The sequence below is a fragment of the Mirounga angustirostris genome, unplaced genomic scaffold (genome assembly GCF_029215605.1).
Source record: "Mirounga angustirostris isolate CCGP_5_RB_7025 unplaced genomic scaffold, mMirAng1.0.hap1 SCAF_1, whole genome shotgun sequence".
Classification (NCBI taxonomy): domain Eukaryota; kingdom Metazoa; phylum Chordata; class Mammalia; order Carnivora; family Phocidae; genus Mirounga; species Mirounga angustirostris.
This window is the reverse complement of record NW_026991709.1, coordinates 143,923,448-143,995,536: the sequence shown is the minus strand read 5'-3', so window position 1 is coordinate 143,995,536 and position 72,089 is coordinate 143,923,448. Positions and strand designations below refer to the sequence as shown.

General features: G+C 40.6%; 1 long non-coding RNA gene across 1 annotated transcript; it reads left to right on the top strand.

Moving 5' to 3' along the window:
* The first annotated feature begins 31,557 nt into the window (after positions 1 to 31,557).
* LOC135364158 (uncharacterized) lies at positions 31,558 to 51,535 on the top strand. Its single transcript, XR_010410891.1, has 3 exons — positions 31,558 to 31,769; positions 48,331 to 48,391; positions 50,885 to 51,535. It is a non-coding gene; the product is annotated as an uncharacterized LOC135364158 (long non-coding RNA).
* Positions 51,536 to 72,089: the final 20,554 nt, after the last annotated feature.

Genomic DNA, 72,089 nt, shown 5'->3' with positions numbered 1-72,089 from the left:
ATATGGCCCTATCCCTAAATGGAGCATTTTTGTGCAATATCCTTCTGAGTCTAACAATTGTTTTTTTTAAATAAATAGACTTTATTTTTTTAAGAACAGTTTTAAGTTCACAACAAAATTGAGTGGAAAATACAGAGCATTCCCATATATCCTCTGCCCCCACATAGGCACAACTTCCCCCACTTAACATCCTCCACCAGAGTGGTACATTTGTTGCAATTGATGAACCAACCTTGACACATCATTATCACCAAAGACCATAGTTTATATTAGGCTTCACTCTTTCTGTTGGATGTTCTATGAGTTTTGAGAAATGTATAATGGCATGTATTCACTCTGCTATCATACAGAATAATTGCACTGCCCTAAAAATCCTTTTTTTCTGCCTATTCATCCCTCCTTTTCCCCAAATCCCATGGTAACCATTGATCTTTATAATGTCTCCATAGTTTTGTCTTTTCCAGAATGTTATATACTTGGAATCATACAGTATGCAGCCTTTTCAGGTTGGCTTCTTTCACTTAGTAATATGCCTTCAAGTTCCTACCATGTCTGTATTCATAGGCAAGAACTTATTTCTTTTTAGTGCTGATTACATTGCACAGATGTACCACAGTTTATCCATTCACCTATTGAAAGACATCAACTTAAAACAATTTTTTAAAGATGATGGTGCTGGGTCCACATTTAATTTTAATAGCTGTGTATATCATGTTAAGGCTAAACAATAGTTAAAAGTAGGACAAGAGCACAAGCAAATTCATAAATTAAAACTTCTGTTGCCTTTTCTCATTTGTACTTCATGACATTTATGTCTTTGCTGCTCCCTGAGCTACGTATTTCTGACTATATTTTGCTTCAATTGTATTAATGAGAACTCTTTTTGTTGCCTATGCATGGCACTCCAGAGATCACATATGAGGATCCTACTCCATTTATTCTTTTTTTAAAAAAATATTTAGTTTATTTATTTGAGAGACAGTGAGAGAGAGAGCACAAGCAGGGGGAGCTGCAGAGGGAGAGGGAGAAGTGACTCCCTGCTGAGCAGGGAGCTTGATGCTGGACTTGATCCCAGGACCCTGAGATCATGACCTGAGCCGAAGGCAGACGCTTAACCGACTGAACCACCCAGACACCTCTCCACTTACTCTTCTAGTCAATATCTAATAGGAAAATATAAACCTTTCTACATACTCCAAACAGAGAGAGATTTAATGCAGAGAATTGGTTGTAAACAACATCTTAGAATGGCTAGAGAAGCCACAGCAGGAAGATGGTTTTGTCCAGGAGTCAGGAAGATGCTTCACCAAAACCTGCAGTCTGGAAATACAGAACAAATGCCAACACCATATTCAGAGATACCAGAAAATTTAGAATTATCATACCAGAACTTTAAAATAATTATAATAAATATGCTAAGAACACTAATGGAAAAAGCGAACAACATGCAAGAACAGAGGGATAACGTAAGCAGAGATATGAAAGTGCTAAGAAAGCATCAAAACAAAGTGTTAGAAATGAAAAACATGGTACAGAAACAAAGAATGCTTTTGAGGGCACTTGGGTGGCTCAGCCAGGTAAGCGTCAGACTCTTGATCTCAGCTCAGGGCTTGATCTCAGGGTTGTGGGTTCAAGCCCCACATTGGGCTCCACGTGGGTGTGGAACCTACTAAAAAAAACAAAAGAAAAAAAAGAATGCCTTCAGTGGGCTCATCAGTAGACTGAATGTGACTGAGGAAAATAGAAAGATCAGTGAGCTTGGAGATATGTTAATAGAAACCTCCCAAGTTGGAAGGTAAAGAGGAAAAAGAAGGAAAAAAATGGAACAGAATATCCACATACTGTGGGACAATCACAAATGGTGTAACATAACACAAAATGAGAATATTAGGAGGAAAAGAGGGAAAGGAAAGGAAGAAATATTTGAAACAACAATGACTGAGAATTTCCCCCTAATTAATGTCAGACTTCAAAACAAAGATCCAAGAAGCTTAGAGAACAACAAGCAGGATACATGCCAGAAAAACTACACCTCAGCCTATCATTGTCAAACTGCAGAAAATCAAAGACAAAGAGGAAATCTTCAAAGAAGCCAGAGGAAGAAACCCACCTTACCTATCAAGAAACAATAAGACTTCTTTTCAGAAACAATGCAAGCAAGAAGAAAGTGGAGTGAAACAGTTAAAGTATTGAAAGAAGAAAGCCACCCACCTACAATTTTGTCTCCAGTGAAATTATCCTTGAAAAGTGAATGAGAAATAAAGACTTTTAAGACAAACAAAAATTGAAGGAACTGATTGCCGTAGGTCTGCCTTATAAGAAATGTTAAAAGGAAAGATATGAAAATGGATATACATTTTCATCGGAGGATCTAAAATCACTTTGCAGAGGGTCATGGATACAGGAAAAGATGGAGAATTTGGCTCATTTTTGGCAGTCAATATACACACAGAGATACTTTTAGGTATTTTCAAGAAAAGGGAGTTTGTTATAAAATACATATTTCTAGATATTGTAGCATAGAACTAGACAGAGATACTCCATTTTTCTCTCTAAGTCCTATTATATGGTTTGTCTTTCTTTTTCTGTCACATCTATCCAGATCTCCAGTACTAATTCCTGAGTGAGAGTCTGATGGGTCAGTTCTGTCATGGACCACCCACCAAACTGTAGACTGCTACCCATATTCTCTTAGCACTCACCATTCCAGTAATTGCCAACATTATGCTACTCTAAGTATCTGCAATTCTCTGCCTGAGGGCTTTCTTTTGACCCAAACTTGTGAGGCAGTCTGGCAGTTCTGAGGAATTGTCCTAAATCAACAGCAATTGGGAATTGATAGATGTGGCAGAGTGTTTACATCGATGGCACTAATTCTTCGACCCTCTCTGAATCCATGCCCCTTACACTACGACTTTGTAGTTTGTCTCACTAAAGGGAGGGCGTCTATTTCCCCATCACTTGAAACTGGGCTTCATGTTTTATTGGTCTGTAGGATGTTAGCAGACTTGATACAGGGGCTAGAGAAAGCTTTTGGTGCATTTCTGCTTTCTCCCCTATTCCTCTGTGATGGCCATGAGAGCATGGCCAGGCTAGCCTGTCAAAGGATGAGACATATGGAGCAGCCAAGGCCTTCGTAGAACAGCTGATAGTCAGATGACCCCTGGGCATGGAAGAGAAAGGCTAGCTGAGATCAGCAGGGCCAACTAGCCAATCCACAGCTGGCCTGCAGATGCATGAATGAGCTTAACTGAGATCAGAAGAAACTGCCCAGCTGACCTGCAGATGCATGAGCAGAATAAATGGTTGTATTTTAAGCTACTATGCTCTCCTTGAACTACCAGCTTGGAGGGATAATGATTTAGGCAAGAATGATTAAGTTCTTGACTTCTTTGGCAAGAGATAGGCTTGAGCATTAGGCATAATTGAGAAGGGGGGATTTTTCTAAATTTCTTTAGTTCTTTTTGTAGACTGGATATTGTTTTTTAGAAACTTTTTATTGACATGGTATATAATCAGAAAAGTGTATATATCATAAATGTACAGCCCAACATATTTTCACAAACTTAATACACCTATGTGGCTGGCTCCAGACCCAGAAACAGAACATAACCAGCACAGCAGGAAGGGGATGATGTTATCTATGTTCTTATTACGTGCCGAATCCATCACTAGTGCAGTATGGTTGCTGAGATCTGATAGTTTAAGCAAACAGCTTCGCATGTGCCTGGCCACATGTCAGGGCACTGCTAGCTCCTGATTGGCTGAATTTCTTGTGATCTGTTGCATATTCATTAGAGTGTGGGTAATGGAAACCACCTTTGCAGAGAAACAATGTGAATATTTTCAGCTTTGCCTATTACGCGAGAGTGTTTGTCGGTTCTAAATAACTACTGGTGACATAGTTTAATGACTCCTACAAATGAAATGCCCCAAACAATACATTTCTCCTTAAAATACAGCTGAAATTGTGGGTATAGTTGCATTGTAGAGTTTATAGGGATGTGAATGAGGCAGGTAGGTATACAGGAGTTAGTCAAGTGTTTCACATGCTTGTGTTAGTCTGGTAGGGTGTTTGTTATGGTTTAGTTTTAAGGCATAGCTTTAACAAGCTCTCCCCATATGCAGTGCTGGGTGGGCACCATTTTTTGCTTTTGCGGAAAGCCTTTGAGCATGTATATGCCAGACACCATGCCAAGTGCTGTTACAGCTGCAAGAAGGAGGCAGACACAGGGTAGAGTGGTGGTTATGAGCATTGGCTTTGACATCAGAGAGGTGTAGGTTGAATAACTGGCTTTGCCACTTTTTAACTACTTTAACTTGAGCAAATGACCTAATCGCTCCTAGCTTCCTTCCTTTTCCATTCATTGCCATGTTCAGTGAAATGTTTCTGTAGCCCAGACTAGACACTGTACTTTTAATAGTTGGATGAAATTAGCCTGAATGCTATTTAATAGTTTGTGTAAGGTCCAATGTCCCATCTTATGAACTCTGGCCCTCCCATGCTTGCCATCCTGTGCATGCATGCCATCTCACACATGCCATCCCATGCATATACTCCATGTAGGCACTCCTGTGCACTTCACCCCAAAGCTTTTGTGTGGTAGACTATGCTACAGGTTTGGGAGGCAGAGACAACTTCATTTCATTCATGGAGACAATAAAAAGCATTAGATATACTTGTACTTAGAAAAACCTTTGCCCATGTCTGCACCTTAGGTTCCTTCTGCTATCAAAATTGCTTGGCAAGGCCACCTGCAAGGTTGTGTAGTTTGTGCACTGCACAAAAGAATCTGGCCAAGGGGGGTGAGTGAGGGTAAAATCCAGCCTGTGATCTGCTTGTTAAGCTGTGAGCCCTATTGAAGGGCTGTGTTTACTGGGAGGTGGTCCTTCTCTCTAATTAATCCACTCAGATGGGACACTTTATGTAAGTCACACAAAGGCCATGTTGTTTGGTCATTTTACTTTCTTCTATCCCCTTTGTTTCCTCTCTGCTCTTTATATCCAAGGAGCAATAACACAGATTCCTTCTATAAGCCCATATTCCTTTAGCCTAAACCCTTGGGGCCACACGTTTGTTTTCTGGGTTCAGAAATTTTCAGAATGTAGAAAGGTACACATACCCTGTGTTATGTAACAACTCCAGCAGGGTCTGGGAAAGCACTCTGTAATTAAACACATTAATATTTTCCTGGCAAAATGCATGAATATTCACACTAAGTAGGATGAATAAAGACTATAAATAGTCAAGTCTTGCCACCAAGTGAGTTCAAGTCAGGTCAGGTTTTGCTGCCATTGAGTTTTGAAAAAACTCTCAGTTTTCAGAGTTTTTTGGGTTTCAGAATTACGGATTATGGACCTGTGTTTTCTTATGCAGTGTCACTGGGGTCTGTCTGGTTTTTACACACCAACCCAGCTCGGGGTGATCTTCTGCTTTTGCAAAACTGTGTAGCAGATTTAAAATGAACTTTCATTATGGTCTGATTGGCTAGATTAGGTTTTCAGACCAGTGGATCCCAAACTTTGCTGCTCATTAGAATAATCTGAGGAGCTGGTTGCACCCCAGATCAATTAAATTAGAATGCCTAGGGGTGGGAGCCACTTTGTGATTCCAATGTAAAGCAAAGTCTGGGAACCTCTGGCTTTGGTGAAAAGGAGAAATCATTTGGAAGGATGCTGGGATATGTCTCCTAATCCCAGGGAGGTTAAGCTGAGGCTGGAACATGGGACTCAAACCCACCTCTTGCATCTGCCCTGCTGCCTGGAGGTGAGTGAGGAATTGAGGGGGAACACCACCAGCTTATTGCCCTCAGGGAGGGTCCCTGGGCCTTGTGTTGGGACAATAAGTCACAGTAACAAATTTGGACTACGACGGTCCAAAATAAGATCCTGATGGTCAAGTGGAAACCAGCCAGGAGAACCTGCTGAATCTCCTTGCCTCTGTGGCTTCTATCCTGTTTCAGGGTCTAACCACTGATGTTCATTTCTTATTATTTGCTAGGCCCCTCTAGGCTGAAAGAGTGAATTGGGCTTCCCCATGCTACTCTTGCTACTTTCTATGATCAGGTCTTAACCCCACTCTGGTTTCACTTTGGCCTCCTTATGCAACTCATCCCACTCGATCCTGTTTTGCCTCCTACGTCTCTCCACTCCAGCCTTCTCCATTCAGCTGACATTCTAGAAGACTCCTTGAATGTTAGAAAGCAGGCAGTGCACAGATGATCAAACTCATCCAGGTTGCTGAAAGCCAGACCAGCAGTTAGGGGTGAGGGAACCTCAAGGCAGGTAGAGCCAGGAGAAGCAAGGGAAGTGATGAGTGATATGGTTTGAACTACTGTTCAGGAAATATTCACTCCCCTCTCCTTCCCTCTCCCCCCCTGTTGATGTTGGGCTTTGCTGCATGACTTTCTTTGGCTAGTAGAATGTTAGCAGAAATGATAAGAACAGAGACTTTAAATGTGCTTGTGTTATTGGGCATACTCTCTTATGCTCTAGTGATACACTCAGAGGAAAGAATGTCTAAGCATCCACTGCCTCTTCAGCCTGGGACTTAGAATGAAGAGACCTGAGCCCAACCCACAGCTTAGAGCCAAGCCAGCAAACAAGAAGCAGAGTGAACCATCCCAGAGAACTGTGAGTGAGAAAAATAATGCGTTTATTGTTATAGCCACTGAATTTACGGGGTACTTTGTTATGTGGCATCATTGTGGCAATAGCTGATTAATACTGAAGGAAATTGAGGGCACATAAAGGTCATTCCTGCCTCAGCAAGGAAGTCTTTCTGCATTTCAGTCTGGGCATAGGGCCAGTCCTAGAGTATAACTAGCCTAGAGTGGGCAGGTACAATCAGGTGAATCACATTGGGTTGCTAATAAGTAAGTTAACCTTAGATGGGGCTGGGGGTGGGGGACATGGAGAGGAGGTCTAATTCTGATAGTTTCACATTCAGAATTTGTTGTAAGTGGAAATGAATCTGGGTGAGTAAGTAGCTCATCAGCTCCTTTATATATATATAAAGTTAAGTATCTTGTTCCAAACCACAGCAAACAGACAAGCTAGACCAGAAATTAATCAAAATCAGTCACTTCTCAGAAATATTCCCTGTCCCGCCCCCCATGAACTGTCCTCAATCCTTCTATTGTTGTTTTAGAGTGTCAGAGAATGACCTGAAGTGTGGTTGTGCCTTTTATGTTTGTCTTTATAGAAAGAAGTCTGACCTTAGCCTCTGGCACAAGAATGATAAATAAATAAAGATTTAAATCAAACAGAACCTGATAGGCACTCCAATCCAGTTCTTTTTCCCTTCTTCTCAGAAGAACTTGTCTTGTCTAGACTGTTGGAAAATAAATGCACTATTGTTTAATTCAACATTAAATACTGAATAAGCAAATGAAATTTTTCCTAATTAAATTTTACTACATTACATGGTGTGATGAAGGATAATTTGGATTGCACAAGGTGTAGGTATCAATGAATAAAAGGGTTCTTATGACCAAAGAAATTAGGGAAATGTTGGGTGAAACAACATTTTAAGCTTCCTTAATTGCAGGACTTTTCAGAGACTTTGCTAAGCCAGTGGACACTTTGAGTCTCTAAGAATAAAACATTTCTTCAGTTCAGTTGACAATGAAGCACCCCTCCCCCTCATCATCTCTTGGGAGTAGTGTGGAAAATGCTTTAGGAGATGTTGTGTTATATAAATGTCTAGGTTTGTGATCATCTCTTCTATGATTTTCAAAGTTTATCCCTGAAGCAATGACAGTGATGGGTACCCTCCTGGAATGGAGATCCTGGTTAGCTTCTGCCTGGTTTCTTAAAGCTGTGGTCATCCCTTCATCAAAGGCTGTGTCTCTCCTCTCTCTTTCCTGGGATTACTCCTTTGAATGCATGGAATGAATCTGGCAGGCTTGTTAATGTCTAGATATTTATAAATATGTAAATATTTCATCACTGCTGCCTTCCTCTGTACAATGCAAGCTCTCTTGTGAAGGTATTTGTACTGACAGAGCTCAAATCTGCTGGCACCCCACATCTGTCACTGTCTTTCTCCTGCAATTTAATTGGCAAGAGTGACTCATGGGACTTTATTTGTTAGCATTCTAGAAGGGACTCTTTCTCCAAAGGGTCCTGTTCCCAGTGTCTGATTTTCCCCTGTGGTTGACAAGAGGGGCTTCTAGGCTGAAGCCTCTCACACCAGACCTGCCACGTCCCCACATCTCACCCTATCGGTATATCACCAATCTGGATGGTTCTAGGTCCCCCAAGCCAATGTTTCTCTCATCACTGGGACAGTGATCCTTCTTCTATCTAGATAGGAAGGCACACTGGGGCTGGGGCAAAGGGCATACTGGTAGGGGAAGATAAAGAGAAAAATTGTAGAAAAAGAATTTTCCCCAACATAAATTGGATTCTTTCCAAGGTAAAAGAAGCAGCATTTTTTTTGGTGGGGTTGGGTATCCACATCTTTCATTCATAGTCCTGTGGAGTCAGGCTTGATAATTCTAGTTACTTAGCAGTTTTGGTGCATATCAGGACCAAGGAGCTTAGAAACAAGAATTTAAAATAGTTTTATGAGAAAGTAATGAAGAAAAAAGATCACTTGCCTAAAAAAGAGAGAGCTGAAGAGTATGCCAATGTCAGATGGTGATCTTTGACTGTAGGCTAGAGCCCTCCTTGATTTGGGGCCATAACATCAGAAGTAGATTTGTGTCGATGCAAATCCAACTTCCAGACCACATTTTACATTTAGTTTTCTTTGCTTTAAAGCTGCAGGTAATTGTGTGGAATTCAGTATTTTGAGCTTTGGTTTTTTAAGAACTATTGAATCCCTTAAGAGCAGATTATTAGAAGAGGAGTTTCTTTACGGCTTGGAGTCGTATGAGGCTACCTCCCATGCCCACAAACAACTCCATGTCCTCTGTTAGTATTCCTTGATATAAATGGGTCTCTCACAGAAGCTTTGGGTCTTTTAATGTATGCAAGAGACCCATTTTCTTCTTGTCATAATGTTTAATTGTAGCAGGTAGCTTCCCTACCACAATTCTGAATAACCATTGAACTTAACTTTGATTTGCATTGTCCTCATTTTCCCATTTATTACCAAGCATATTGGCTCTGCCAGAGTCATGTAATTATCTTTGTGTCTGCCAGATTAGGGCATATGGTGTATTATTTTGGGAAGGCAGATAATGCTCCCATTTGGAGCAGTATCCGGGCAGTCTGAACATGCCTTAGAAAAGGTTTCTGTATAAATTAATTTCCCCTCTCAACTGTGTAATGACAGTATATTAATTTTTTTGCTCTTTGAGGCATGCAGACTTAACTCGGAGAGGATTTTATAATGGTCTCCCATGATACCATTGGTTCAGCAATTTGAATATCTCAGCCTGGAGATTTTTTTTTTTTTAAAGCAAGCTGATAATCTGCTTTATTACAAAATGCCTCTTAGAAAAAAGCCACTGAATCAACAGCATTGGGCCCAAAGAGCAAGAAGAGAATTGCAAGATGCTTTCCACCACTTTCAGAGCATCAGATGTTGTGTCTGAGAAGGGGAGACTGTCAGCTGGAGGTAAAGACATCAAAGCATCCATTGATGGCTCCAGCTGGATCTCTCCTGTAGAGTCAAATCACAGTCCATGGCTGGCATTTTGGAAACTCAGAGAAATGCCCTGGAGATACCTCAACCTGCAAAAAATTGGTAATGGATAATATTTTTAGGAAAAAAAAAAAGGATTTTCTTCTTATTTCTTTGTTCACCGAAATGCTATGTTAAAGGAAGACGATGTCTTCTAGAGGTAACCAGCCTGCAAAGGTGACCTGCTTTTGCAAGTTTTCTTACGGTGCTTGTTTCTCAGCTTAAGGGACTCTTAGTTCACCTGGCGTAGCTGACCTTTGAGAATGCCTCAGCCATAGCTTTCTACACTTCTTGATTTCCAACATCACATCTGCTAAGAATCAAGCGGTGGTTATCAAACTCTGTATCATATCAGAATCACCCAGAAGGCTTGTTCAGAGAGATTGTTTGGTCCTAGTCCCAGAGCTTCTGATTCTGTGGTCTGGACTGGGGTCAAGAATTTGCATGTCTGCCAAGTTCCCAGGTGAAGCTGACATTTCTGGTCTGGTGACCACCCTTAGAAAGCCACTGGTGTAGGTAGAAGCTAAGCATACTTATTTGTTAGCATTCTAGAAGGCTAGATTGCCAGAGTTCATTGGATTGCCAGAGTTGGATTGCCAGAGTTCAGGTATAGGCAGTTGGATTGCCAGAGTTCAGGTATAGGCAGTCATTGACTTTTAAGACACTCCGTTAACAGAAATGCACACATAACAGAACTGTGCCCTTGGGGTCATGTACAGTGAGGACAGCCTGGGACGTTTAACCTCTCTGTGCTTCAGTTCCTCAGCAGAGAATGGGAATAATAATACCTAGTTTATACTGTTGTTGTGAGGATTAAATGAGATAATACTCAAAATGTATATAGAGCATGTCTGCCACATAGTAAATGTAACATATGAGTAGCTATTATAATATTATTATGATTAGAGTAATATACTTAGAATGATATGATTTAGACCCTGAAGGGAACTTAGAGATCATGTGGCCTAACTCTTCACTCTGCCCTCTTCATTTTAGGGAAGAAAAGGGAATCACAAGGATGAAATAACCCACCGAATGTTCTATGAAGAGCTAAAAGCCATGACTGGTGCCAGAATACTCCTCTCTTAATTCTTATTTCAGTACTTTTTCCCAAACATCATGCCGATTACTCTGCTTTTAGAGATTTGTTCACAAATGATCATTCAGTTTATATTAAGGATGTTTTGATCTTGTTCAGCTAATTTAAGAGCAGAGAGACCTGGGAAAGTACCAGAACAATGTCATAATAAGCACTTAATTTGGTGTCTGGCTTGAGAACAAGTTCTTTGCACTTAATCCATCACCTTGTTCCGCAGGGGCCCCAGGATAACAGGGTTTGGTAGAAAGGCTCTGTTTTTCACCCTGGATGTTATCATTCCAAAGGCTGTTCCCTCAGTACCCTTAGAAATAGTAATTTTATTTTTGTTTCACTGGTGGTTGGGCTTGTGTGGGGCAAAGTCACCAGTCACAAAAAAAAAAAAAAAAAAAGAAGAGAAAAGAATAACTATTTCCTTCTACACATAGGAAGTAGATTCTTCAGAACAGTGTCTTTAGTTTGCCTTTGGTAACCTCGTCCTCCAGGTACTGGTATCTGGGAAAGCCTTGATGTGTCCACTAATTCATTTGACAAATAGTTATTAAGCATCTACTATATGCCGGGTACTGTTGGATAATGGAAAAAACTTTGAACTTTTGTGTGTAGGTAGTTCTGGACTTGATTTATTTCATTCTTGGTTCTGCTTGCTTTCCTTCTTTTCTGGTTGTCTAGGGACCACCTGGCATGAGGCACTAGGCCGGGGGTTACCAGGTTCATGGTAAGCACTGAAAGAATGAATGAAACATGGACAATAACTCTAAGGTTATACTGTTGTTGTGAGGATTAAATGAGATAATACTCATACTTGGACCAGCCTAAGTCCCAGAGCCTTAGGGAGGGATTTCGCATTATTGATAATCTCCACTTCCACCTCATCACTAACACACACACACACACATACAACGGCTTCAGTTTATTTTGAATGATTGCTCCCGAGGACTGCCCTGACCATTTAGGAGTGACTGGGTTGTTTGCCAGTGAACCTTTTCCACATATGGTTTATAACATGTATTCATCCATTTTAGAGGCTGAGAAAATCACTGGGGCCAGCCAAAAGGTTGAACTCACAAATGCCAGTCTTCCTGAACACGAGTCTGTGTTGGTTATTTGAACCATTGTAATAATAGCCAACAACTATACACAGTTTTACTGTCCATTGCTTATTGTCACATATGTTTGAGGAACCTGGGAGACAGCTACCAGGCTTTGGGTATGTGAATAGGGGCTGGGGTTAGGTAACTGTGTAGATTCGCCAGTCATCATTATATAGCTCAAGAGCCTTTGGCTATGGATGACATCAACCTGGGCAGTGCGTGCCTCCTTAAAAAGAATGAAGGAGATCCTATCCAGATAATCATCAACTGCCTGTAGTTAGGCTAATTTATTACATGTTTCTCTGTAGGGAGATTTCTGAAATAACTCCGGCTGTAACTTATGCTTGTTTTTTTAAAAATTAAATGTTTTGTTTTAGAATAGCACAGATTTATAGTGAAGTTAAGAAGATAGTAGAGAAAATTCCCATATGCCCCATAACCAGTTTCTCCTAATGTTAGCATCTTGCATTACTATGGTGCATTTGTCAAAACTAAGGAATTGACATCAGTGCAAGACTATTAGCAAAACTCTATACTTTATTCAGATTTCATTAGTTTTTTTCTAATGTCCTTTTTCTGTCCCAGGATCCCATTGAGGATACCATATTACATTCAGTTGCCATGTCTCCTTAGGTTCCTCTTGGCTGTGACAGTTCTCAGACATTCAGACATTCCTTGTTTTCAGGAGTACTGGTCAGGTATTTTATTGAATGTTCCTCAGATTGGGTTTGTCTGATGTTTTTTCTCATGGTTAGATTGGAGTTATGGATTTTTTGGGGGGTGAGGAGGAAGACCACAGAAGTAAACTTGCTTTCTTATCACATTATTTAGGATGCCTTATCACTGATGATATTAACCTTGATCACCTGGCCAAAGTGGTGCTTTGTGAAGTAACTTTTTTCTCTTTTCACATATTCTACTTGTTGGCAGCAAGCCTTTAAATGCAGCGCATGTTTGATGGATGGGAGTTAAGTTCTACTCCCTTTTTTTTTTTTTTAAGATTTTATTTATTTATGAGAGAGAGAGAGAGAGAAAGCACAGAGGGAGAAGCAGACTCCCTGCTGAGCGTACACACAACATTTGGAGTGTCTGTACAGGAAATTGCTTTTTCTCCCCCATTTGTTTATTCATTCAATAATTACACCAGCATGGTCTCATGGATATTTATTTTACATTTTGGATTTTAATTCAATTCTACCTTATTTATTTTGTTTCTGAAATCGTTCTAGCTTTGGCCAACTCTTTCAGGTTGACTCATATCCCTTTGACATATCCTCATTATTATTATTTTTTGAGCACTTTCTTACTTTCTGGGACTATAAGATGCTCCTGGATCATCTTGTGTATTTCCTGCCCCAGTCCTAGAATCAGCTGTATCTCCAAGGAGCTCTGGGTTCTTTTGTTGGAAAATGGTGTTAGAAACCAAGATCTTTGTGCTGGGTGAGTTGATGGTGCTTTCATAGAATCTCAACTAAGAATGACGAGTTGATTATCCTTGGAATTGATTAACAGTCCTAGGGGGCTATTCCAAGATTTGACAGAGTCAACAAGGAGAACTTTAGAACACACAGGAAGAACTTCCCTTTAAGAATAAGCTTTTGAGTATTAGGGCGTAGGGTAGCTACTTGTTCTGTATAGCAGGAAAAGTCCTTTATTAAAGCAATATTTTTTTTTTTTTTAAGATTTTATTTATTTATTTGACAGAGAGAGACACAGTGAGAGAGGGAACACAAGCAGGGGGAGTGGGAGAGGGAAAAGCAGGCCTCCTGCGGAGCAGGGAGCCCGATGCGGGGCTCGATCCCAGGACCCTGTGATCATGACCTGAGCCGAAGGCAGACGCTTAACGACTGAGCCACCCAGGCGCCCCTTAAAGCAATATTTTTTAAGGAGGGATGTTATTTTTTTTTTTTTTCAGTGTTCTAGTCTTCAAAATCTTGGCTACAATTGTCATGTCAGTCCATCTCATTCTGCTGTCTCTTTATACCAGTACCTGCTGGGTATCTTTATTTTGGAACTTGAAGCAAATTACAGGAGAATTAGTTTGGGAATGACTAAAGACTTATATGACAATACCTTTCTTTCTACCCTATAATTAATGACCATCACCCAAGGTTATGGGTCTCAACCGATGGGGGTCTAAAGTGAGCTGGGGCAACAATTTAATTTTAAAAAATTTTGAGGAAATTAACATGCTATTTAAGACATTTCTCTATTAAGGCCAACACAGACATGTACAACACTTGAATGAATTTTAAAGATAAATATTGAGGCTGCACATTTTTTTTTAAACTTGCTGAACAGTAGAAGGGCTTTGGCTCCATACAATGGACAATTCAGGGGTAAAAAGAATTAAGTACTACTATATGCTATAGTATGGATAAATCTCAAAAAGACTGCACTCAGTGAAAAAAGCCAGATGAAAATTCATATATTGTATGATTCCAATTACATAAAATGTTGAGTAGGCAATTCTACAGAGACAGGGGCTGGTGGTGAGAAAGGGCATTAACTGTAAATAGGTATGAGGGATCTGCCTGGGGTGATGAAAATGTTCTAAAACTGGATCCTGGTGATGGTGGTAGAACTCAATAAATTTAGAGAATTTATTAAAAATCATTGAATTGTAAATTTAACAGGGTGAATCTAATAGTATGAAATTACACCTCAGTGAAATTGTTTACCAAAAAAAAAAGAAGAAGGTAAGGAAAAGAGATAGAAAAAAAAGGATATGGCCCCCAGAACCTCTTGGGATATGGGCTCAGCTGTTAGGGGTGCTTGGTGGAAAAGTTTTAAAAGCACATCTAGTCCCTGCAATCTGCAAGACCCTAACTAAGCAATATGTGTTTTGCATACTGCAAAAAAAGACCATGGTTTATTTAAAACAATTATGAATTCTATACAGTAGATTCTGATATTCATTTCTTGCACATTCCCATGAAGGAACTGGTGATAAATCTGAATCAGATAAGACTAAGAATCATCTGTCTTCAGAAAGGGACTAGAGCCCTGCTTTGCAGACTTTTGTATGCATAGAATCACCTGGTGGTCTTGTTGAAATCAGATTTGATTAAGTAGGTCTGGGTGTGCCACCTGAAATTCTGCATTTTCACAAGCTCCAGAGTGACATTCATGCTGCTCTGGGTCCCTGGAACATACTTTCAGGAGCAATGAGTGGGCTAGAGCCTCGTTGTCAAGAGTTAAGGATTTTCTTTTTTTTTTTTTTTTAATATTTTATTTGTTTATTTGACAGAGACACAGCGAGAGAGGGAACATAAGCAGGAGGAGTGGGAGAGGGAGAAGCAGGCCTCCCGCTGAGCAGGGAGCCCGATGCGGGGCTGGATCCCAGACCCTGGGATCATGACCTGAGCCGAAGGCAGTCGCTTAACCGACTGAGCCACCCAGGGGCCCAAGTTAAGGATTTTCAAACAGAGGGAGATGGCTTCACCTCTGGACTCTGCTACTCACCTGTAGTGTGGTTTTGTCTCAATAGCTCCGTTTCCAGCTCATAGAAAGTAGGGCTAATAATGTGTTAGCTCATAGGCTGTTGTGAGGATTAAATGCATATAAAACACTTAGGAATGGTCCTGGGCACACAGTGACTGTTCAAGACCATTGTCAATATTACTCTTACTATTCCGGTGGTGATTATAATCCACTTTGTTTCTGTTGGTATTCTGCTTGCTGTGGACCCTTTGCTCTGTTTTGGTTTCCTATTAATTTTCTTCTTTCTTTCTTCGCTCTCTCTTTAGTATCAAAGCATTTATTTATTAAAGTTTACAGAAAGTTGTTAGTTTGTTTACATGCTTTCAAAAGGGTCACTCTAAGTACCCACTTTTTGCTTAAGAGGTTTGCTTTCCTCCTACATTATCTGCAAAACGCCTGGCCCTAAATTATTCCCTCTCCAGAAATGGCTTTTCTCTGGGTGGAGCTCAGGCTCTTCCGGCCTCTCTGTCCTGTTTGTGTTTTCTGGGCTGTGGAGTAGTGAGGAGTTTTTCAGCTGCTTCCCCCCCTTTTGGGAAGAATAATTTCCTGACCAGGGTTTGAGCTGAAAATGGAATTTTCTCTTTGTTGAGTAGAAAGGTCCTGGAAGCCAAGACAATTCCTGTAAAACAACATTAAACATCTCCACCCTCCACCCCCATCCCTCCTGTTTAACAATTTTTAATATTGCCTCACATGTGAGAGCATTTGCATAGAGAGGCCAATGGTTTTCTCGATTAAACTGTTCTACCAAGTGGTATCTTGTACATGTCTCTAGGTCACACAGACAGTTAATTATTAAATAATTTTGCTTTTCATAAGATATTTAGGTCGACTATATTATACCATCTCTAAGATGGCACGCGTGTGTGTGCATTTTATTTAAAAGTATCCATAAGAGGCTAGACCGTCACAAGAAACAAAAGGAGGCATATCTCTACTTCACACCGGTGACCAGAACTTGAGCTAAACCAAACTTGGAATGCAAAATCCAGGACTGTGCTGCTGAAATCCCTGTAGTATTATTTTAGATTCCAGAACTCACTCTTTAGTAAAAATACTGCTAGGAGATATTTGTCGAAAATCCATTTCATGGAGGTATCATTAATATATCATTAAATGCATGCATTCTATGTGTACAATTCATGAATCTTGACAAATGTGTGCACCCGTGTAATTGATGTGGGAAACAAAGGCAGAAGAAAAATTACTAAATTTCCTTACTACCTACAGCCCATTGACAAGTCCTTGAAACAGGCAGAGTGACATTCCTCTAGGGACTCAACTGCCTCAATGTTAATTACTTTGCTAAAGGCAAAAGGCAATCCTAGCCTGACCGACCCCCACCACCCACCCACCCCCACCCTCGCCTGCCCCCAGGATCCTGTAAGTCTACTTTAAGGTGTAAGAATTCCTTTGGAAACTTCCTTTATCTCTAAACCCTCCAAGATATGTGTTGGCAATCATTCCCTAAGCATATGGCCTACCAATATACATCCGAAGGGTCTCATGACTAAGGTTTTATTAGATGGAATGACCTTTTCCCAACAATAGCTAGCCCCTTCAAGGTCCCGGAAACCTTGCTTCCAAAATTCCTTAGAGACTTACGCTATCCCTGACCCTCTCCCAACTTGAAAGTATATCATGGGCCACTCCTCATGACCCCATTGCTGCTCTTTCTGCCCATGGGTCCTGTCCCTGTGCTTTAATAAAATCACCTTTTTGCACCAAAGACGTCTCAAGAATTCTTTCTTGGTTGTCAGCTTCGAAACCTAATCTCTTTCCTACATCATAATCACCACCATTGTCAAGATATAACACATTTCTATCACTGCTGGGGGATTCTTAATCCTGATAAATTCCACTGGTAGGCGAAAGGTGAGGCCTACCCCTGTGGGTAGGAACTGGGCTCTCCTAAAAGGGGAGAGGGGAGTCATATTCTGGAGAACAAATGGATATGGTTTCAGCAACCAGAAGATGTGATGGTGATGCACCACAGAAGAAGGAAATGAGCTAGGAACTAGAGTTTTCCATGAGAAGGTCCCAAGCAAAGGCTTTCCTTTTTTCCTATATTATTCTAAATCATATTTAGTATTCTGTGTCAAGTGTTACCAAATCTTCTACAAAGGTACAGAATCTGTTAGAGTTGGCAAGTGTCAAGGGGCAGAGAGCAAAGGGAAACACCACCAGCTCTGCATCACCCTTTGGTGGAAGGCAACATGGCAGAGGCTGTACTTGATGCAGGATGAAAAGAGCCTTGGAAGTGCCCGGGTGATTAAGCACAAAGAAATCATGGCCCAAGATGGAACTGAGAATGGTGGAGAGGGAGCATGTGATGAAAAACAGCAGCTGTGATTTAGCCTGACTCAGAGGCAGATGTGAGATGAGTTTAACCCTTAAAATAGGGTTGTCAGACTTAGCAAATAAAAATACAGAATGCCCACTTAGGTTTGAATTTCAGATAATTTTTAGTGTAGTTATGTCCCATGGAATATTTGGGATATCCTTGTTCTTAAAAAGTCTGTTTATCTGAAACTCAAATTTAACTGAGCATCCTCTATTTTATCTGACAACCTACCTTAAAAGACCAACAACTGGTTTGCAATGTTCATCATTTAATCAAAATAATTAAAAGTTTATATACACATAAGTGATCAAAGAGGATTAAAACTGAAAGACTGCTATATATTTTTTGACCTGACCATGAAATGAACTTAATATATTTATTTGATTGAATCTGAATCTGTTTTCTAGGGAACTAAATCTGTTTTTAATTCTCAGTTCCAAACTGGTTTAGTCTTTAAACATCTATTTAAGTGGGACATGGTTTCCTTAGAGACTCTCTTGAACTGGGCACCATCTGAGCAAGAACAGTTTTGCAGCTGTGAGTATTTGTTAATAGTGGGTCATATAAGCCAATGACCTTTCTTATTCCCTCCTCACAGTTAAAATTTCTATGAAAGTTTTGTATGTATATACTAAAAAAGTTCTAGTGCTAAAACAATTTAAAATTGACCCCCTGTTCAACACTTTTCATTATCTACCTTCAATCCCCAGAAATAATCACTTTCAATTTTTAGAAATGATTTCAGATATATACTTCCACATCTCAAATATTATGTTATCTCTTAACATTATTTTTGATTTCCTGCTAGGCAGTTAAGAATTTCCCTGTCTTATACTTCTCCTTAGTTTTCTTCCACTTCTCCTCTCTGCAGTTTACCCAATCTATCACAATTTTTGGTTCAGTCAAGAGTTGGTCTTTAGGGCGCCTGGCTCAGTTGGTTAAGGGACTGCCTTTGGCTCAGGTCATGATCCCAGGGTCCTGGGATCGAGTCCCACATCGGGCTCCCGGCTCAGTGGGGAGCCTGCTTCTCCCTCTGACCCTCTCCTCTCTCATGCTGTTTCTCTCTCGCTCGCTCTCCAATAAATAAATAAATAAAATCTTAAAAAAAAAAAAGAGTTGGTCTTTATACCATTTCAACTTATAAATGTCATTTGTTGCTGAGAAATGTAGTATATTATGGTTGCATTTTTAAGTTAATAGTTGCCTCTGTTTTTTATTTTTCATTTTTTTATTGAGATATAATTGACATATACTAGTTTCAGGTATTCAACAATATAATTATTCAACATTTGTATATATTGCAAAATGATCACAGTAAGTCTAGTTAACATCCATCACCATATCTGGATTACATCTTCTTTTTCTCATGATGAGAACTTTTAACGTTTACTCTCTTAGCAACTTTCAAATATACAACACAGTATTGTCAGCTATAATCACCATGATGGAAGTTTGTTCCTTTTGACTCCCTTTACCCATTTTAACCCCCTCTCCCCCACCTCTGGCAACCACAGCTGCCTCTGTTTTTACTTTTGATTAGCTTTCGATAGGCTTCTCTTTTTACCCAAATGCTCTCACTGATCTATTTAAAATAGCAATATTTTGTTTCCAAATGATTAAACATATCAATCTATCTGTTCCATTTTTTTTTTTCTCATTCTGGAAACCTCCCTACAACCTTCTATCTTCCTATTCCATCTGAAATGCTTGAACTTTGGCTTCCAAACTGCTATCATAAGTCTTCCCTTCAGCATCTGTTTGGGAATTCTCTTTTTTTATTAAATTTTTCTGGAGCTCACATCTTCCCCTTTCTTTTATTGAAACATTGAGTAGCTTCTCATCAAAAGTGTGCATGGAGGTTTGTTTGAACATTTCCATGTTAGCAAATGTCTTTATTTTCTTCTTGTACTTGATTGATGGTTAGAGTTAGTACAGAATTTTAGATTACAAATAATGACCCTCAGAAATTCTGAGGCATCCAGTGTTGCCATTCTTATTTCCAATATTTGTATATGACATATTTTCTCTTTCTGCAAGTGTTGAGTCTTCATTTATCCCAGATGTTCAGATTTTTCCTGATGATATGACTTCAGGAGTCTCTTATTGTTCACTGCATTTGTCACTTAGAAAACTAGAGACACATGTCTTCAGTTATGGGCTATCTTCTTGTACTATGACCTTGATAATCCTACTGATTTTTTTGTCTCTTTTGTTTAATTCTGGAATTCATATTAATATGATAATGGGCTCCCTGGATTACCTAATTTTGTTTTATTTTTCTTCCCATTTACCATGTCTGGAAAATTGTTCTACTTCCTTTCTTAGAGAGGGGGAGGGGCAGAGGGAGAGGGAGAGAGAGAGAATCTTAAGCAGGCCAAGCATGAGCCTGACACGGGGCTTGATCTCATAACCCTGAGATCATGACCTGAGCCAAAATAAAGAGTCAGTCGCTGAACTGATTCAGCCACCCAGGCTCCCCAGTTGTTCCTTCTGTGTAAATTCTATTATTCTACCTGCCAGGTAAGTTCATCAAATTTATCATCTAGCCTTTCAAATAAAATTTTAATTTCAGTTAAATGTTAAATTTTATGTGTTAAATTTGTGTGTTGACTGATACTTTTTTACTAACATCTTATTCTTGTTTCACGAATGGAAATATCTTCACTTGGCTATCTAAAGATATATATTATAGATTTTTTAAAATTTTCTTTTTCATTTGTTTTCTCTGTTTCCTTTAGATCCTCCTTTTCTGTTTTTTGTTTTTGTTTTTTTTTTTTTTTGGTATCTTTCATGCCAGAAATCTGCTGTAATAACTGAGGAATTTGACTTTCCAGATACAAATGAGAGTAAGGTACTCGAAAGCAGGCTGGAAACTACATGTTGTGAGGAGGGGGCCTTTTCACTGATGGGCTTCATTCGAGGATAATGAGGGGGCAGTTTTGTTGGGGCTCCTCACATGTCTCAAAAGGTCTTAATTATCTGTGTTGTTCAGCTTTCCTAGGGAAGAATCTCCAGGTTTCAGGCTGGGGTGAGATGAAGGGAGAGTAAGTTGCCCTGGCTACTATTATAGTTCAGTATGTGGGTTTTCATTGCTCTGTTTTCGGTCCCCCCCTCTAACTCCAACCCTTTGTTCTCTCTTCTTCCATTCTATTTGTCCTTTTGGGTTAATACAATTTTTTTATTTCTTTACTGGAATTTCAGTGGGGTGGCAAGGAAAGGGAGAAAACCATGAAGGGGAATCCACCTTTATTTAGAAGTCTAAGACAACTAATTTTCACAAATTTTTTAAGATTTATTTTAGAGAGCGGGGAGGGGCAGAGGGAGAGGGAAAGGGAGAGAATCTCAAGCAGACTCCCCACTGAGCACCAAGCCAGATGTGGGGCTCAATCTCACCACCCTGAGATCATGAACTGAGCTGAAATCAAGAGTCGGATGCTTAACCTATTAAGCCACCCAGGGGCTCCTCAATCTGTATCAGTAAAAGTCCCTCCCTTAATTTCTATCTAAATAGATTGTGTTGACTTTAAGGAGTGGAATGTATTTTCTTTTCTAACCAGAACCCGAGCTGAGTGGTATCTGGTTCTATATAGGACCCTGAGTTTGGTTTCTAAGTCCCATACTTTAAGATCATCCTTTGCTTGTTGTTGGGCTTATTTTATTTTATCACTTTTTAATTTAATTTTTAAGAAGATTTATTTATTGGAGAAAGAGAGAGAGGGGGAGAGATAATCTCAAGCAGACCCCATTCTGAGTGTAGAGCCCAACGTGCCGCTGGATCTCAGGACCCTGAGATCACTACCCTGAGATCATGACCTGAGCTGAAACCAAGAGTCAGTTAGTCAAACAACTGTACCACTCAGTTGCCCAAATTGTTGGCTCATTTTAATGGATAAAAAGAAAGAGGCTAGCCTGGAAACCACTCAAAATGTTGGTGCTGGGAAGTAGGATGATAAAAGACATGTGAACACGATTGGATGTTCAAAGTCCCACTGAATGCTAAATAGAGATGCTTTGACATTGGGTTCTTTAATCAAGTTTTAAAAATTTGGGCTGAAGTGAACCTGTACCTTCATTATTAGGAAGTAAGACAGCATTTGAAGTACAATTGTGGAAGCAGTGAAATATATCCAAGAATCCATAAAGCAGCTGCAAGTCTATTATCACCATTAATGGACTCAAATATAAAGAATTTGATTGAAGTCTTTGGGCATCTGTGATTTCTAAATGTATTTGTGATAGCTAATGACATTCCTTGGTTATTATTAAGAATATTCCTAGTCCTCCCCAGCAGGAAGAGATTCTTAAGGATGCCTTGATACATAATTAGGTGGGAATGCAGTTATATTTCTCTTGAAGATTCTGAGGATAATGCTCTAGCTTGCCAACTGACCTTATTATAAAGCTATTATATTTATGGAAATAGGTGGAGCTTTTATGATCTCTTATGAGTATGGAGAAAGCAATAAATGGGAACATATTCCATTAGAGTGATGCAGCAACTTTGGAATGCCTGATTGGGTGAAAAAAATAATACCATTTATTGAGTGCCTATTATATGCTAGGCATTGTGTTAGAATAAATATTATACATTATCATAATTTAAATTTTAGAATAACCCTGTAAGATAGGAATTATGATTATATACATTCTATAGATGAGAACACTGAGATCACATAGGGAGTAAATGGTGGAAACTTGATTTTGAAAAGTTAGGCTGTGTAGTGTGTCCAGTCCTGTAGGATGTGATTTTACTCATGTGTGTGTGTGTGTGTGTGTGTGTGTATGCTTCAGTGTACTTTTGCTTTCAACAGTTACCGCCACAGCTCTTTTCAGAGGACCGCACGCAGGATACGGGAACCCACTTTTTCTAGGGTGGCCTTTGACCAAAAACTGTCAGACCTGAGACTGAAAGCTCAGCCTCCTTAACTCAAATTGGGATGACTGTGAGGTGTTTTTACACACTCTGCACTCAACAGTTGCCTCCAGGGATTAGGCTACAGCTTCTACCTGGCAAGTCCACCTGAGGATGATCCCTTCCTTAGTTTTTGCCCCTCTCTCTTGCTTTCCCGCCTTCCCTTACTGGGTTCTTCCTGCCGTACTTCCTTAGTAAATCACTAGTAGTGAGTCCTTGTCTCAGGGACTACTTCTAGAAAACTTGGCCTAGGACAGGATAATTTTTTACACTAACTAGTTGTGAGAACGTGCTTATTGGACCAGGGTAGACATAGGGGAGACAACTCCATGCCTGCTGTCCTCACTCTAACAGACACACTATACATATTTGTAGAAATTCAAACTCTACCCTGGTCTTTAAGACCCACCTGATTTAGATTCAACTTAAGACTCCAGCTTCCTCTCCTGTCGCAGCCAACCATGCTTTTCCAAGCACATGGCCTTCTCTCTGTTCCTTGAATGCACCGAACTCATTACTGCCCCAAGGGCTTTGTACTTACCATTCCCTTCTCATCATTTATGTCTCAGTTTGAATGACGCTACCTTAGAAGGATCTCACCCGGCCACTATGTAAAGTCACAGCTTACTCTGGCGTCGTTAAAAAGAAAATCAGCGCATTCTGTTTTCTTTCTAGCATTTATCATCACATGGAATTGTCTCCTTGATTTGTTTGCTTATTTCCTCATTGTCTCTTCCTCTCCATTACCATGTTACCTCCATGAGATCAGAGACTGTGTCTGGGTTTTGTGTTCTGTGTTCTGTGCTGTTACATCCCTACTGCCCAGGGCAGTGCCTGTCTCCTATCACACTCAATAAACATGTACAGTGTGGTGAATATGCAGCCTGCATTGAAAGAGCAAAGTGAGATCCTTTCCTTTCTTTGCCATTTGCACTCTCTCCTCCCCATTACGTTGTTTGTCAAGAATATCAGATTCATAGAGGTAGACCTAGAAATCTGTGATCTCTGTATCTGAAGCACACAGCAAGGAGTTACATGTTACAGGACACAGACAACCCAGATGGCCACCTGGCGTGTGAATGATAATTGATCTGTGTTCAAGGCAAGTCTGTGTTGCCCTTTCTGAGGCTTGGTTCTAGAATTTCCAACTCAAAACTTTTCTGCCGGCCTGGGGACATCTTCCTTCTCTCCCTTCCCCCAATGGTATTTTTGATTCACTCTATCCCTGGGTAGAACAGAAAGACCAGCTCCTATTCCCACGTCCTCACTCTAGCCCCTGACTCTGTCCCAAGAAGGGCGTCAATAGCATTTTCATATTTTTAAGTAGGTATTTTGGTTCAAAAGTGACAAGCCTTCCCCTGGACACTTGAACTGTCTAAATATGGACGAGCTGGCTGATTTGTTTTTGTTCATGGTTCATGGTTTTTGAGAGCAGTAAGACCCTTGCGTCAGGAGTGCCTCTGCACATAACTATATGTGGCAAGAAGAATAATAATAGCACTAAATACCTGTTCCATTAGTGTATTTTCAAATGAAGAACAGCAAACCCCTAACAAATCTTGGCTGCACCTGCACAGCTCTACGTGCGCGTGTTTCAGGCATTTGCATCAATATCCTATGACTTCCTTTCTGTTTATCAATACTGTTTCACTGCCTGTGTGTTTATGTCATCAGGTCCTTTCTTCTGGAGAATCTGGGGAGGGTTAATGTGAGACATGGAAAGTCACAGGTCAAACAGAGTATGGGGCAGCGGAGAGAAGGGGCCAGTTACAAGGCCTTGCCTGCAAAGGCCGAGGAAGCAAAGAGGAAATAGAGCAATAAACACAGGTACTCCAAATCCAGTTGTCAAGCCAATGATAGGACCACATGGAGACAGAGCTTGTTGTTAAGCTAAGCCTGGAACATAGCCTGAGAGGAAGGAGAGCACCCCTGGGCCTCGTCATGATAAGGAAGACAATAATAGAAGGGAAAATGTATTATTGAGGACTTTGGAAAATGGGCTGCATGTAGTGCATTAATTCATTGATTTATCAGATACTGATTGAGCACTTACCTTGTTTCCTCTTGATGACCTTTGCTTATGTGTTGAACTATTTGTATCTAGTTCACCGGCTTCCCCCGAAGGTACTGGCAGTTGAACCATTTTGCAGTGTAAAGGTTTTCCCTGATAGATAGCCTTCTTAGCCTTCTAATTTCCTTTTGCTGGTTTTTGATCTCTAGTTGGGGAATTGAATTGGAAGTGATAGTGAGAGAAGAGGGGGACGAAGCGTTCGTGTCTACAGTGCGCTTGGGATATGAATGGATTGGACACTGGACAAGGTAGGGGAGAAGAGGAAGTGTCTATGTTGGTTAATTCTGGCAAGAACTCAGGTGAGCATTGGACATGGAAAGTTTACATCCTATGGTCCCAAGAGCCTTTCTGTATATAATTAGCAATGTGCACTCTTTGATATTAGGGCTGTCCAAATGGAAAACTGTTTTGAGAGCTTTTGATGTCTTTTGCCTACTATTTCCTCTTGCTCTCCATCTTCTAGCATATGGTGGAATCAAACTTCCTGATCTCCTTGTGGTTGTGGGGGCCATATGGCTTATTTCCAGCCAATGACCTGAGATGAGAAATGACATGTGTCTTCTGAGTTGCAGCACTTAATTACAAGTGTGAGACCCTCCTGAATGCTCTGCCATTGGCATCTGCCAACACTGAAATTGGTAGTTGCTTTGTCAGCTTGGATCCTGAGGAGAAGATATTTGGAGAGCAATACCTCCCTGTCATCTGACATGTGACATACAGGGAATGTGAGTGAGAAACAGCTCTATTGTAACTAGCTACTAAGATTTTGGATGGTTACCAAGCAGCATCTGACCCATCCATTCTTAAGAGGGGGGATATCACTTACAAGGGGATGCAAATTGGTTCTTGGGATGGATGAATATTTATAGTGTATATATATATAGTGCATATATATATAGTTCATATATATATATATATACACACACTATAAATAAACAGATACAGAGCATATCTGTGGTATAGAAATTTCATGGAGAGATTAAGAAAAAAGAAGTCTAAAAAGAAAGACTCCTTGGGAAGGTGATAAGGAAAAATAGGTTTAGAAAACTGATCTAGCTTCTCTAGAATGATATAGTTATGAAACGTACCATCACTGTCTTTCTTCTGTATCCCTTCCTGCATACCCTTTTCCCCCTTCTATGTCCTTTCTAGAACACCTTCAGTTACAAGTTGCAAGATGAATATATATTTGAAACTTTTTAGGAGAAGTCTATTCCTAAATTTTCTCTTCCTTTTGCCCCCTAAGTATTTTTGCATTTTCCAGGCAGATTCTTGATTTTTGACTTGGAAACTACGTTCAATTTACCCAGGGCTCTGATAGTCTCTTGATTTCTCTTGAGTAGAAGGGTTCTTAAAGTTTTCTTAATGTTCTTTTGTGGGAGATGAGGAAAGGAGAGCCAGGGTCAGCTTGTGTATGGAGAATTTCCAGAAGTTCATCTTGCTTTAAGGAATAGTAAAGAAGAAGCACACTTAATCTCTTGCTTAAGACACTGAGGGCCGTCATTAAGATCTGGCTAAAAGAATGGTTTTCAGTTGAAGGAGGAAATGCTGAACCTTAGCTCTGTAAGTAAGTAGAGGAGGCAGATGTCCATGGGGGCACCCCTGGACAAAATACCTCCCCAACTGGAGAACATTTTCTCCTGCGGTATAAAGTTAAGTGAGCCAAATATAAATGAGCCCCTGTAACGTGAAGCTACTGAACAGCCAAATGAGAAACAAGATCCTTCTTCTAGGGTAACATTCTAGGTAATGTTCTGGAGATGAGCCGGTAGTCTGATGGAAGAAGTGGTGGAGAGCATTCTAAGAAGCTAAAGCCTAACCAGAGTGCAGGACTATAGTGGTGCCCTTCTGCTTATTCAGGTGATGCTCTGAGGCTGGAGTTGACCCCCATGGCATATAGTCATTGTTCAGTAAATATTTATTAAACAAATGCACACATAAGGGAATACCTGTCATCAACTATAATGATTCCCAGGGAAAACAACACTGAGGACTGTGAGGATGTCCTGCCCCGGAAGCAAGGGTGGAGCAATAATTGGGGGAACGGGCATCCTGTGTCCCCTTCTTTTTTCCTCTCTTTGTCCACTGCTCCCAGTAAATAGGCATCTTTCCTTTTTTTCCTAAAGAATACCAGAGATGAAGGGAACTTTTATTTTTACATTTTTTGAAGATTTATTTATTTATTTATAATTAATAAGAGAGAGCGAGAGAGCACACTCCCACGAGCGAGTCAGGGGAAGGGCAGAGGGAGAGAATCTTCAAGCACACTCCCCACTGAATTTGGAGTTTGACATGGGGCTCGATCCTGCAACCCATGAGATCATCACCTGAGCCAAAACCAAGAGTCAGATGCTTAACTGACTGAGCCACCCACGTGCCCCATCTTTTCTTTTTTCAATCTACCAGGTGTTGAAGATTTAATTTGAATAGTTCCTATGTATGCTGACATTAGCTACAGTTGGGAGGCTTTCTGAAACAGCTCCTCTATCCTTTATCCTGTTACTCTATGAATCCTTGCTACTCAAGTGCAGTGTGTGGACCAGCAGAATGAGCCTCACCCAAGCTTATTAGAAATGCAAAATTGCAGGCTTGGTCCCAGGCCTACCAAGTTAGAATCTGCATGTTATCAAGATCCCCAGATGATTCATCCACAAATGTTTGAGTGGCACTGCTGTAAATGACTATAAAGACAATATTTTACATCTTATAAGCAATAAAACCATAAGAGAAAGGAAAGACGTGTATATAAGTAATTGTTCACACCTAGGAGCTAGATAAGAAAAGCACTGTCTGGAGGGATGCCCCAGAAACTCCTACCTCCTCCACCCAGTGAACCCCTTGGCACCACTTCCTTTGGGCTGAGATGCCCCCGTTGGATGTCCTTTTCATGATGCTGACTGCATCAGAAAGGGAGCTGATCCATGTCTTTATGATGATGATATAGTAAGAGGAAGATTTGCCCTTTTCTTGATTTTAAATTCACTGCTGCACAACTGTTGTTTTTGAAAAGGTTACATACATATCTAATAGAATATTTCTTAAGAGGAATTAAAGACTCCTTAATATAGAGATATGTATTTTATTTGGAATCCATTTTATGATCAGGACTTCTCCTTAACTGAATAGTTCATTACTTACCTGAGCACAAGAAGTATTCAGGTACTGGGTGCCTTATTGTAGGAATTTAGAGATGCTTGTTAGAAATACATGAAGTGCGATACTTTATAGCATGGTGGTTCTCAAACTTGAACATGCATCAGAATCTTTTGCAGAGCCCATGGAGAACAGGTTATTGAGCTCTATCTCCAGAGTTCCTGATCCAGTCAGTCAGGTGGGCCCCAAGAGTTTGCATTTCTAACAATTCCCAGGTGATACTTCTGTGGCTGGTCCCAGCCATACACTTTGAGAACAACTATGATAGAAAAACTTCCTAGAAAATATTGGGCCTCTCTGATTAAAGTGGGTGATTTCTGTCTAGCCCAAGAGCCAGCTTCAGCCTTTGGCTTGATTTCATTTTGATGATTACATTATTGTTTGTTACTGCAACTTTAGCCCAGGAAATCAGATTTCTCTTGGGGGGATGTCTGATAGAGACTGTAAATTATCCGTCACAATCTCTCCTCCCTTTGTCTACGGTGGTAGAAGCCCTGATATATGGCAGGGCACATGGCTTCCCAGAATAGCAACTTCATTTCCTAGACTTCTTGCTTCCAAGTGTGGCCATGTGCCTAAGTTGTAGTCAGATGTGAGTGTAAGTGATGTGTGTTAGTTTCTGGGTCATGCCCTTTCAGGGAAAGGACATCCACCATTTTCCTTTCTCCATCCTGCTCCCCTGAATGGGGATGTGGTGGGTACCATCTTGGACCAAGAGAAAAAGCCAAGCAGATATGCTAGAGAAAGAAGACAGAAGGCGACTGGGTGGCTGACATTCTGGAACTCCCATGCCAGGCCAGCCTGCTAGTGGCTGGACTGTTAGGCTAGAAGAAATCACCATTCTTACTGAGGCCACTATTATTTTGAGTCCATGATACAGAAGCCCAACTGATATTCTAACTTATGCCAGAGGATATTTTGACTCTTCTATTTACTGGAAAGAGACTCTGAAGATGTTTCCGGATATAAAACCATACAAGAGTTTGGAAGAGCAGTAGGGAGAACTTATTCTTTGTTTTGTTGGATTTTTCATTTTTATGTGTTCAAAATGAAAGGGTACCTAGCCACTTCAAAAAATAATTATGAAAAAGGGTAGGATGAAGCTGACAGAGAACAAGATCTAAAGAGGCTTAATGTTAATCCAGATGAAATCTCACAGAAACTGGATCTGAGCACAATGTGTCTATTATCTATATTGTTTTCAGGTCAAGAGCAATGCTTATGGGGTAAATTTATAACACTATCAAAGGGGGGAAATATCACAGTCTCAGGCACCTGGACTTGAGGAAGGAATTTGAAATAAAGTCTTTCATGATAGCTTTGTGGATAAAACAGAAAAATGTGGGTTGGAGTTCACTATGGGTAGACAGAATTATGTCTGGTTGATCTACTCTACATTGAATGTTGCTCAATAGTCCCATTCTAACTAAATGTATCATCCAAGTTACTTTTTTTTTTTTTTGAAGATTTTATTTATTTATTTGAGAGGGAGAGAGAGAGAGCATAAGCGGGGGTGAGGAGCAGAGGGAGAGGGAGAAGCAGACTCCCTGCTGAGCAGGGAGTCTAATGAGGGACTTGATCCCAAGACTCTGGGATCATGACCTGAGCTGAAGGCAGATGCTAAACCGAGACTGAGCCACCCAGGCACCCCTCAAGTTACTTTTGACAGTAAATCACAGAAAACCCAGCTCATAGTGGCTAAAGTAGTAAGGACACAGTTATTTCTCCTAACAAGAACTCTGAAGGGGAGCATAACAGGTATAAGGGAACATGGTAAAAAAGATGTGACCACTGATTGACCTGTGAGCTGGACCTGGGCACTTGGAAGCTCCTCACTCCCTCCCCTGTGCTTAGAATGTGGGTTTCACTTGCCTTTTCTGCTCATAGAGTTTGCTCCAAAGACACAGTCTTGAGATGGTGATGTGGTGTTGAGAACACCTGCATGATATATGTGACTGAGCCCAGTTAGGACCTCTTTATAAACTTTTAGCATGGGGATCTATTCATCTTACTGCTGCCCTAGACAGGCCTTTCATGTAAGTTCCCTTTGCTATTATTAAAATTGCCACCTACCAACACGGAGTGGCCGGTCTCTTTCTTTGGTCTCTCCCCTCCCTCTGCACACAGGGTTTCAGATTGTACCAGATTATACCAGAAAGCTCCCCAGAAGGTCGTGAACCTACAATAGGCTAGTTCAAAAGTTCCTCCATCTTCATCAGATTAACTCTATTTTCATGCTTGTGACTTCATAAGTCACAAGATGGCTGCTAAAGCTCCAGGCATCAAATCACCTTCAAAGGTAGAAGTAATAGAGTGATCAATGTTAAGGGAACACAACTTAGGTTGACCTTGCTTTTTTGTTTGTTTTAATGGGAGCAAAATATTTCCCTATATTCCTTCCTCTCGAAGATGTCCCCTTATGTCTCACTAGCCACCACTAGCTACAAGGAAAGCTGGCAAATCGGGTTTCTGGCTTTTCTTAGCCTCTATAATTGAAAGAGAGTGAAGAATAGAAAGTTGGGAGAAATGGCTATTGGATGAGTTGACGAATTATGCTTGCCACACTGGGAAAGAGACCTTTTGCATTATTTGTAGGGTCTTGCAGTGCTAATATGAGGAGACCATTGATTAACAACTTGAAAAAAAAAGGCATGAAAATCATGACTATAGTATTTCCAAATGATAGCCGGTGAGGACAGTTAATATCTTGGATGACAGAATTTGTTTTCAGAAATTGTATTTGTTCCCAAAGATAAAAACTTTACATATAGATGATATACAAATTATCTAAGCACAGAGGCCTACCTGGCAGGGCATGAGTTAATATGAAAAAGCCATTGGGGTTTGAACTGGTCACTAATTCCAATATGAGTAACTGAGAGAGGGAGGAAATCTGACAGAATTCACACAAATAAAAATACACAAATTGTGAGTAGCTCAGCTACAGGTAGTCTTTCTCCTTTTATTTTTTGATGATTTTATCTCTATGTCTCTTTCTTTCTTTCTTTCTTTTCTTTCTTTCTTTCTTTCTTTCTGTCTTTCTGTCTTTCTGTCTTTCTGTCTTTCTGTCTTTCTTTCTTTCTCTTTCTTCCCTCCCTCTCTTCCTCTCTTTCTTCTTTCTTTCTTTCTTTCTTTCTTTCTTTCTTTCTTTCTTTCTTTCTTTCTTTCTTTCTTTCTTTCTTTCTTTCTTTCTTTCTTTCTTTCTTTCTTTCTTTCTTTTCTTCCCCCTCTCTCTCTTCCTCTCTTTCTCTTTCTTTCTTTTCTTTCTTCTTTCTCTTTCTTGTAGGCTCCATCCCCAGGGTGAGCCCAGGGTGGGACCCAACTCATGACCCTGAAATCAAGACCTGAGCTGAGATCAAGAGTCCAATGTTCAACCGACTGAGCCACCCAGATACCCCTTTATCTCTATTTCTAGGACTCATTTATTCATTCATTCAGGATAGCTTCATTGACCATATCCTGTGTGCAGGACATAGTGCCCTGAACTGGAGAAACAGCAATGCCAAGATAGCAAGCCACTAAATACGTACAATAGTCATTTAATTAGAAAGTGAGATCCTACAAAAATGAAAAGTCAAGGAGACAAGGAAGCTGGACAAATGGAGGTTTCGATTTGGCCTTGGGGATGCGGGAAGATTTCTCTGAGGAAGTAGTAATCCTGCTGAGGCTGCCTGGGCACGGGAGGAAGCAGATAAAAGCAGAGAAAACCCGCATTTCCGGAGAGGCTGACGTGGGGCGGAGCGGCCGAGTCCTGCGTGGTTCCCAGAGTGAATCCGAAGGGCGTGGGAGGGCTGCGGGAGGCAGGAAGGTATCTGGAGAGAAGGCTGCGAAATGGTGCCAAGGCGGGTCCTTCGCTGCTTTATGGGCCGTGATAAGGACGGTGATCTTTACTTGAAAGGCATTGGAATGCCCTGCTTCGGCCTGAGAAGGGTCGGCGTGGACAGAATGAGCTGGAGGAGGCAACATGGATGCAAAGAAACTGGTTAGTAACCTTGCGCTGGGACAGCTGAGACTTTGGGAGGAGAGAGGAGAGAGATTTAGGGTCTGAAGATGGATTGGATGTGGGGTGAGGGGGAGGGAGCTTTCAAGACTGACTCCTAGGGTCTGGATTTGGGGCACTGAGCAGATGGCTCTGCACTCCCTGAGAACACGCTGAGTGGAAGGTGTGTGGGAGACGACGAGGGGCTCTGTGTGCACAGAGGGATTTACAGGCCTGGAGCTTGGCAGGAAGGTCTGGGTGGCGATGTGTGCTCAGGTGCTTACAGTCGCAGAGGCGCGAGGGCGTGGGAGAGGTGTTCAGGCAGAGAGCACAGCGAGGGAATGAAAGCAGGTCTAGCCCGTGCCTGGAGGAACCGACAGCCAAGTGTGAGATGAGGAGGAAGACCTGGCAAATGACCCCGCCGAGTGGGATGTCGGGAGGTGGGAGGAAAACCAGGAGGGCCTGGCACCGCAAAGCCAGAGAGTGTTGCGAGGAGGAACACATGCACGCATGCTCAATGCATGCTTTACCTGCAAAAGGTTTGGTGGCCTGGAAGGAGCCAGGGCCCTGCTTCCCTCCTCCTCATCTGAAATTAAAATACATTCCCCCAACTTGGGTATACTTAATGAATAATGTTTAAAATTCCCTATGCTGGGGGCGCCTGGGTGGCTCAGTTAGTGAAACGTCTGCCTTTGGCTCAGGTCATGATCCTAGGGTCCTGGGATCCCCACTGAGCGGGGAGCCTACTTCTCCCTCTCCCTCTGCCCCCCTACTCGTGCTTGCTCTCTCCCTCTCTAGTACGCTCTCTCAAATAAATAAATAAATCTTTTAAAAAATAGAAATCCCTATTCTCAGTATTTAAATTGTGTGAGTTTAACCTTTGATCCATCTCACTTTGTAAACTACTCAACCTAAATTACTTTTTGGTGATTATTTTTTTCCCCCCTCTGTGAGCCAGTGGCCCTGAATAGAAAAGAAGTTTCCAACCCCTCAGCTCTAGAGGTTTGCATTTCAAAAGACCGTACAGCTGCCGGCTGGGCGCTGCCCATGGGTTTGCAGTCAGACCCGCCTTTTCACTTCCTCTGCCCGGGGAACAGCCGGGGCGCACCAAACAAGGATGGGGTGTTGACCTCGAGTTGGCCCCAATCCACTGTGCATTTCAAAGCAGATTAGGAGACACTTTGAACAAGCCCTCGCCTGCACATCAGGTGTCCTTCCCTGCGCCTTAGGTGGAACTAGAGATGAGCTCCATGAATTGTTAATGCGGATCTGAAACTGGGCTTTCAATAATTCCTGCCCTGGTCCCTTCTCTGGGTGCAAAATCACATTCCAAAGGAGGGCAAAAGGCGGTCCTCAAAAGAGAACCCCTGGATGTGATCACTGACAAATAAGAGATGAGAAATTTGGGGGCAAAATACAAGCTTATTTGGTTATTTTTTGCAGGTCACTAATTTTTCATTCCAAATGGGTTCGTACAAGTCTTGCCTGATAGTGTCCCCCGTTTCGGGCTGCTGGGGATGATGTCTCGTGAAGCATTTGGTCTGGCATCTTTCATATTTTTAGTGACCGTGGTCAAATAATAGCTTTTGTTCAGTGGTGTACAATTTTGTGTCCTAAGGCACTTTAAACACACACACACACACACACACAACTTCGGCTTAGTAGACTTTTTATTTTTAATCTCAAACACTTGCTTCATGTCGCTGACTTTCCATGCATTCCCCTCCCCGCCCCCCACCTCCCCCTTCCTGCCAGGTCCACTCACCCAGTTTCTCAGGCTACCCTTTCTTCCCTCTGCAACACCCTCCCTTCGCTCTTCCTTGCTATGTTACTCTCCAGGCATAGTGACACCTGGCAGTGAGAGAAGAAATGACCTACTGCAGCTGGGGAATATTTCCCAGCGATATTTGCAGTACTAACATTTCCACCTCATGTCAGGGAGAGAATGGAGCCTACTCCTTGCAGGAAGGAGTTTCTCTTTCCAGTCTGAAAAACACATCAGCAGAGAGCACACCGAAAGGTTGAGGAAAACATTGGATAATCAGGCTTTCCTAATATAATATTGTTAGCATGGGAATCCCAAAGTCATAGGGTTTAAAAGGGCCTTCAGGGGTCATTTAATTGAATCCCCTGCCTCCAGGCATGATGGGCTCTGAAGTCTTTTAGACACGTGGTTGTCTATATCTGATTTTAAATGGCCTTCAGGGGAAAAATTCCACAGCTTCTCTTGGTAACCAGTTCTAGTCCATACTAACAGCGATGAAAATGAAGATGGTTTACTCAGAGATGTCAGTCTGACGGCATCACTGTCAATTAATGAAGAACCTATGGGCAGCACTGGACTTTTGCACATCTGGTTTTTCCAAGTCGATTCCTCTTTTCCAACTCTCTCATTTTAGCCTTCATATCACAGCCTCAGCAGGCCAAAGGCCCTTTCTTTCCTGCTCCTAACACAGTTCTCTTGCTGTATTTTAAAGTAGTTTCTTTTTGTTTGGGCCTTAGGGGAGAAGAGGCCAGCTGGCTCCTTTCTGCTCTGGGTTATCTTTTGTAGACGAAGAAATTGTTCTTGTTATTTCTATGTGTCTAAAGTTTGTACTTTATTACATACTCCATAGGATCGGCATTATTAATGGAAGTCACAACAAAAAATTAAGACAGAGCTGCTTATGATCTTGCCACATCAGTGGCTCAAATATTTCGTTTGTAGGAGGTTCCTTCTAGTATTTGTCCATATGTATATAAAGCTTTCTACATCATTTTTATTAGATAAAACTTAATGTTCTGTTTTTCAAAATTGAACAATTATAGGTTAAGCATGTGCCTTCTCCTCAGAACTATCTTATAAATCAGTGCATACAAGTCCTGTATTGGTTTTCCCATAACTCTCATGACCATTCTCTTCTTATTTGGGCGTTTAAATAATTTCCGATTTTTAAAAACAAAATAAGGAACATGATGTAAGGGCAAATAGAACTCCCCAGCAAGCCCAAAAGAGGTTGGAATGAGCAGACACAGACTTTTAAATAGCTATTACAAATATGTTCAAGAATCTAGTGGAAAAGATAGGTAGCATGTGTAAACAAGGAAAGTTTCAGCAAATACAAAAAACAAACAACAACAGCAAGACACCAAGGAAAATGTTAAAAGGAACCAAATGGAAATACTAGAACTGAAAAATATCCTATCAGAATCTCTTTTAATAACTGGAAAGGATCAGCGAACATGGAGGCAGGTTAACCGAGATTATACAAGCTGGAAACAAAGAGGAAATAAGGATGAAAAACCAAAAAGTACATCTGGGACCTTAGGGATTGCTATCAAATCATCTAGTAAGTACAGAAGGAGTCCTAGAAAGAGAGGAGACAAAGAGCAGCCAGAAGAAATATTTAAAGAGGAGATGGCCATGAGTTTCGCCAAACTGATGAAATGGAACAACCCACAGGTCCAAGAATCTCAGTGAACCCCAAGCAGGATAAATTCAAAAGAAACCATAGGCAAACCCGTCAACTTCCGAAAAACAGGAAGAGAAAACTGTAAAATTAGCCTGGAGAAAAAGATACAGTACTTATAGAATAATGGCAGATTTTTCGCTAGGAAAATGTACATAATGTACATATATCTATACACACATATATATTCTGTAAAAGATTATTGACCATTTAAAACATAGTAATAAAAATGTATTGTGGAACTATGATATATATAGAAGATATAGAAGTAACTTATGTGCCAAGTTCACAAAAGCCAGGAAAGGTGCTAAATAAAACTAGATGGTTATAAGTTTCCTGGATTATTCCTAGGGTAGTTTGACATTATTTTACTGTGATAACCAAAGATTCGCATTTAAATTTCTAGATCAATTGCTAAAAAGTAACACAAAGTATATATTTTTTAAAATAGAAGGGATAACATGGAATACTAGAAAAAACAACAACAGAACAAAACTTGATTAACCCAAAATGGAGGAAATTAGGAAGAAGAAAAAAGAGATAAAAGACATAAGAAAAAATATGAAGATGCTACCTTAAATTCTACCCATAGCAATGACATTGAATGTAAATGAACTAAATGTTCTACCTAAAAGGCAAAGAATCTCAGATTATATAAGGAAGCAAGATCCAATTATATGCTGTTTAAATGAGGCCAACTTTATTAAAAAAAATAGGTTGATAGTGGGTGGGCACAGATATACTATGTAAACAGCATAAGAAAGCTGGTCTGGTTTTATTACTATCAGAAAAATAGATCATATTACCAGAATACTACCAGAAATTCATCAGTAAGACAAAACAATCCTAAAAGTGTATACATCTAATGATAGAGCACCAAAATACTCAAAGCAAAATTGATAGCACTATAGAGAGAAACAGACAAATCTGCTGTCATGACGGTTATTGAAAAGTCCTGTAAGGCCCTTTGTATTCCTAACTCATACATGCGCATATGCACACTCCCAGACTGATCAAAATCTCTGGAGGACTTTTGCAGGTAGCTCGTGCTTCTAGAGCAACAAGAGAAGAGGAGGTTTGGCCCATGACATGACCAGATGAGTCCTTTACTGCAGAGCAATCTTGGAAGGGGTCTCACTTCTGGAAAGATATGAACACTCAGACCTCCCAGTTGCCAGGTGGAACCTTTACCCTCAGCCATGAAGAACTTCCCATTTCCGCCAGTGATGATTTATTGGTTCACTATGATGTAGAAAATGTGGGAAAACTCTGTTTTGTCATTTTGTTCTTCCCGCCCCTCCCTGATTCCCTCCCACTGACTTATGTTCCAAGTGGAGCATTCTGTAGTGTCCCTGGGAGTCTGAGCCACTAGGGCCCTGACCATTTGGGGCTATTCTGTGGCAGCCACTGGTGCCATATTGGACCTACTGCTGGCTACCTTTTCTCCAGGTCATTCTGGAAATGTTATGCGGGTCTGAGGGCCCTGCTTGGAAGTGTGAGTTTGGTTCAGCCTTTGGTGGTGCTACCCATTATGCAGGAGGTGGTGGTATGGGCTTTCTTGTAGGCAAAAGACAACTTGTAGGGAGAAAGAACCTGGTATAACTTTTATGAAAAATTGAAATTTCTGATTTCAGGAATATTAAGAGAGATTATGAAGCACTAGAGAGTCCATTTTGAAGGAGGCCAGCCTTGAGACCAAGTTATCAGAAATGCTGAGCCTGGAGGCAAATAATAAAAAATGGAAATTGTTCCTTCTTGAGGTAAAAATAGACTTATCAGTAAAAGAGTAAAGGCAAGAGAAATCGAAATGTCCAGAATGAGAGGTGATGCTCAGTCACTAACAGACGAATCAAAAGCCGTTCAATACCAAGTGGCTGAGGCCAAGACAGTTATAAAGTTCTGTTAGAAGAGCAAAGAACAATTAAATGACAGCATTAAAGAAAAGTGTGGACGAACATGCCCATCTTCAGGAAAGCATAAAACTACTTTCAGAAGGATCAAAAGGATAAAGAGTAAAAAACTCAACTCAATGGGGCGCCTGGGTGGCTCAGTCGGTTAAGCGTCTGCCTTTAGCTTGGGTCATGATCCCAGGGTCCTGGGATCCAGTCCCGAATCGGGCTCCCTGCTTAGTGGGGAGTCTGCTTCTCCCTCTCCCTCTGCCTGCCACTCCCCCATCCTTGTGCACTCTCTCTCTCGCTCAAATAAATAAAATCTTTAAAAAAAAAAACCTCAACTCAATGAACAGAAACAAAGTTGAAGGCTCTAAAGCAGAAGTTCTCAAATTTTTTAGTATCAGGACTCTTTCCATTCTTAAAAATTATTGAGGACCCCAAAGGGCTTTTGCTTACATGGGCTGTATATCTATTGATATTTACTGTATCAGAAATTATAATGGAGACAATTTAAGGATAGCATTTATATGTTACTGTGTTTTTCGTAACAATTAGCTATACAATTATTTGTGATTTATGTATTGATTATCACAAACCTCTTACATTTTAAAAATAAATCACACCTTTGGAAAAATGACAAATTTTTCCAAAAAACAATGAGAGGATTGATGTTATCCTACATATTTACAAATTTTTTTTACAAGTCTGGGTTAATGGAAGATTGCTGGATTATATCTGTTTCTGCATTCAATATGTTGCAGTATGTTGCCATAACTCAAATATATGAAGAAAATCCTGTCTTAGATGGAAAAGGGAAGAGTATGTTAATGACCTTTTTAGATAATTGTGGATATTTTTCTTTGTTATTATACTAAAACTTGACAATTGTTTATGAAAAGGTAGTTGCCATGTGGAATGTAAAATTTTCATGCTCTGTTACATTCAAATTAATTGGTCTACCTTGCACTTTGAATAGATTTTTTTTAACCTGTGCATGACATTGTGACATTGTGTATCAGCCAGTTAAAATATATTGGTTTACTGACTTATTTGAATTTTCTAAATGTTGACACACTTCATTATAAAATATTAAAATATTATACTTGTTAATAACACCACTGATTTAATCAGAAAAGTCTTTTTAAGTATTGGGAAGCTGTCAAGCTCATATAACAGATACAATTTTTTTCCAAAATTATAATATTCATTTGAAAGCTTGAATTTTATCATTGACAAAGAATACTGTCAGTTGTTTTCTTGGAAGTGACAGGCTTACTTTATTTATTTTCAAGAAAATGTCTGCCACGTACCTAAATCTGTATAGTTGGTCTGCTTTTCTTTCAAGTAAAAGTAGTGTTCTATGAAAAAAAAAGTGGCTAGTTCAGCTTGCAACTCAATCGGTTGCACACATGCTCTCCCTCCAGATAATCATCCTACTTTAGCATGAAGTTGAAGTGTTTTATGCTTTGTTCCCATTTTGTTCAAGATATTAGAACAACATGTATCAAAGGGTCACATTTTAGTAAAATTTGTAGGTTTTGTTTCTGTTTCATTAAGTCCATTCTTAAGTGGAGCTGGCTTTAAAAAAATTTTTTTTTAAGCAGAAATTGCAAGGTGATAAAGAATACAATGACTACTATTACAGTTTGGTGCCTCTATCTTGATCCATGTTAGAGTGTTGCCACTTTTACCCATCATTCTTTCTGCATCATCAGTGCAAATGTCACATGCAAAAAAGGAAGTAATGTTTTAGTATTAGTATAAATAGCCCCTCTACAAGAGTCTTGGGGCACTCCAGGGGTCTACAGATCACGCTTTCAGAACCCCTGCTCTAAGGCATGGGTGGAAAAAATTCTACATGAGAAGGAATGTCAAATCAAGACTCTGGCTATATGACTGCTGAAGATGGTAGTTTGGGCTGCTGTCCTTGGAAAAGAGCACAGATGATCCATGACCAGTCAATGTGAACTTTGAGGAAACTGATTAATGCTGCCAAGCTAAATGTTTCCTTATAAACCCTTGAAGTAGAAAATAGCCAAATGTGTGTGTGTGTGTGTGTATACTTATATATACATTTTTTAAAAGATTTTATTTATTTTATTTATTTATTTGAGAGAGAGAGAGAGAGTAGGGTGAGGAGCAGAGGGAGAGGGACAGGCCGACTCCGCCCCGGGCCCAAGTCCAACACGGGGCTCGATCCCATGACCCCAGCCTAAATCAAGAGTCGGATGCTCAACCGGCTGAGCCACCCAGGTACCCCACCAAATACATATTTTTAAGCACTTGGAGACAAGGAAACAATCACTAACAGATTATATTGCAACTCTACAAACAAACAAACAAACATCAAACAAAAATGTATTGTTGGAATCAGAAACTGCAGAGATTTAGTGAGGTTCCAAAGCTTCAGCATGATCTTAAAGACCAAGCTATGTCAAGTGATGATAAGAAATCTCCCAGGAAATTATCCTGTAGAGGGAGAAGAATGATTTAAAGACTGAAGAGAAAAGTTACAAAGCGGAGAGAGGCGTGAGCCATGCCACCAAGAGCTGGGTGCCAAAGTGAAACAAAGAACAAAACAGGGCAAAACCAAAAACAATCCAAAGCTCTAGGAGACGAAACAGAAGGACTTATTTGTCCTTTGAAAAGCTAGCTCATTTCTCTTGATAACAGCACTTAAATGACAGGTACAGTTTAGTCTGGTCAAATAAACCTCTATGACTCAGGGAAGAAAATGCATGTGAAAGACCAAAATCAGCCAAAGAAGATGTTAAATTTGAGATTTTAGAAACAGACCCTCAAGGCCTTAATGATCCAAGTGCAGCATTTGGTAGAGGCTCCAGAGAACCAGGGAATCCTCTGGGTCATTATGTTATCAAGACAGGAGGTCTCGATAATATAAGGATGAGTTTAGGGATTCAAAGTTCACTGTTGCCCTGCATCACCAGATGTTACCGGATGTCATTTCCATGGGATCTTGAGCCCAGGATGATATAGTGTCCATCAGGCCATCCATATGCTGGTCCAGACTTTCCTCCCCATGTGCAAGAAAGAGTTTACCCTTTTGCTTCAGACACTGGTCATGTTTCTGCACCAGTAAGACTCATAAGTTTTAATGGGTCTTTTTATGAGGGAGCAGTTGGTCCACATCTTTAAAATAGGGCCTGACGGGACCCATCCTGAAGATGCTTTTGGTAATTTAGGTCATCCTGATATTTACCACCTGCAGGTGAAGTAGGTGCAGGCTTTTTCCCTCAACCACATCATCCATTTGAAGGTCCCGTGCTGGGAATGGACCTATGGGGGTATATTATGAGAAAAGGACCTCTTTTATCTTCCTCTCCTCCAAGAAACATGTATGAAGTCCCCAAAACTACTTCCCAAAGGGGATTTTCCTGGCCCTTCATCGTCTACTAGTGCTGAGGAACATCTACCCACCAAGAAGTTTCCTTGCGACTCCTGCCAGCAGCTGGATTTTACACCTCCCGCCAAGGGGTGAGTTCTCTAGGGCTGAGTCAACCTGCCAAAGAGCCTCTTTCTGTCTAAACCAGGACAATCATGTTAATAATGTTTCTGTCATTTTCTTAAAGACATTTTGAATTCTTATTTAGTTTAACAGCTGTTGTTTAAGTGATTGTACATTTCTTCAAATTGAAGCTTGATAGAATTCTTAGGATAGTATTTTATAAGTAGTGGAGTTGTTTTATAAATTAGAATCTTATGAATGAATTATTTCCATTTTATTGTACTCTCTAGGTAGTAGAAGATTTGGATTTTGACTTGATTAACCAGTCCAGCATAACACCAGCTATAATAAGCATTTTGCATGAATGATGATACACATTTAAAACCGGGAAGGCCATTTTTCTTTGCTAAGAATTATTTTTCTCTTACAGTATTGAGAACATTGTGAAAGTTGTTTGAAGTTTCCTGAATAAATTTTCATTAGTTTTAAAAAGGAGTAAATAAACAAATAAGTGGTGTCAAAGAATGCTTTTTTGTTTCAGAGTTGTTGCTGGGGTGAAAGTGTTAAGTGCCTAGGCATCTAAAGAAGGTGCCACATCACCCATGTGATCCTTCCTAAAGGGAGATCCAAAGAACTAACTCTGCCCTGCATAGCTCATCACTCACCTCTATTCTATATGTATGGGAAAGCAGAGGAATTGGTGATGTTACTAGTGGGACTCTGTGGAGAGTTTCTTCTGTGGACTCTGTTTCTTCCCATTCCTCTCCCCCCACACCTTAAGCCAAGTGAGCGGGGGCCTCAACAGAACTGGAGGCATGTCCTGCTTTGGGGAACACAGCCTGGTGTCTGGTCCATGCCTAAAAATATCTAAAGGTGAGAGGCTAGTTACAGCTTCACTTGAGGTCAGAGCATTGAGAGGGTGGTCTCAGAAGCAAGGGGCACTTTCAGGGGTGGTTGGAGCAAGGGTGGCTCTTGGAAGGTCACTGAGCTTGTTTTGAAGCATCCTGCCCAAGATGTCTGCCTGTGCCAAAGTGCTAACCAACAATGAGAGTTTGTGCTCGACTGGTACAATATAGTGGGAGACCACTGAGTGGGGAGTTCTCCTCCAAAAGGGACTAAAGAGAAAGGGTGGCTAGTATTGTGGTATCTCCCCCCCACAGCTCTGATCCCAGATTTACATTAGTCAAGTAAGACTTTTCACCCTCTTTACTGCACTTCCTTAGCCTCCACCTTAAACAGGGAACTGATGAGGGAAATAAAACAAAAAATAGAAAAAAGCTGTCTCCCTTCCTCCCTGCCCACCACTGCCTCTCAATCTTCATTGAAGGTTTCTAAGCTCAGATCAGAGCAAAAGTTTTAAATTAAATGAGATTAAAGTTTTGATTCAGATTTTATTAAATATTTTAATACCCCCAAATAAGACAGTTTTCTATTTTTAATACTTTAAAGTGACTGAAAAGTCTATAGGATCTGTTTCAAATATCATCTAACTTAGAAACAAATGTTTAAAAAAGGAAGATATTTCAATATTTTGCTCCCACTAGGCTTGGACTGTTAAATATGTTCACTACAATAATGATGAACATCCTTGGGCATGGACTTTTATTCTTCATTGGAGCAATTTCCTTAAGTTGAATGTTCAGGTGTGGAGTAATGGGTCAAAGTTTATGAACATCATTATGGTTTCAGATAACCATGTGTTTACCAATATAAACTGCCACTAGCAACATAGGAAAAATCAATTTCTTGCCAAATTTCATTGAACCATAACCACCCTTGTGAGATGTCTCAAGTCAAGGTCATTATAATATAATGTAGAAAGTAGAATAGTGTTCAGAGCTTCCAGTTTTCACTTTGCACCTATGACTATTATCTTTGGGGGAAAATATACATATATTCATGCAGTTTTTGTTTTGCAAAAACAAAAATATGTTTATATAGTACATATTTGTAGTCACTTTGTTGTATCTTCCCACATCGATACACAAGTTCTGCCTTAATGGATGTTCCAATTTCTTTTAATAAAAACAATAATATACATTAAAAATTCAATGCTGGGGAAAAATCACATTAAATTTCTCATAATTAATTAATTAATTAATTGATTTTACAAACATTGAGGTTTTTTTGTTTTTTCTTCCACTCTCTTTCTTTATTATTGCATTCTGTATTGTCCATTCTTTTCAGGGTACTATGTTGTGCCATGTAGCATTCATTTATTTAATATATAGCTACTGCATATACAAGCTTGAATTAACAAACAAACAAATATAGCATCTGCCCTCTGGAGTTTCTATCCTAGTGGAGTTCTCTTTCACTTTGTACTTTGCCTTTTAAAGATAAGTTTAATGCTTAAACCCAAAAGTTTGGCCCTTAATTAATAGTGATCTTCCTAGTAGCAACACAACATGGGACAATTAATCAGATACATAAGTTACAGTTGCTGAGGAAATGCAGTTATTCACAGTTCTGGGAATGGAGAGAATTTTTCCTGTGGGTCTTCATTAAAGAGATACCTTATGATGCAGAGAACAGTGTTCTCAACATTATCTCATTAGCACAAACTAAATTTCATAGCACTGTTTTCTATTATGTTTTTCAAAACAGATCAATAACCTAATGCCAAACACAATTCAGAAAAATAAGTTCTCTAAGGAGTACAAAGCTTGTGGACCAGGCATACAGCTTTCTGACTTAACCCAATGACATAGAGAGTCTAGAGTCTAGATTTCAGATAATAGAAGAATATATGGTCCACATAGGTTTCCTGGAATCCTCCATTAATAATATCTTGTACAAAAGAACTCTCTATGAGAATTGGGTAGCAGGGTGGTTTGAGAGTATACTTCTTGATGAGTGTAGATATTCTATGTCACTAATTTAGAATGCCTAAGGATATTTTAATAAGCTCTGCAATATGTTAAACACTGTACTAGGAACTTCGTGTAGAAAGGTGGATCAGATACAGCCCTACCCCCACAATGCTCATAGTCTGAAAGGGAACCAAGATTTATATACAAACAACTGTAAGATACTAAATTTCAAGGGCTTTAAGAAGAGTCCAGATAAAGGCAATTCATTCATTCATTCAATTAACAAATACTTATTGAGTGCCTCGTATTGCCAGGTAGTGTGCTAAGTGTTGGTGATACAAAATGCTTAACAATAAGATGCCTACCAACAAAATTTTAGAAAATGAAAAAAAAAAGTGTCATTTATAAAAGCACCCAAATACCTGTTAGTAAACCTAACAAAAGACATGAAATATCTTTACAAACATTGCAGAGAGAAATGAAAAAAAAAAAAAAATGACCTAAATAAGTAGAAAGATATACTATGTTCATAGATTGGAAGACTCAGTATTGTTAAGATGTCAATATTCACCAAACTGATCTAAGTTTTATGCAATCTCAGTCACCATTATATTGGTTGCAAATTTATCAAGTTGTATACATTAAAGTATCTACAGCTTTTTGTATATAAACAACAACTGCATTAGGAACTTTTTGGTAAACACTGATAAGCTGATTCTAAAATTTGTATGGAAATACAAAACACTTAGAAGAGCTGCAGTAAGCACATTGAGCCCCAAAGATGCCTGCACCTTAATCTCTGGAATCTGTGAATGTTATGTTACATAGCAAAAGGATTTTGTAGGCATATTTAGGCTATGGACTTTAAGACAGGGAGGTTATCGGGGCGCCTGGGTGGCTCAGTTGGTTAAGCGACTGCCTTCGGCTCAGGTCATGATCCTGGAGTCCCGGGATCGAGTCCCGCATCGGGCTCCCTGCTCGGCAGGGAGTCTGCTTCTCCCTCTGACTCTCCTCCCTCTCATGCTCTCTGTCTCTCATTCTCTCTCTCTCAAATAAATAAATAAAATCTTTAAAAAAAAAAAAAAAAAGACAGGGAGGTTATCCTGGATTATCTGGATGGGCTCAGTTGAGTCATATGAACCCTTGAAAGCAAAGAACTTTCTTTGGCTGGAGGCAGAAGAGAGGCAACAAGAAAATTAGAGAATTTGAAATATGAGAAGGAGTCAATGTGCCATTGCTGGTTTAAATATGGAGGAGGCTACCTGATAAGGAATGCAGGGGGCTTAAAGAGCTAACAGAGGCTCCCCACTGACTATAAGCAAGGAAACCGAGACCTCAGCCTTACAGCCATAAAGAACTGATTTAAGCCAACAACGTGAATGAATTTGAAAGAAGTTTGTCACCGAGAACGTGCAAATACAAGCCCAGGATGGCTGATGTCTTGGTTTTGGCCTCCAGAGTAGAGGAACCAACTAAGCCAATTCAGACCTCTGCTCTACAGAACTGTGAGACAATGAATTTGTATTGTTTTTTTTTTTTTTTTTTTTTTTTTTTTTTTTTAAAGATTTTATTTATTTATTTGACAGAGACACAGCGAGAGAGGGAACACAAGCAGGGGCAGTGGGAGAGGGAGAAGCAGGCTCCCCGCAGAGCAGGGAGCCCGACGTGGGACTCGATCCCAGGACCCTGGGATCATGACCTGAGCTGAAGGCAGTCGCTTAACCAACTGAGCCACCCAGGCGCCCGAATTTGTATTGTTTTAAGCTGCTAAATTTGTGATAAATTGTTACGGCAGCAATAGAAAACTGGTACAATACCAAAGGCAATCTCAAGAACAAAAGTGGAGGACTTATGCTCCAGAAATCAAAATTCCTACCTTCTTGGAAACTACACTTTAATATAATGAGAACTTAAGGAGGAGAGGGTACAGCATTTATCAAAAATTGTCATGAATTATGTTAGGTATTTGCTCAGTAGGGCACTTCCCAATTTGGTTTCTTACTATGCCGTTAACGGGCACTGCTTATTTCTACTTTGCCAATATCATTGTTCCACATTGAGTGTGGAACACTTTCTCCCCTTGTCCTACCTAAATTCCACTAATGATTCCAGGTTATAGGCTCTATAAAAAACAATAACAAGAAGAACAACAAAATGAAATTTCTTTGAGTATTTTGGACCATGTTAATTGCATTCTTTTTTGGACTCTTATTATATTTAGAAAATCATAGAGTTAAGCATTTATTCTCTCATGGGTGTTATTGTAATCAATCTATTTTGTGGTACCCTCATGCCTAAGAACTGTCCCTCTCTCTACCACATAGTTCCAGGTGAAAGAATGGCTTCGGAGGCCACGTTTGTATCTTATGACCCTTTCCCTCTCTTGCCACAGATTGGATTGGGATGGACCCCAGGCCCAGGATCTGGGCTGATTGGATTCTCTGGAGAAATTGAACCAAGTACTCCAGAGACAGGGTGTGGTAGTGTGTCACTTAGTGGCCTCCAGTGTACCTTATCTCCTAAATAGGTGGGATAAGTATCCACACCCTTGTGCAGTCCCCTCCCTGTGAGTCTTGGCTTTAACCAAAAGAATGCCACAGAAGCTGTGCTGTGTCAGTTTTACTACAATGACCATGTATTCATGCTTATAATTGGAAAAGACATCAAAGTGTAAAATGGAGCTAATGGCACCATAGAGTTGATCTGAGAGTTAAATGAACTTATGTTCATGGAGTGTCTTGCCTGGTGCTTGCTACATGCCTGATAGTTAATTGGGGGCATAAAAATGTGAGTTGCATTTCCCAAGTTAATACTTGGAGACTGATGGTTTTCTGAATTATTCTTCAAGTAGTGTAGTTATTGAATGCCCAATTCCCTTAGACTAAATATGGTTATGTGTGCCATAAATGCTAAGAAATTGGATGGCGTCTGTGGCCCCAGAGAAATGCCAGAAAACCTGCAAAAAACACATAAGATCAGATCAGAGGCTGTGCTATATGAGCATGGTGAACCAACTGAGCTAACGAGTTTATAGCTCATGGGTCAACCCATAAAACAAACTCAAGGCTGCTCACAGAAGGCTCTTTACCTTCCCTGCTACCATGTGAAGAGACAAAGTCTTGCCCTCCCTTGAGTGCCAAGCTTGGAGCTGAAGTTCAGCTCTTTAATCCTCTGCTGTCTTGTGGAGTTGTGTGTCAAGGGATAATAAACTGAGAACTCACCATGAGCCAGATGTTGGTCTAATGACTTGATGTATGTTCACTTATTTCATTTTCCCAATATCCCTCATGAGATGGCTACTTCAAATAGCCTCATTAAGAGATGAAGAAACTGAGTTAGGAGAGGTTAAACCGCTTTACTTCAAACAACTAATTAGTAGCAGAGCTTGGATTTGACTTGGGCAGTCTACCACATTTGTGTTTTTATCACAACATTTACATGATCAGCTATGGAATGAGAAATCTCAGCACGAGAATTCCCTGGTGTCACAAATTGTAGGTACCCTGAGAACAATCACAGAACCCTGCTTGGTCAAACTCAAAGATCAAGTTTGTTTCTCTACTTACTTTTAGACTGCTCTTTTCCAGCCACTGAAAAGAACTGTATCTATGACCTTCTCCTTGTCTTACTTTGTGGCATTTCTCTTCCTTCTAGCACACAAAGGTCAAGGATGTGGTGGGCCATTTTCTGGGCATATCTTTGGGCCAAAAGTAGCTCTTTTAGGAAGCTTCCTGGGCCCTGTGATGGTGCTCTATCCTTTTAGGTTCCTGCACTTGAATATCTCCTTCTTCTAATTTCTCTCCCTGGTGTCCAGCCATGGTAATCTCCACAAATTATTTCTCTAGTTACTAGTCTGATTAGCTAAAATATAGGCATGGTTTTATATCTTGTTTAGTTTCTTTTGTTCATATTCTTTCCTCTACTGCCTGACTTCCCATTTTTCTGTTTCTTCTCAGTCAGTTTCTGACATTTGAACATTAATATCTAAACTACCTCCATCTATGTTAAATTTATATAAAATGACTCTTGCATGTACATCTGAAGAAATGGACTATTTGTCACATACCATTCACCAAGGTTTTGCTTTTCCTACAGTAACTTACTCATGATGGGACATTCATTTATAACGGAAAGTGGCCTTCTTTTTACAAGATTAAGATCTGAAAACTCGCACTGACTTTCTCCAAATTCCCACCTCTTGGTGTAATCTGGAGTTTTTCATATCTTTCAGTAGTTTAGTTCTATACAGGAAAAATTTGGGGACCAAAAGAGATGCCTTCTCTTATATACCAGGCAGATCATTATTTTCCTACCATGTTTGCTCACAGAATGGAACCTAATCTCAAAATCCCTTAGCTATGTTCTGAGATCCCTGATGAGTTAAACTTTGATGGAGTGAGAAATTAATCAGTTTCTGCTTCCAAGGTTTCTGTGAGTGCTACCAGACTATGCAAACTCACAGAAGCTTCTAACTGATATACAGTAATAATATGCAGGAAGACAGTGGCATCTCCAGTGGGACTGTGAGTGATCTTAGAGCATGAATGGCTTAAGATTCCAGATAATGGTGCTGGTATTGGCATGTCTGCTCATCTGTTCAGGAAAGCATGCTCTTAAAATAGGTAATTTGAAGGGAGGTGTCTTAGCTTGGGGTCCCTAGAAGTGAACACAAGACAGAGATTTGGGGGCATGAGACTTCAGGAATAGCCTGTCAGGGAGTGGAGGATGCAGGGTTGGGAAGGGGAAGGATTCAAACAAGGCAATAATTTCAGGAAAAAGTCTAGCTTGACCTTGATCCATGGGAGCTCTGAGTCATAAACAGTGCCACAAAATTGTCTTACCTTGAGGCAAGGGGTTTCATGATTATTATTGTTATTATTTACCCCCTTATTAGTCAGTTACCTGCCATTGTTTCCCTCCTCCTTTGGTTGTATCAACTTCTAGGCAGTTCCTGGCCAGGTGGCTCTCTTCAGCGAAGTACAATTCTCTGGCTAAAGTTTCTCAGGTAAGCCATTAATAGCAACAATGCTGCAGCTGGGCAATGGGCACGCCAGCTGGAAAAGGGTTTGGGCTGATTCGGTTCCTAGTGATGGCTCACTTCCAGGCTGGTGATGACATCTTCTTGCTCTAAGGTCAGATAGTAAAATGGCAGAACTGAATAAAAACTTAGGTGTTTTCTTTCTACATAATTCCAGCATGTAGTTAAAGACAGGGAGGGTCTGAATCAGACTAAAATCTTCCACCTCTGTTTTCCTTTTAACTCCATGGTCATGGTCAGCGATAGGAATTTATATGTGAGGCTCTGTTGTTAAATACATGTGTTGGATCTCATTTTAGATTTTAGAGAGCCAAGCTGTGGAATCACATCATAAACTTGAATGGGGGTCTTTATTGAATGGGGATGGGAAATCTTTTGGATGAAGAAAAGAATAACTAACTTATTGTATATCCAAAGAAAAGACAATTACAATGGTATGTGTCCATAGCACTTTGGTTTTAGACATTAGATTTGTTCAGGAAATGAAGGAAATTATTTAAATAATGCATTGATCATACTCTCAAAATAAGAGCAAGTAGAAGAATAAAAGGGAAAAAAGAGAAGATAGTTGATTAAGGTGGAAAGTGGAAAAATTTCTTGAGTGGAATGACAGAGATTTTAGCACATAGTGTACGCAGATAAGAATTGGAACATGAGATCTTGGAGGCCAGATTAAATGTATCTAAGAATGGATGGGAGAAGCACATCCATCTAACTATCCCTTCTTAATGAAGGGATTGCTATATAACTGCTCTAAGACCAGAAAAGGTAAGTGATCTTAGGGAGGCGATGGGTATAATTCCCCCAGGGTTTCCTGAGTTTAGGAAGCCATTGGGGGATATCTCTATGCAACTGCAGATAGAACAATTGGGTATGCACCCCTTGAGGTGCATACCTGAGACAGCCATGCAATATTTGAACAGGTTTGAATGAGAAGACCCTAGAAGCCAGGATGAAACACTCACAGCACTGAGTCATGAATTGGAAGGTGGTACAGTTATCGTAGATGGGGAAGCAGGAATTGCCTGTGCCCCAGGGAACCTGCCAGCGAGATTTATGGAATTAGGATCCTCTCAAGGGAAGGCACAGGACAAATGAGAGCTACTACAGAGGCAAGATAAAAATAAACGAGGTCAGTCCTGAGTTGGCTATTGATCTGATGAGGTCATGCCTCCTGAGTGGGATTGAACGATTTAGGAAAGTGAAGATAGATAAGATTTGTTTCAAAACTGTATGCTTTGGAAAACTGCTCATTCCTTGACTTGGTATCAGATACTCTGGGGGACCCCAAAAGACGAACTCTAGAGGAGTAAGTTAGAAAGACAAATGTCTGGGCCAGAAAAGCAATATGAAAGCAAACAGAATGAAAGCACTAGTCAGCAAGCAGTTTTTGAGCTCTCAATAGGGAAGGCTAGAGGTCCCTTTAAGAGGCAAGGTAAACTGCTGACTTCTGAGCTGAGGCTTCTGATGGGAACAGAGGGACACAGAACACCAGTGGCCCATCTCACTCATGCAGAAAACAAATGGAATGGAAGGAAATGTTAAAGGCCAGAATTTTCAAAAGCAGAAAAAAGATAGGCTCTCCAGGAGCATAAAATAGAGGTATGGTCTTAGTGGGTCCCTGGACATAGGCCTCAGAGCCATCCCTGGCAGCATCCTGAAGATGCTGAAAATGAAACTGGCAGAATCCATGTGGGGTGGAGGTTGTAGAAATAAACACAGGCCATCCAAATGAGAACAGAGATTCTTTCCAGAGTTTGTTGTAGCAAGGGAGTCAGCCACCATCACTTTGTTTGGTAGAAAGTCAAAGGCAAGCACAGAATGGGAGAGCCTTATAGGGAAGCCTTCAAATGACCTTTGATTGGAGGTTATTGGCGTGGGGAGGTTATTGGCATGGCATGGCATGACTGGAAGTCAGACATCTTAAGCACCCGATTTGGCTTTTTCTGATTGGTGCTGAGCTGGAGCTGAGAGCAAATACTTGGGAAGCTGGCATGACTCTGACTGATTGCTTCAGAAGTTGTGGGTCTTATTTTCATTTATTCTCTCGCTATTGGCTATTTGTATATTTGGTCTTTCAAGAGTGAAACTGCCCCAGAGAGCAGGTTTCATAGGCCGAACATTTTCATAGTGGGACGACTGTGGCTTGGATTGGAAATGGGTATTCACATACAGAAGTGTAGAAGTGAGGTCCTTATTAGGAACCCATTCTCAATGCATCACTGGGGTGTCAGGGACCAGGGGTTCAGAGGGGAATGGAAAAGATGAGGTTTTGAATATGCAAGAGGAGAAAGTAAGTTACCTCCCTTAAGACCTGGTTATTGGGACTGTCGCCATGGCAAATTTCTAGCTTGCCACTCTCCAAGAAGAGAGCAAACATGGCTGGGTTCCTCTCCCCTCAGAAAAATATTGTGTCATAATTTAATCTCTTGATGTGTGATATTTCCCATTTAATTCTAGGGTCACAGGTCATGGATTCTGGACAACTCATATGGTATGACTGGCATTCAAGCAAGGCTCAGACCAAGAGGACTTTTTTCAGGCTACCTTATCTTCAGATGACACAGGGGCTGTGCTATGTATTTTTATTGAAATAATAAAGATTAGATTAAATACTGGTTTCTGGGTATGCCATTGTGAATACGACAGGTAGAGAGTTTGTATTTTTAAAATTTGGGGATGTATGGCTGATGCTGAGATACTCTTATGCCCAATTAACACTTGAGACTCTTTAGAGTTGCATGAGGGATTTGGGTTCCATTAATGCAACTTTGGAGTCTGGAAGGAACTATTTTCATTGCAGTGGACAACAACCCAGTCAAAGCACTGATGGAACTCTGTCTTGAGCTGAGCAAGGCCCTTTGAGATGAAGCAGAAAAATAACCTCGGGGAAATTGATTTGGGAATTTTAATCCCTTGGAACTCTTACTAAAGGTCTTTGTATTTAAGTTCTTTGGGATTCAATTTTATTCTGAGACTTTAATAATGGGAGGATGGTTGTATTTAAATTTGGAACATTACTATATTGTCGAGTGATCTTATAACTTCTGCTGCTCTATATTGGATAATATTGCTGTGTGTGAAACAGGAAAGTAAATCTAACAGGGAGGGAACTTTCAGTCTAGAACAGCAGGGATTTGGAGTAGTTATTTAATTTACTGTTCTTATCTTTTTCCAAAGCTTTTTTTGGGTAAAGACTAAACTGTCCTCCAGTGGTCCTAGGAGATTATACAAAAAAAGCACTGTCTGATGTTCAGGTGTTTCATGCAGGTGAGAGCAGAATCTCAGGTCTCTTTAAACATTATTGTGAGAGATTGGGAGAAGGGGTTTAACAGTACTTGGTCTGGAAATATTTATCTTGGAATTAACAAGAAGTGAGTGAGTAGGCTTTCATAATGGTGTTATTTTGGAAATATCATAAAGGATGTGGTCTTCCCCCTTTCAATCAGTGAATGGCCTCAGGTTGGACCCTCCAAAAGCAAGCGTTGGGACAAGGATTTGGGTGCAAGTGGTTATTTGGGAAATCAGGTGTAGGAACGGGGAAGACAGGAAAAGTAAAGAAACTAATTAAGAGATCATTCAGAAGAAGGGCTGCTGTGGGCAACTAGGGGTCGGTTCTGCTAACAAACCTTTGAAATGAATGCAGAACACACCTTGAACTCTCCCCCTTGGAGGTGAGGATGCCGGGGAGCCACCCACCAACTTCTACTACTCAGTTGTTGGGAGCTGTGCCTGGCTTGTTAACTTCTCAGTGTACTGGCTAATTATGCTTCTGTGGCCAGAGAAATGTAGGGGTTAGAGATGGGAAACCATCACTGTATATGGGAGCTCTCTTCCTCCTTTCTTTTTTAAATTTTTTTGTGCAAGTATAGTTAACATACAGTGTTATATTAGTTTCATGTGTATAATAAAGCGATTCAATAATTCTATACATTATTCAGTGCTCATCACCATAAGTGTACTCTTAATCTACTTCACCTATTCACCCATCTCCCCCCCCCCCCCCCCCGCCAATCTCTCCTCTGGCAACCACCAGTTTTTTCTCTATATTTAAGAGTCTTTGGGTTTTTTTTTTTTTTTTTTTGGTCTCTTTTTATCTTTGTTTGTTTTGTTTCTAAAATTCCACATATAAATGAAATCATATAGTATGTGTCTTTCTCTGACTTATTTCACTCAGCATTATAATCTCTAGGTCCAACTGTGTTATTACATATATATACATGCATGTGTGTCTGTGTGTATATACACACACACCACATCTTCTTTATCCATTCTTCTGTGGATGGACACTTGGGCTGCTTCCATATCTTGGCTCTGGAAAATAATGCTGCAATAAACATAGGGGTGCATATATCTTTTCTTCTTAAGTTGGTGGTGGCTTCTAAGGTGGGCCAAAGGAAAATGGGTAGATGCTGATGGAATCTACATAAGTCCACCTTCCACCCAAAATCTAATAGGGTCTTTTCTGTAATTTAACAAGCTGATACAAACATTCATTTGGAAGACAAAATGCAGTATAAAATCCAGGAAACTTTTGAAACACAAAATAATGTAGGGGACCTGTCTGCCGATTATAAAAACATATTATAAAGCTATACTAGGTCAAGCATTGGGGTATTGGTGTAGAAAGAAAAAACATTTGATGGAACATAATAAAAAACCCCAGAAACTGACTAATATATGTAATAAAATTTAGTATATGATAAAAAAATATTTTAAATATACAGGGAAAACGGTCTATTTAATAAATAGTATTGGCACGACTTGCTATCCATTTGGGGAAAAAGTAAGCTATGCTCCTAGCTCACACCATAACCAAAATACTTTCAGATGAGTTAGAAAACCAAATATATGCAAACAAACAAAAACTCATAGATTCCTCTCCGCTCAGAAAAATATTTTGGGTTCCTCTCCCCTAATGCTTGTCTGTTGTAAGTGTATAAGAAATGACAACAAAAATGTGTGTTGTTAAATTGTTTTTTTCTGGCCATGGAATGTAGTCTTCATACATTGTACACACAAAGTTCTGTCACAGTAGCAAACCTCAGGGTGCTATCTCCCACTTGATGCCATAATTGCATCTTCATTGGGCTATTTCAGTATTCAACTCCGCTAGCTGCTTCCAGGTCATGGGGACATGTGAAGACCAGTAAACCCTGTGAGTGAGTGAACCTATTACTGTGGTATTTTTTCAATAAGATGAATTCCTGGGTCAGAAATAATGTTGTGTGTGGATACTATGATGATGAATAAGGTATTCGGTAAGCACATGGATGGTGTTACTGCTACAAGCATTGAGAGCAATGAGGGCAAATGCAATTTTTTAAAAAAGATTTATTTATTTATTTTAGAGAGAGAGAGAGAGAACATGTGCACAGGGCTGGGGGAGGGGCAGAGGGAGAGGGAGAGGGCAGAGAATCTGAAGCAGACTCTCCACTGAGTGCGGAGTCTGATGCGGGGCTCAATCTCACTACCCTGAGATCATGACCTGAGCTGAAATCAAGAGTCGGACGTTTAACTGACTGAGCCACCCAGGTGCCCCAAAGGCAAATTCATTTTGACAATAAATGTCTGTTACCATGAACACATAATGCCACCTTTATGATGGAAATAGTCCAAAGAAACCAGCCTGCGCACCAGTGACTGACTGGTCCCTGTAGGGACTGGTGCCACGGGATGTAAGGTTATGTTTTCTCTCCTGCTGCTTTGTTTTTGGACAGTTGGAGTGTGACGTGTCTAGGTGTGCATCTCTTTGAATGTATCCCACTCGTACTTCATTGGTCTTCTTGAATGTGTCAATGAATGTTTTACGTCAAATTTGGGAAGTTTTGGGCTATTATTTCTTCAAACTCTTTTTGCTCCTTGTCTCTCTCTTCTTCTGGGATGGACTCTCCATCATGCACCTGTTGGTATGTTTGATGGTGTCTCACAGGTTTCTGAGGCTCTGTTCATTTATTTTTTATCTTTTGTCTTTCTCAAACTGGATCGTCTCAATTGACTTATTTTCACATTCACCAATTATTTTTTTCTTAGGTCAAATCTGCCTTTGAGACATTCTAGTGAACTGTTTACTTCAGGTACTGAATTTTTTAACTCCAGACTTCTAATCTAGTTATTTTTTTGAAAATAATTTTAAATCTCTTTATTAATATTATCTGTTTGGTGAGATGTCACTCTCATTCTTTTCTCCGGTTCCTTACACAAGATTTCTTTTTATTCTCTGAATATATTTTTATTTTATTTTATTTTATTTTTTTATTTTAATATTCTTTTTTTTTTTTTTTGCAAATTTAAATTCGTTAGCCAACATATAGTACATCATTAGTTTTTGATGTAGTTCTGAACACATTTTTAAAACCTGATCTAAAGTCTTTATCTAGTAAAGCCCAATGTCAGCTTTCCTTGGGGACAGTTTTTTTTTTTTTTAACCAAAACCACTTTTATTTTAGTCTTCAAAGAACAAACTGTTCTTCTTTTTCCAAGATAATGATGATTAACTTACAAAAATCGGCATTTACTATGCATCTTCAAAACATTTCCCTTTAAAGGGAAACAGCTTTACAGAATCCAAACATTAAAAGGTTAAAAAAAAAATTTCTATCTTGTCATTATAAGACAAAACAGAGTAAGTCAAGGAAATCCATTCATACTTCAGGACCTTCTCCTCCAGGAACCAGCATTGTTATATTATTTCCATTTAGCAAAATTTGATCTAATTTAGTGATCCTTCTTCCTTCTGGTGTGATTTCACTAGAGGTAGCAACTGCGATGGGTTAGTGGTAGTGTTAGTCGCCATGGCTATGCCGGAAGTGACCTCATCCTCGGGGACAGTTTTTATTGGCCGTTTCTCCCCCCCACTCCCTTTGTAGGGCTACACTTTCTTGTCTCTCCGCACGTCTTACAATTTTTATCTGTTGTTGAAAACGGAACATTTAAAATCTGCTGTGGCAACTCTGGAAATTGGATTCTCCTCTTCCCCAGGATTTGTAATCGTTGCTGTTTGTTGTTCCTGTTGCTATTTTGCAGATGCTATTCGTTTGTTTGGTGACTTTCCTGAACCGATTTGGTAAAGGCTGTATTCTTTGTCATGTGTGGCCTCTGAAGCCTCTGCTCAGTTAGCTTCGAGGTCAGCTAATGATTGCACAGATGTCCTGCAATGCTTTGAATCCACAAGTCTCCCAGCCCTTGGAGAGGGACTTTGTGTACTTTTCTGGGTCTTCAGTGCTCAGGCAGACATTGTTTGTCTTTTCTCTCTCTCTCTTTCTCTCTTTTTTTTTTTTTTTTTTTGCTTTAACCTTTACTTTCTGCTTAAACAGAGCCTCAAGATAAGCCAGAGGTGAAAGCTTAGGGTTTGCTCCATGTTTTTCTGGCCTTGTGCTCAGCCCTGGGCACATGCAGAGTCCTATGCATATATGCATAGCCTTCTAGATTCCCAGGAATGTGTCAGAGCTCTTCAAAGATCTTTATGAGCGTTGTTTACCTTTTACATTTCTTGGTCAACTTGTTGTTTTTCCCAGCTGTCACTGCCGCCCCAGGCAAGTGCAATATTAAATTGCTGCTGATTCTGTCTGATAAATGCCCCGAGGAAAAGGTTGTTCACACTGAGTGAACTCTGAGTCAAGTCACAGGAAGACCTGCTAGCGAGAGTGTCCACGGAACTGCCAGAGGGGTCAAATAATGATGATTCTCTGGAGTGGTGATTTGGGGAGCTCTGAGCCTATCTGTTTTCTCCAGTGGCTGCTAAGCTGCTAGTTTTCACTATGATTGTGGAACTATGGTTTTCAAGGCAACTTTGGAGCTAGGGGTGGGGGATGGGAATAGGGCAAGTTAAAATGCCACAAAGCTGGCTCTTCTTCCCAAGATTCAGTTCCTTTTCTTGAATAAACACTCCTTGGATTGTTGTCAGCCTTTGGTTAATTTCCAGTGTTGGAAAAGTTTGCTGACGTTCTCATTGCTTTTATGGAGAAGTAGGTTTTCAGGGCTCCTTACTCCACCATTCCTGCTGCATCCCTCTTTGCATATGGTATTTTTGATTCTGATTATGTAATATTTGCTGGAGTGTATATGCTAGGACCTCTTCCTCAAACCTTTTCTTACCCGTTTTCCAGGTTGTTTTTGTCCAATTCCCTGACCATGTGGCTAAACCATTAGCCACCACCTAAGAATTGGGATAGATCTGTTCCTTTCACCATCTCTGTCCAGTCAAAGTGGGTAATCAGATGTGTTACTTAAAGTTTTGCCCAGGGAAGGATTTCTCATTATTTTTCAGACACTTCAGTATGAATCAGTAATATTTCCTTCTGGCTTATGTCTCAGTATTTTCTAGACTATTTGTAAACCAGACCTGAGTTTTCTTTTCTTCAGTCAAATGGTCACAAGAAACTTCCATGAGGCTGTATGTATGGATTGGGGGATTAATGGCAATGCAGCAAGAGGGATTGCTATGGGAGTCTAAGCCAATGCAACATACTTGTACTTTTATAAGGACGCTTAAGCCTGATCTTAGATAAACCACTTTCATTCGAGGGTGGGATTTGATGATGTACATTCCTGTGCACACCCAACATTATGGTTGATGGGTCAGATAATGGTGGAAGGTTAACGATGAGAAGCTCAGACAACATGGTCACTTGATTCCCGCTGGTTAGATGTACAGTTTCTCTTAAGGCATAGCAGTGAGCCAGAAACCATTTCTCAAAATCAGAATCATTAGTGACAGAGGAAGACATGACATCATTCCAAATTCTATGGGTTTGTCCCCTAATTCTCCTGTTGAGGTTTACCAGAAGTTCCATTAAGCATCCCTGTTTGCCGCAACACTCTGGGTACCATTGTAACTGCTGGACCAGTTTGCATTGCACCCTGGACTTACTGTGTAGCCTTCTCTTGCTCTGGGACCCTGTAAATACTAGCAATTTTGTTATTTGATAGATTGAACATGTGGTGTATATCGCCTCCAAAATACAAAGAGGCCCACAGTTGTGCTTCTTGCTTAGTGGTGGGTTGTATAAAGTGTACTAATTTGTCTTTCACCTTAAAGGAAATAGCCACCATGCTCCATACCACTGTGCCCCTAGGAACTTCACTTAAGATGTAGGCCCCTGGTTCAGTAGGTTTATCTTTCATCCCCGGATATGTCTGCCCCTTACCAAGACTCTTCCTGAGTAGGAAGTACTTTTCATTTTCTGGATCCAATTGGCAAGACATCATCAGTGTGGGGGACTAGTGTGATACTCAGGAACGGCTGGGTGATCAAGAGCCCTCAGACTAGGTGATGAGCAGGAAGGTTAATATAAACCAGAAATATATGCTTCTGAACATGCTGTACATACATGCCAGCTTATGCTCTTTTCTCATCCACTTTTAAAGTTTATATGGATAAATGAATGATTTTGAATGGGTAACACAGGTGAATTGTACAAAATTTAAAATATACTAAAGTATTGTTAGGTAAAAGTGCATTTCCATGTTACACTGTATCCTAGTCACTTAATTCACCTACCTAGGGACAACCGCTGTTTCCAATTTCTTATCTATCTACCCAATAAGGAAGAAAAATATACTCACGCACACACACATGTTGATACATCTGTATGTACATGTTTGTGTGTATGTATACATATACACACACAACCACATACATATACATGCATGTACATATCATTATCATACAAGTAATAGTATACCATTTATAATGTTTTACACTTTGTTTTTCATTTAATACTGCATCCTGGAGATCATTCCACATCAGTTTTTGTAGAATTTTTTAAATAATAGTTGAAAGTATCCATTCTATGGATAAGTTTTAAATTATTTAGCTATTTCCCAATTGATTTAGATCATTTCAGTTTTTTTTTTATTATCAAGGGCAATGCAGAAATGAATATCTTTTCTATATGTCTTTGTGCACATACATGCTTATATCCACAGGGTAAATTCCTACAAGTTCACTCATTTATTTTTAGTTTAATTTGACTCTTATTGAATATGTAAAGCCCCGTGCACATAAATGATTATATCTACAAGGTAAATTCCTACAAGCTCATTTATTTCAATTTAACTTCAACTCATACTGCATATTTAAGCCTCCTTAAGACCTTTTTGCAACATTACGGGGTACAAATAAATCAGTAAAATAAATGAAAAGAATTGGATAGTTTCTTAGCTTAGCTACTATTTCTGTATTATTTGCTGAATTGTGCTTGGCCAGCTTGCACCTGTTTCCAATAAAGTTATCTTACCACAAGGTTAAGGAAGAAAAGATTTGAACACGGTGAAATGTTCACAGTTTGTTGAGCCAGTGAGGCAAGTGGCTGGGTGTCTTTCGCTAACCCCTCTAGATCTCTTCCGTGTGTTCTCTGCCTTGCTTCACAGCCTGGGAGGCTGCCACATATGGTCCACGTCAGAGGTTGGCAAACTATGGCCTGCAGGCCAAATCTGGTCCCATCCATTTGTTTAGGTATTGTTGATGGCTGTTTTTATGCTACACCTGTAGGTCTGAGTATTTGTGACAGAGACCACATGGCCCACAAAGACTAAGCTCTTTGTTGTCCAGCTCTTTATAGAAAATGTTTGCCGCCCCCTAGTCTGTGCTGCTGGCTCCTTTGTCCTCTCGGTCCCAGTTGGGTTCAGTCACTGGGGAGCATAGCCAGAGACTGAAGGGAGGGAGAGGGGAGCTGGGGACTTTCTTCCTTCTGTTGCCTCCCTGTGTGGCTGCCATGGTATGGCCCTGTTTCTGGATTGAAAGTCTCGGGCTTTCTCAGGGTCCCTCTCCAGTCAGCCCTCTCTGCCTTCGGGTTCTGGTAATCTCACCCCGTCCTACGTCTTCAGGCCCAGAGATAACCTCTTCTTGCTGTCATCAGCCCTGGGGCTCTGCACTATCTCTCCTGTTTTCCTGAACCTTTGCCCAGTACCTAAGCAAATAGCCCTTTATTAAGCTCTTCTTAAATTATCTTAATTTAAGAACATCTTCTCCTCCTGCTGGGACTTGGACTGATAACAGCAGATTACAGTGTTCCCTTATCTATATAAACATATACTCTGTGATCCTAATCTTGTGGAAAAAAAAGAAGATACTAAATAATTTCACAAACATGGTTAACAGTGGTTATCTGTGCATGGTGAGATTATCGGGGACTTTTAGTCTGCTTTTCTTGCTTTTTATTAAATCTATATGATTAAGATATAAAACTTCTGTGCTAAGGAAAAAGCTAAATAAAAAATATAATGAAGGGCACCTGGGTGGCTCAGTTGGTTGGGCGACTGCCTTCGGCTCAGGTCATGATCCTGGGGTCCCGGGATCGAGTCCCGCATCGGGCTCCCTGCTAGGCAGGGAGCCTGCTTCTGCCTCTGACCCTCCCCCCTCTCATGTGCTCTCTCTCTCTCATTCTCTCTGTCTCAAATAAATAAATAAATAAATAAGATCTTAAAAAAAAATATATAATGAAAAACATGTCCAGAATTTGTAGCCTTATAGTTAATTGCATCAAACCCAGCTATGTCCTAAAATCTCAGTGACTGACATTGCCTTTCCTGGAAAGCAGCGTAGAGAATGGAGAGGGCACTGCCTTTAGAATCGGGAAGCTAATGCTCTCACTCAGGGTTTGGTCATGAAAACGGAAGACACACATACACACACTTCGATGCATGTGCACTTTTGCATGCGTGTGTGCGCACACATACACCTACACTTAGAACTGCCTCAGTTCAATAGAACCTGCATTTCAGTTGTTGTACACCTAGTGTGATGCGTGCACGCCGTGCCTGCAGCTGGAATGGTGCCCATGCTCAGGAAGTCTCTGCCCAGTGGCAGTGCTCATGTCTGCTTGGCCTCCCAGTTCTTGCATGCTCAGCCATTGGTCTCCAACAGACGCCAATATACTGTGCCACTGGCTCCTGAAGGACTTACACTGTTGACCATGTGCTGTTCCAGATTGAGCCGTCTGCCTAGGCTTATGGCTCTGTTTAAGTTTGGATCCCAGGCACAGACTCCTAGACTCCCTTCTGCACTCCTGTCAAGTTCTTCTTTGGGGTACTCATGTCCAGGACAGCTCTGACCTACGCTGGTGGACTTGCTGAACTTTAGAGCCCCAGGAGTGGTGTTTGGGACCTGCCTCTCTTCCTTTCTAGAAGATCTAGACCTCATGCCAGTGGGTCTCCGAGGCCAGATCTGAATAAAAAGAGGCCTGCCTTTGTCAGGCCACAAAGTCCTATGATGACCTTTTTGTAGGCGGACGATCTCTGTCAAGAGTTGAGCCGGAAAGAGCTGAGCTTCCGAGCGTTGAGGTGGTCAGTTGAACACCAAGCCAAAATGAAAGCAGCAGTGAAGCCTTTAATCAGGTACTGTGATTGTATAAAGCAAGAGGCGAAACAGGAAAAGTGCCAGATCCCCCAACGTTCTGTTTATGAAGCGTCCCTGGGTGAGGGTCAGATGTGGGGATCATCTCACTCCTGGGGAGCCCTGAACAAAGGCTCCTACTGTTTTATGGAGCTGGGGCCTGCAGGGAAGGAGAGAGAGTAGGGTTAGGAGTGGAAAAGTCCTAAATATTGAGTCAGAAAGTGTTTCCAAGGCCCATTAGATAAGGTGGTCGTGCCAGAGGTGCCTGAGAAAGGCATCAGTGGAGGGCCCCCAGTAATGAGGCCTCCAAATGGAGACGCCTGGACGAGGAAAAAAGATGTGCCTCAGCCCACCGGCTGGCACCTGGTCCTTCACAGCAACTCCCTCCAGATCGTGCATCCAGGCTGGTGTGGGAGGACAGCTTTGCCCCATGAGCCTGCCTGTGGTCAGGTCCGAAAGAGCACACGTAGGATTTTGGACTAGAGTTGGACTCTTCAATGTCTGTTTTTCCTTCAATGTCTGTAGGAAAACAGGGGTGACCATTGAATAAATTAGGGAAGAACATTCTAGTGACTGCTGTCTGAGCAAAGAAGATTACTCCAAGATGTCTTATTAATGTCTGTCTCTCTCCACACCAGAAGCAGGTCTTGAGGCAAGATTTCCAGAACAAGCAGTTTATTTGGGGAGTGCAGGAAAACAACAGGGGTGTGAGGAAGTTGAAAATGGCATGACACCAGGCTAAATGGTTTTTCTGTGTCATGTCACTGTTATTCCCATTTTACAGAAGAGGAAACTAAAGCTTAAGGAGGTGATGTGGCTTCCCCGAGGCCCACAGCTGATAAGCAACAGAGTGTTTCCAATGACAAAGGCCATCCCATAACCATGGTGCTCATGAGTTTCTGCCCCAAATAGAAAAGCAAAGATGAAATGCAAATGAAAAGCTAAAATAAGTGCAACAAAGCTTTTTTCCCCCCTTTCTTCTTCTTCTTTTTTTCCCCCCAATGTAATGTTTCAGTTCAAAATTGATTCTCATTTTATTTTATTTTAAAAAAAACCAAATGTGTTTATCCTTTTCATGGTAGCTCTGGGAAGCTCCTGACTGCTGAGTCTGAGCTTCTGGAATATGTAGCCTCCCCAGGAGAATGCATTTTGCTAAAAGCCTGGACAGCACAGAGAAAGAACAGTGAAGGAACCACATTGGGCAGATAAAATGCTGATGACGGAGGACCAGAGGCAAAAAAATATTCAAAGAAAGTAGGAGAAAGAAATGAGGCCACTGAGAATATCCATGTATGTCTCCATGGAAAGCAAAATGCCTTGGATTTCTAGGTCAGAATACAGCTACAAAAATTGCTGAGTCATAACCTTCTTTCTAGGAACGTGCATCAGCAGGGACGGAAGGCAGGAATGGCCCCAGAGATGAGACAGAGAGGTGCCACCACATCATGGAGGTTGTCCTAAATCATGTGCCCACACTCTGTTCTTCTGTTGTATGTGGGGAAGAGCTTATGTTCAGATAGGGGGTTAGGAAAGAAGCCTCCAAGTCCATTTCAATCTAAATTGCAGTTCTTTTCCTTAAAACTTGATATTTTCAAGAATTTGCTTGAGAGATTCTTGATCGACCTCCCAGTCCTCCCCAGTTATGTTTTCCTTACTTCTTCCCCTGACTCTCTTGTTCTGTCTCTCTCCCCCAACCTCCCAACTCTCTCATAGACTTTTTGAGGGTATGGATTTGATTCTTTCATTTTGTTTATATTGCCCATGGTTTTGGGTTCTGAATTATACATTTTGCTTTTCATAATTTCCTGTTGAGTGATTGAGGTGTGACTGCTCAGCACCATTTATGCTTCCTACTATTTGTGGAGCTTTTCTGCTAACAGAGAAGAGAAATTTCTGGAGAGCGTCAAAAGGAGGAATTTAATTTAGCAAATATTTATTGAGTGCTGGCTATGTGCAAGCGAAGACAGAGGCTTCAAGGAACTCCCAGTCTAGTAGATGAGATAAAATGCACCACCAAATAATCATTAGACTTAGGAAGGAAGCAAAGCCAAGATATAAAACAAACTGAAAAGGCAGAGAAAAAACAGAATTTAATGTTCCAAAAAGAGAAAGCATTAAAATAGTCATCCTCCAACTTTAGTCACACTTACAACATATATTAAGCTTAACTATTGCTTCTATTTTTATAGTTTTTCTTTTTTTATTTTGGGGGAATGTCATCATCTTTTCAGAGTCTGGGACACTTAAAAGTCCTTATCTGGGGGTGCCTGGGTGGCACGGTCCGTTAAGCCTCTGACTCGGTTTCAGCTCAGGTTGTAATCTCAGGGTTGTAGGACCCAGCCCCGTGTTGGGCTCTGCACTCAGCACAGAGTCTGCCTCAGATTCTCTCTCCCTCTCTCTCTGCCCCTCCCGTTTATGCTCTCTCTCTCTCAAATTAATAAATAAATCTTAAAAAAAAAAAAAGTCCTTATCTAGCCACGGTTATAAGGTGCAGGGGTTCCTAGAACATTCCTCACCTTAACTGCTAGGCATCTTACAGTTTGCATAGTGTCTCCAGACATATCATTCACTGTAGCAGTTTTGTCAGGCAATGCAGGCGACGTCCCTATTTCACAGATAATAAAGTTAAGTCTGAAATTAGATGATTTCCTAGTAGCTAGTGAAGACTACACAGCTTTTTAAGATCAGACTGTTAAGGAAAGAGCCAACTAGGGTCCAAAGGAAGGACCAAATTCCCTGGAAGGCACCACAGAGGTAGGAAGGTATGTTGGAGGCAAGATTGAAGGAACAACCAAGGTTTGAAAAGGGAAAGATAGGAAGAAGGTCTTCACAGGTAGGGATAATGTTACCCGCAAAGACAACTAGGTGGGAGGTTAGGTGGCTTGTTTGGGGCACAGCATGTTGCCCAGTTGGCTCAGAGGTAAGTAAAAATGTAGAGAAAAATGAAGGACAAGAACTAGCAAATGAGTACCATTATGCCTTCCGAAATTACTCTCTGATGAGCCATCTCCAGACAGGTGACTTGCCGCTTGCCTCTGACCAGTGGTGTGGGTTAAGAAGCAAGGGTAGGCAGAAGTGGTGGGTGGAAGACAGTCCAGATCTGTTTTGTAATGGAGGTGAGGAGCTGTCCCTCAAAGCAGGCTCTCTGACTCTCTCTTCTCCTTTCTGTTTTCATTCTGGTATCCACCCTTCTCCCACCCCTGCACCCAGGAATTCTGTTAGTTCAGCATCTTCCCTGTGATTTTAGAATTAGAATTCCCTCTGCTTCTTCCCTCTAGTAAATCGCTATTGGTGGCTCTAAGGGCCTTAAAGGAAAATCATACCACGCTGTAATAAGAATAAAAGAAGCCCTTGAATCCACCGAAAGATTGTTTTTGTTTGATGCGATCGTATTGTAAAGAGCATTAAGGCCAGACTCTGAATCACATCGACTCCCTTGGCCTTGTCTAGTAAGTCAAAATCAAGGACACTAATGATCCTGTATATAGGTTTAGAGATAAACCAATTAAGGAAATATGCTAGTAGCTTCTGCTCTTCCATCTGCTCACTTAAAATTAAGCCATTTACCTAGATTCATCCATCCATCCCATCCATCCATTCATGCAAGCACTCTCTGGTTCAGTGGAAAGTCATTGAGAAACTGCAAGATATCAGAAACACTCGTCTTTCAAGAACTGTACACAGTTCAGTGTCTCTGTCCCAGATGCTTCTAAGATACACTGTTGACCACCAGACCTAGGATCTGAGATACCCAGGGCTGAGACGGGGATGACATGTGTTTCCTTATGACCTCGCTTTTCTGGCCACTCTCCATGTTGACTAGTATGTAAGACTGAGTGTCTACCTGGGTGCGTACTGCCTCCCTACTCCCCTCCCTGGACTCCCCATCTCCATCAAGTCTGGGGCATGTCCTGAACTCAGGGCTCATCCCCTAGTACCTACCTTGTCCCAGTTCACGATTCAGGCCCTTCCCTCATCTGCTCTGTGTTCCTGTGGATATTCCCATGGTGCCTTGTTCCTAACTTGTGACAGCAACTTGTCTGTCCATAAAACTACATCTCCAATCACTGCTAACCAAATACAGCCCTCAGAAAGATGAGAACCACTAAACAAAAAATATGTAATGTGGTAAATGGATAAACCTGGTCTTCATTTCTCAAAGTTGGCTGTTAAGCCAAAGAAAATCCCAAGTCCTTGGAAGGAATCATTAAGGAATGTTAGTCTCAGCTTGGTCATGGGTCCCCATTTTTCTGTGAATTGGAAATGATGGAGCCTTTGTGGTTTGGCTTCTCTCCTCATTACTGAAACCTCGAACCTTTGAATCACCTTGAGGTGTCTATCTAGAGGAGACTATGACTCCTTTCGTCTGGGTGACATATCAGGACCGGACCATTAATGCACAGAGCCTGACGCTGTTGAAAGGATTAATGAAAGGGAAACAGTGAGAGCTGGGAGCACTTCTAAGATTTTGCTTCTTTAAAAATCCTTGGGTATAGATCCCTCCAGTCAGCAAATCTAACACATCATCCCCAAGAATGGTTAGGGCAGCCTTTAGAATCTGACAGCTGACTCTGGCTGCAAGATTGAACTCTTCCCTAATGTCCCAAAGTCAACTAACTCTATCCTCCCTCGTGCAAAAGAAACTTCCAGGTGGTCCCATGAAGCCAAGATGAAGCAAACAGGAAATTTTCCAACTTAATTTTTTTGAAAGCTTTTTTTTTTTTTTTTTTTTTTAATATTTGCTTGCCAAGCGAAAGAAAAACATGTTGTTTCCTTACTTGTTGATCTGAATGAACCATCTAGGAATGAGCTGGACAAATGTGGAAGAGGGAAGGAGCTAGATTTGTCCCATTAGCATTAAAGGACTTTTATTCTCTGCTGTTTCGCATTTGCCTCTCATGCCCACACAGCGTTTTTCACACAACAGCCAGAGTGCTCCTTTTAAAATTTGAGTCTGATCATGTTACACCTTTGCTCAAAACTCTCTGGGGTTTTTCTACCTCCTTCAGAGTAAAATTCAAATCCTTACAATGGCTTTCAGATCCCCACCTAGAGGTGTCTCTGGTTACTCCTTTGTTTCTCTTTGTTACCAGGTTCCATCTTTTGCCCTGAAAGAGTCTGTTCTCTACACATTAGCTGTGCTGTCTTTGAAAAATCACAACAGGTCATTGCTCTGCTTAAAATCCTCCAGTGGTCTCTGAAGTCCCCCAGAGTAAAAGCGAAAATCTTTATAGCTCTAAGAGCTTGCTCTTTAGCCCCTCTAAGAATTCTTTCTTTTCTGTGCCCTGCTTTATTATTTTTTTTCCCGTGGAATTTATCACCAGCTAATACATTGTGTACTTGTTTACATGGTTTTTTTTGCTGTCTTCTTATACTTGTAAGCTCTGTCAGCTAAGAGATGTTGTTTCTGATTCATGGTTGTATCTCTAGTGCCTAGAATAATGTCAGGGACCTAATATTTGACTCAATATATATGTAAATACATGGGAGTGATATACAGTTAGGCTTACCTGGCAGCTAGTTAGTTCTTTATTGAGAAGCAGGGTAGTATTTTCTATTCATGCTATTATTTTTATCCACTTGTGTTTGTTATTTTTTTTCAATCTGCAATTATGTGTTGTGAAATACCAATAATTTTGTCATCAATTCTACATTTTATTTATATTTTGTTCTTATTACAGAGGTCAGGACTTCCGGGAGAATGAGCATGATGCTGGTGATAGAGAGCATCCTGTTTGGGTCGCAGTTTTAAAGAGGATGCTTCTAGGGCAGGAATTCTCAATTTTGATGCTATTGACATTTTGGGATGGATAATTCTCTGTTGTGGGGGGATGTCTGGCCCATCACGGCCTGTTGAGCAGCATCCCTGGCTTCTACCTACTAGATAGCAGGAGGGAGGTAGCTGTCAGTACCATCCTACCAGTCATGACAATCGAAAATGTCTCCAGCCATCACCAAGTGTCCCCTGGGGGTAAAAGTGCCCAAACCGAGAATTGCTCTGATGTTGCAATGTTAAGGTCATTGTTTTTAGGCCCGATTTTCATGTGTCAGTGAAAGAGTAATACTCTTACTCTTTGTGGGATGAAAAATTAATATAAACTTTCTGGAAAGCATTTTGGCACCGAGTACCTAACATTAAGAAATGTTTTTTTTTCCCTTTGACCCAATTATTTATTCCCTAGCAATTTATCCTGAGAAAATAGTCAAAGGTGTGGACAAAGATTTATGTGCAGGGCTGTCTATTGCTGCATTATTTATTATTGTAGAAGAATTGAAAACAGCTTGTCCAATAATATGAATGGCTCAAGAAATTACAATATATCATATAAGATGGGGTATTTTCCCTCTATAAAAATTATGCTTTTTAAAAAAAGATTTTATTTATTTATTTGAGAGAGAGAGAGTGAGAGTGAGCTAGATTTGTCCCGTTAGCATTAAAGGACTTACACGATCCTACAACCGTGAGATCATGACCTGAGCCAAAACCAAGAGCTGGATACTTATCCGGCTGAGCCACCGAGGCGCCCCCAAAATTACGCTTTTTGAAGAATATTTAATGGCATAAAATAAGTCATATCTATTATGTATGTGTATACATGTAAAAGATAATATCTTGATCAATAGATATATAACATCATGTGTATTAAACTTTATTGTATGCACATTCACACACACACACAGGCACACAGAGTATGATTCTAAGTTGGTAAGAAGAAAGAAACAAACAAAAACACAAATGATGGATTTGCTAGATTTATTCTTACCTTTACTTACCTGTGGAGGTGAGGATTTGGGGCATCTGTAGTGGAGACTGTAAGAGAACAGAAAGGGGTCTTTTAGTGTAATTCAAAGGTGAGAGGAGGTAGATATTCTCATAGCATGATAACACAGAGACATTGTGGTAAGAAGTGATCTCTCTTGATGATGTTAATATGTGTGACTGTTTTGAACAGTGCTTCCCAAAATCCTGTTCTATGAATCAGAATCATTTGGACAATTTGTTAAAACACAGATCACCAGGCTCCATCGCCAGAATTTCTGATTCAGCAGGTCTGGGTTGGTGGCCAAGAATTTGCATTTCTAATTTCCCAGGTGATGCTGATGCTCCTGGTCTGGGGATGACATTTCGAGAACCACTGGTCTTGAATCAGATCAGCACTGGCTGCTTTCCTTCATCTACCTCCTTCCTCTTCCACCTGGGTGGTCCAAAAGCTTTCTCTGAGTCCTCAGGTGATTGAAAGATATGACTGACCACCCAAAATGAAGATGAAGAAAAAGAGGAGGTAGGACCCTGGTGAGGAGAGGGCTGGAGAAGAAGATTTAAGAGATTTGTGGGGCTAGACTTCTTCCTCAGCCCAAAAGAGGGGTGAGCACGTGGGATACCCTAGAGTACAGAAAATTGGATGCCACGCTCATCCCACCCATGTATGGGTAGGACCAGCTAACTATGAACCGCTTGGCGTTTACTATTCCCGGTGGACTCACTTTCTACCACGACAGGTGTTCTGAATTTGAGGGAAAAAAGGGGCACATTTCTCTGGATACTGTGGGTGTCTTTGTTCTCAGTAATGGGATTCACTATCGCCCTTCCAATGTTGTTTATGGTCAAAAGAGTTTCAGGTAAGCCTTGTTTCTTAGAAGGAGGGAAACATAACCATGTTTATAATTAGTACGTAGTGTTACGGAGGTTTCAAAATCAAACAGTGTCGTCCTCCTGTTTAAAAGCCTCCAGTACAGTGGTTTTCAACCCTCGCTGCATGTAAGAATGACCTCCTGGGGAGTAAAAAAAAATTCCTAATGCTCTGGCTACATGTCATCTCAATTCAATCAGAATGTGCGCCAACAGCTTGGTTGAGGTGGGGCAGGGCGGGGCAACGGGCTCCAATGCCTGTGGTTGCCCGGTGAGCAGATTTAGCAAATGTGGCTGGGTGGGGACTGTGGCAAAGAGGGAATGCATGCTTCTCTAAAGGGGCAGGTGCCAGCAGGACCTTGAGATCTCGAGTGGCTAAATCTCCCAATTTTAAGAGAAGCCAGACATCTAGGGTTTTTTTTTTTTTTTAAATGAAGTTTCTGATTTTTCAAAGGTTGATAGATAATACAACCTTGGATCAAAAAAAAAATCACATCTTTGGGTAAAATTTAGCCTCAGAGCCCCCAGTTTGTAGCCAGTGTTTCTTTTTCGCTACGTCTATCTCTTTTCATGAAAAGGACTCAGTTTGAGGTGGCATTCCTATTAGGTATTGTTTATTTGTTATGTTTTTAATATATGTCTCCTCTTCTTGACTATAAGTTGTATGGGGGCAGATGCTGAGCTTATTTTATTAACCTCCCTATTGCTAGTGTTAGGCATATATTAGGCCCTCGAAAGCCAATTCTGATGCTAACTACCTAGCACTGGTACAGACTTCACAGGTTAAGGGCACAGTCCCCAATAAAGCTGCCCTCACTTCAATACCAGCTGCGACTCTGCAGGGTCCCTGGGCCACCCATTCTTCTTACCAACTGGCTACAAATTTGAGGGTTCCCACTATCCTCAGTTTGATAATTTACTAGAATGACTCACAGAACTCAGGAAAGAGCTATACTTATGATTATGGTTTTATCATAAAGGACACAAATCAGGACCAGGTAAAAGAAGAGACCCATGGTGTGAGAGACAGGAAAGTCCCCAACATGAAGCTTGTGTGTCCTCTCCCTGTGGAATCAGAACATGACACCCTGACAGCATACTGATATATGATTACCAACCAGGAAGGCTCCCTCAAGCTTTAGTGTCTAGAGTTTTTACTGGGGTTTCATTATATAGGTATAATTCATTGGACAATGGCCATGAGGTTGAACTCAGTCTCCAGGCCCCCTTTCACCTCCCCAGAACTTGGGCTGATATCAGATGGCCCCAAACCCCAACCCTCTAATCACACGATTGGTCTTCCCAGCACAGTCAATCCCCCACCCTAAAACTATTTCTGGCCTCACCATGTGTCACCTCATATAAATTCAGGTGTGGTCTCAGGGCCCACCAGCAATCACAAAGACTCTCCTATACTTAAGAAATTCTGAGGGTTTAGAAACTCCCTCTCAAGAATCTGGGACAAAAACTGGACACATTTCTTCATTTACAAGAGCCCTCAATAAATATTGAATAATTTTGAGTATAAATATTGAGTGAATAAGTGAATGGGATGTGGTGGAAGGCTAATTCTTTCTATCCCTGACTTTCCATGATGATGTTGTTGATGATGATGATGATGATGATGATATTAATAATAATACTTAAGTTCTAATGTTTTGGTAGCCATCAGGACTGTTCAAAAATGCTGCTTTTTCTCTCCTTCCAGGTACATGATTCATGATATGTATTTCTCACTCTCTATGAAAGTAGGCATAGCTATGTGACTTGCTTCGACCAATGAAATGTTAGTGAAACCAATATGAGTCACTTTTGGGTGAGAGCTTTAAAAGTCATGTGACTTTTGCCCCATTCTTTTTTTCATTGTATGAGCATGTATAGAGAAGATAGTGATCGAAATTGGACAAGCAGCATGAATAAAAAATAAACTTTTGCTGGGTTAAGATTTTGGGAGTGTCTTATTACTGAAGCATAACCAGTCACATCCTGACTTGCGTGAACACTGTACATGCATTGTTAAATTATTACTACAATTTAATATTTTCTACAGTCCATGAAGTAGTCATAATTAGTAGCCTCATTATTGTGGATGAGGAAATAGGCACAGAAGGGCTATGTAGTTTCTTTCAATTCATATCATTGGTAAGTGGCAGAGCTAAGTCAAGGATTCAATTCCAAGGACTGGTCTCCAAATCTAACTGCTAAATAGTACAAATCAACAAGGGTGAGGCAGTGGGAGAAAGGTACCTAGGACTTGGTGGTGACAGTAGGTGGAACCTTAAAGAGCAGCACGGTATAGGATCGTTTTTACACTCGGCTACTGTGTTTAGTTTTATTGAATTGCTTTGTCCTTTCAGTTACAAGCTTAGAGAAGAAGAGTCTGGAAGTGTGTCTGGATCTGCTTTTGACATTTTGTATTTTATACCAATGAAATTGTGGAGATTTTTAATTGTTGGTAGCTTTTTGAGAATAAATACAGAAGTTACATTCAAAGGGATTTCTGTATGCCACATGGAAAGTCTTTGATGATGCCTTGGCATTTGAGGAAATAAACATTCAAAAGAATAAATAGCTATTGCATGCCATTGAGCAGAATTTTAAATGGCAACAAGGAAGGACCAAGGAATAGCTATTCAGGTCTCTCCTGGCCCTTGTAATCCTTTGAATACTTAATTGGATTTTCCGTCAAACATCTTTTATTGTCTTCTGCAGTTTGAATGAGAAGCAAACTCATCAAGTCTATTCATGAATTATGAACAGTCCCGTTTTTGCTTCAGTCAAGGCTCTGGAGTAGAGCTGAGGAGAAACATCCTGGGAGGCTCTGAGGGGGAGAGAAAGTGTAGGCGATGGTTCAGCAGCTTATCCTCCCAGACTTCAGGGATTCTCTCTCCTCTGAGGCCTCCTGGCATTAATGTTGGTACCAGTTGTCCTATATCAAGCAAGTACTGACTGCTCAGTCCTTGATCTGAGGCCAAGCTAGCCATAGGCCCATATGGACATGTTCTGTATTTGACACTTTGATATAGTCCCTGATGTTGAGCCCAAATGGGTAGAAAATAGTAACTATGTATTTATTATGATTGACCAGGAAATGGAGGTTTATTGGAAAGGAAGATTGGAAATGTTTTATCCATCTCTGTAGTGTACTCTGAGAGCTTTTTCTGTAGGAAAGAATTGTGGGCTATCAACACCCCAGAAAGACCACTAGAAAAGACTGTTGGCCAAAGAAAACTAAGTGTATTAGATTTATTGCAGTTAGGGTGAACACTGCCTTGGCCGAATCTTAGTAATATTGCAGAAGAGGAAGTTAGGGAGGATATTTACTGGGTTTAGGACCTGGGTTGGATGATTTTAAGGAGAGCTTACAAGGCAAAGAACTAACTGGTATCTGGCAGAGTTGATGACATAGTATTTTCCATAACATAGAGGAGAGGGTCTTGCGGTGTGTATATTGGGTGTCAGCTCTAAGTTTTCAATAGTAAATTATTTGTTTCACAGTATTATCTCCTAGGTGTAAGTATTTCCTGGATCAGGTAATTAAATTTTTTTGCCCTGTCCCAGAATTGTTTCACACTGAGAAAAAGAAGTATGTGCCTAAATATTCCTCAGTAAAGTTGATGAGGAAAGAGAAGGGATGTCCAGTCCCAGAATGGCTTAGTGTAAGGCTAGGAAATTTTGCTGCTTTTAGTTCTCTGGGG